This window comes from Schistocerca serialis, chromosome 3 (assembly GCF_023864345.2).
Source record: "Schistocerca serialis cubense isolate TAMUIC-IGC-003099 chromosome 3, iqSchSeri2.2, whole genome shotgun sequence".
In the NCBI taxonomy this organism is placed as follows: domain Eukaryota; kingdom Metazoa; phylum Arthropoda; class Insecta; order Orthoptera; family Acrididae; genus Schistocerca; species Schistocerca serialis.
The window spans coordinates 505,520,231-505,592,319 of NC_064640.1; the positions used below are offsets into that span (position 1 = coordinate 505,520,231).

At 41.8% G+C, this 72,089-nt stretch overlaps 1 pseudogene; it reads left to right on the forward strand.

Moving 5' to 3' along the window:
* Positions 1-35,036: 35,036 nt before the first annotated feature.
* Positions 35,037-35,154, forward strand: LOC126472290 (5S ribosomal RNA; annotated as a pseudogene).
* The last annotated feature ends 36,935 nt before the right edge of the window (positions 35,155-72,089 follow it).

The following is a 72,089-nucleotide window of genomic DNA, read 5'->3' on the forward strand; positions in this document are numbered from 1 at the left end:
TAACGTCCACTGTTCAAAGTGCCGTCAATGCGAACAAGAGGTGACCGAGACGTGTAACCAATGGCACCCCATACCATCACACCGGGTGATACGCCAGTATGGCGATGACGAATACACGCTTCCAATGTGCGTTCACCACAATGTCGCCAAACACGGATGTGACCACCATGATGCTGTAAACAGAACCTGGATTCATCCGAAAAAATGACGTTTTGCCATTCGTGCATCCAGGTTCTTCGTTGAGTACACCATCGTAGGCGCTCCTGTCTGTGATGCAGCGTCAAGGATAACCGCAGCCATGGTCTCCGAGCTAATAGTCCATGTTGCTGCAAACGTCGTCGAACTGTTCGTGTAGATAGTTGTTGTCTTGCAAACGTCCCCATCTGTTGACTCAGGGATCGAGACGTGGCTGTACGATCCGTTACAGTCATGCGGATAAGATGCCTGTCACCTCGACTGCTAGTGATACGAGACCGTTGGGATCCAGCACGGCGATCCGTATTACCCTCCTGAACCCACCGATTCCATAGTCTGCCAACAGTCATTGGATATTGACCAACGCGAGCAGCAATGTCGCGATACGATAAACCGCAATCGCGATAGGCTACAATCCGACCTTTATCAAAGTCGGAAACGTGATGGTATGCATTTCTCATCCTTACACGAGGCATCACAACAACGTTTCACCAGGCAACGCCGGGCAACTGCTGTTTGTGTATGAGAAATCGGTTGGAAACTTTCCTCATGTCAGCACGTTGTAGGTGTCGCCACCGGCGCCATCCTTGTGTGAATGCTCTGAAAAGCTAATCTTTTGCATATCACAGCATATTCTTCCTGTCGGTTAAATTTCGCTTCTGTAGCACGTCATCTTCGTGGTGTAGCAATTTTAATGGCCATATATATATATATACATATATATATATATATATATATATATATAAGAAACTTGAAGACCTGTTAGATGACCATCAGTGTGGTTTTCTGGAAGGTAGAGGCACCAGAGAGGTAGTTACGATATTGCACTTGATAATGAAAGCAAGAATTAAGAAAAATCAAGAACGTTCATAGGATTTGCCGATATGGAAAAAGCGTTCGACAGTGTAAAGTGGTGCAAGCTGTTTAATAGTCTTTGAAAAATGGCTGTAAGCCATAGGGAAAGACGGATGATATACAAGACGTACCAGAACCAAGAGGTAATAACAAGAATGATAAACTATGAACAAAGTTCTAGGGTCAAAAAGGAGGTAAGACAAGGTTGAAACCCTTCCCCCCTACTGTGCAATGTATACGTCGAAGATGCGTAAGAGAAACAATAGAAAGGATGAACAGTGAGATTAAAATTCAGGGTTAATGATACGACTCACTGACGACATTGTCATCCTCAGTGAAACTGTAGAAGAATTACAGGACATTTGGAATGTAGTGAACGGTCTATTACGTACTGAATATGGATTGGGAGTAAATCGAAAAGAGACGAAACTGATGAGGAGTAGCAGTAATGAGATTAGCGACAAACTTAAAAATAAAACTGATTACAGTGGAGTAGACGAACTTAAGGAATTCTGCTACTTTGGAAGCAAAGCAACTCATGGCTAACGAAGCAAAGACGACATAAAAAGCAGACTTGTCCAGGGAAAGAGATCATTCTTGGCCAAAAGATTTCTACTAGTGTTGGCCTTAATCTGAGGAAGAAATTTGTGAGAATGTATATTTGTAGCACAGCATTATATGGTAGTCGATCACGGATTATAAGGAATCTAGAAAAGAGTAAAATCGAAACTTTTGAGACTTGGTGCTACAGAAGGATTTTGAGAATTAGGTGGACTGGTAAGATAATAAATGAGGAGACTGCAGAGTCAACGATGAAAGAAATATATGGAAAATGCCGACAAGAAGAAGGGACAGAATGAGAGGACGTGTGTTAAGACGACAGCGGATAACTTCCACACCACTAGAGAGAGATGCAAAGGGTGAAAACTGTAGGGGAAGACAGAGATTGGAATGCATCCAACAAACTGAATACATTGGGTGTAAGCGCTACTCTGAGGTTGAGAGGTTGGCGGAGAGAGGAGAATTCGTGGCGGGCCGCATCAAACCAGTCAGAAGACTGATAACTCAAAAACAAAAAAAAGTTTGCGCATGAACCTAAGCGGATTACGTGAATGTTGTTCTTGCTAACGGTGAGGGCCTCCAGCTCACTTTGGACATCGTCCAGCAATTAGTGGGAGATAGTAGCGCGATCCATAATGAAAGAAGTCGGTTTGCTTCTCATCTGATGGTCTGCAGAAAACACACGTTTTACCACATATATACCCAGAGTGACACAGTCCATGGCCAGAGACATGTTGCAAAATTACTAGTGAAAGAAAATGCAAACATTCTTGAATTTACGTGATCACCATCTCCGACAGCTTTGTATATTACCGCAAGCATACTTCATCAACACTTACACTTTATTCAAGGTACACCATGTTGCGTAGATCTACCTAGTCCGAGAAAAGTCTACGAAGATAAACTCAGTGGCTGTTTCCTGGGCGAAGTGGTTCGGAAATGTTTGCAAATTGCCCTTTGTAAGAACAACCACTCTGACTATGCAGTCTATTGATACATTTTAACATCATTTACGTGAAAGACAACAACAAAGTTACAACAAAAATATTTCACGAATAAAGTGTTGTTCACTGAACCCGCAACGCTATACACACAAGCTGCTAGATATACCGGTGATGATTCTCTCCTTGGCACTGATTCCCATACTTATGAGTAGCTGTTCCGTCGATCCCCCCACCCCAAATTCACTCATTCTACAACCACATACGAAATAATTCTGTCTGTCGATCAGCCGCTACTGGCTGGCACACACTGAGAATCGGAAGCGAACGCCACAGATCCTGAGAACAACTACCTGACTCGTGAAGTTTCAGTATATTAAAGCCACACTCCGTGAACAAAGCATGAGCCATCTTGAATGCCTTGAAAAAGTATTTATAGCAAATAATTATGTTTTCATGCGACTGCAACTCATCACGGAGGCGGTCCAGCAAATCCTAGCTGCAGCATTCTGGTAGATTTGGAAGTCAAAAGAATTCAAGCAGCCCTTCCAAACCACCGCCACTTCCTGTGATCTGGGAGAGCTCGGTCTGTAAAACGCTAGATCAAGTCAAACACTTTTTTGAATCCTGGCAAGCTGCAAACACTCACCACCATTCTTTCATTTTGCTGTAAAATACGTTACAGGGGAACATCGCCACCTATTACTGAGACCTGGAACAACTACGCTAAAGAGCGCACTGCCGAACTACTGTTTTTATCAGCAACTTACGGCTTCGCTGTTGCACTGTGGATCCGCTAGTATTCAGATTTCTGCATTGTGAATAGTCTAGACTTTGAAAAAATGACTTTCACCGGGTTATATACAGCTTTTCTCGGGCCCCTTTGTACTACAAACGTCACGAGGAAGAGCTTGTACCGTATCAATCTGGGACAATGGCCAATTTAAAATTATTACCGGGTTCTTGACAATATCTATAACAATTTCCATTATTCCGATCAGGTCACTATATGGATGATGATGAAGTTTGGCTTGTGGGGCGCTCAACTGCGAGGTTATCAGCGCCCTTACAAAGTCCCAATTTTTACACAATCCAATCTAGTCACTGTTACTAATGATGATGAAGATCATGAAATGATGAAGACAACACAAACACCCAGTCCCTCTGCAGAGAAAATCCACAACCCGGCCGGGAATCCAACCCAGAACCCCGTGATACAAGGCAGCAACGCAAGCCAATAGACCACGTTACTATATAGATGAAACTGGCTTTGATATCTCGGCCGGCATCTCATCCAGTCAAGATGCGCCACCTTTATTTCAAGATTGGAGCTGCTTCCTTCCCGTGAATCATCATAGTCATCAGATAACGCACCGCAACATTCATGAATTAGTCGTGTATCTAAAGACGCAACAGTGGCTCCTAGTGAACCACCTGGCCTCCTTCTGCAATTACCTTAATTATAGTCTACACTTTAATGCACGAATAATCTCTTCTCTTCCAGATCTCCAAACTTGTCGTTCGCCTTGCTTCCAGATTCCTCCCATGATTTGCTTCCCATGCTTCTCCGTTTTGTTTGATGAACAGAAGTTCGATTCAAAACTTGTTTCGGAAAGGACAGCACGACATCGTTATAAAACAACATGATATCTCTACTGACCGTTTCCATTAATTATTTTATAAAATTACAGAAGTGACTGTCAGTCCATAACAGCTCAATGTCACTATAAGGGGCATTCAAATGAAACCCCAAAACCCTCCACGAAAGTAATCACCACAGGCATTAAGACATTTATCCCAATGGAAGACGAGACAGTCAATTCCTGTTTCACAGACCGCAGTCGGCCGCTGACGGGATCCACAACAGCACTCACTCTTCCACCTCGTTGACCGACTGAAATCAACGACCACGCATGTCTTCCATCAGGTCGCTGAGAGTTTTATTATAGATCGGTCTACAGTCCTGGCAGACCACACTTTCCTAGCGATTGAGGGCTGCTTCATCCTCTGATGTGTAATTATGAAAACGACCGTGTACACAAACCAACAGTCGACTCGATATTCTTTCGTCATACCAACTCTTCCAATGCACCAACGTAACTTTTATCAATGACACCACTGCTTAGTCGCGCCACTGCTAAAGACGTCGTTGTTAATACTGTCCTCGGGCGTTTTCCAGGTAAGAACCCGTTACATCATTGATTATCGAGTTTGGAGTTTCATGTCGAGCAGCGTACTGTGGGATGTAGTGAGAGAGACAGAGAGGAGCACCTGTGAGCGGAGTGAAGGCAGCTCCCTGGGCGGCACTGGCGTGCGCCGCTTGCGGCTGGTCGGCAGCGCCATTGCGGCGTCTTGCTGCTGCTGCTGCTGCTGTTGCTGCTGCTGCTGTTGCAGCGTCCCGCGGTAGCGGTGCACCTCTACCAGCTCGCGCTGAAACACGAGCCGTCCACGTTGTCCACATTTTTCCAGTCCCCGTTGGGACGAACACAGCACTAAACATACTGAATCATGCACGTTAGTAGCTTATCTACGAGGTTTCTGGCCCACACATTAGTAGCATATTTAGGGGGCATCTGGCCCATAGTATCTGTGCTCGTGAGGTAACACGGACTGGTTGTCTACATGCAGGGGTAGGTTGGGTGGCTCCTTCTTAAGCTACACAACGTTCTTGGAAACAGATCTAACGGTACAAAACTCATGTGGCTCACTACTCGGTGAGAACTGGCTACACATGTACCAGTTTGCTGCCAGAGGAGGGCAGCTGTGCGCTAATGGACTGTCAAGAACAGTAACATGAAGGACAGTCTGTAATGTTTAAGAAGGAAATGTGTGGCGTATCTAATAGGTATCTATAATGTTATTTCTCCAAGTTTATCCCCTGGGATGGAGATAGAAAGCACTGTGCTTCAGAGAAGCTTCCAGGCACATGGTGATTGTACTGTGCTGCCCAAAATGATAACGAAAATGACTTTAACCGAAATCGGTTTTAACCATTTCGGTCACAGGTCGCAACCAGTTCGGCTACAGCACAAATAAATTTAGGTTCAACGGCAGATAATGGTGCAGTACTTTTGTGTTGTTTCTAGCTATGAGTGTTATATGCCCTCACCCCCACAACCATTGTTTTAGTTGAAAAAAAAATTCGATAACCCATACGATACCATACGGTATTTTAATGGCTGTGTTGTTCAGATGTATGATGCAAAGTTTTTTTGGACATGTACGCATATCCGGAGAAACAGGCACAGCAGCGACTACAGCTGTTATGAAATATGTGAAATGTATTCGCACTTGCAAGTGTGGACAACCATCAGTTGCATAATGGAATGGTGACAATGAAAATTTGTGCTCGACCGTGAATTGAGCCTGGATTTCCCATTTATCGCAAATGGTGATCTTAGCATTTTTTCTTGATTTTGCTCGTTATTGTTTGTTGTATTTGGTTGGGGCAGACCTCACATGACACCTGTTCAAGTTCGTTGTTGGTTTCATCACTCAGTTTTTTTATTACAGAGGGCAGCCGTCCCTCTGACCAAATATGCTGAGCTACTATGCCGGCAGTATCATTAGGTAATCGAGCACGATTCATGGCCAGATCCAAACTTCTGTATGTCATGAACCCAAATTGATTCTGGCTATGAGTTGTTTTCAGATAGCCTCTGGTAATGCAACCTCTCGCGATAAATGGGAAATCCGGGTTTGAGTCCCAGCCCAGTACAAAATTCCATTGCTGTCATTCCGTTGTAGAGCTGATGATTGCCCATATTCGAAAATGAGTATACATTTCATACATACAATGCCATTTTAACATCACACACACACACACACACACACACACACACACAGATCAGATTTTTATGCCATTCTAACCTTTCTCGTATTAATAATGACGAATAGATGCAGAAAATGTCTTGACAATCACACTATGACCACGCTCAGGAATCCAAGTGTCCCTATCGCAATACTCAGTCTCTATAAAATATGATACTTCAAATGTGATAGACTTAAATTCTATGCAATTGGTTCTCTAAGCACTGGAAAACGTGGGAGATAGGAACGAGCTGAATACGTTATGATACTGCGTTCATAGTCTACATGCTTCCTCCGAGCATTCACTGGGGAAGAAGGGGTGTGACTAGGCTACGATAACCAGGCCAACGCCCAAGAGCCCCAAGGAGTCTCCTGCCACAAGAAAAATCAAAATGGAAACGTGGAAAAATAGCAAATTCGGCATGTATCGATGTGGTATTATAGATATATATAACACTTTGGTGGTCAAAAGCTGTGTTCTGGAACTAGTCGTTTGAAGGCATGGATATTGGCCTGTTTGGATTTTCCCAATCGCTCACAGAAAGTCAGCAGTTATATGCTTCACTTCTGCCACTGCACCACCCCATGATCTGTAAAACTCAAATTGTCAGCAAAATCTGTCGATACACGGACTAATCTTAGAGGTATTCCAATGTGCCTGCTGATCAGTTTGATCCTACTTTTACTATGTGTCGCCTGGCCCTTCGTACAAGTGAACCAGTTGTAATGTTGCGCCAGTGCCTAGAAATTTCAACATTTCTATTGGTCTTGTGGATTCCAAAGCCTAATCTCGATATTCGGATACAGCATTAGTAAATAATTAAATAATTATGAGAGTTAATGCTCCTGTTTTTGCAAATCACTATTCAGTTACTTCACCCAGACACGTTTCAGCACGTATGTATCATCTGGAATACTTTTAAATATTTGACAAATAACAGTGACAACTGAAAATTGAGTCTAACTTAGTATAACTTTTCCGTTGCTACAACTTTTAGTTTGTATTTTACTAGCGTATATGATTTGTAGCCCTTTTTTTCGTTTAGGCTGGAAAGCTTGTCATCACCTGAGCAATATGATTGATCTGGAAAAGTGACGAAACTATATTTGTTATGCGAAATTTATTTTTCCATAGGTGCCCAAGTAGTTTCATTGTTATTTTCTTCAAGCCTAAGTTACTCTCATGTAAACATAATCCGAAGACACTGTACATGTCATTTATCAGTGGAACACAAATTCAGCAGGAATTAATTTCGTAAAACATTGTACTATTAGTGTGACCGCATCCAGAGTTTGATGGTTTTCATTTTGTGCCTGAGGTGTAATTTTAATATCTCTTTGTCTCTCTTTATCCCCTTATCTTTTTATTTCCAATCCGAAAAAATGTGTGTGTGTGTGTGTGTGTGTGTGTGTGTGTGTGTGTGTGTGTGTGTGCGACGTTTTGGTGAGTCGACATAGGGGAACTGAGGCGACTAGGAGCAGGAGAGGGGGAACACTTTAGGTACTTGCCCCGGATCCCTCATCACTTTAGTTACGCTGCAACCTGAGAAGTCCAACTGTTGCCGCCGAAGAGTATCGGCCAGTAGTACAGTAACGAGCAAGGACTCCTAACGGTGTAACAGACGACAGTTAGCCGCGAGCATGCGCCAAACATGGTCCGAATAAATAAAAAACAGAGATACAGCTCCACACAAAAGAATGGAGCTAATGTTTATAAGGAAAAATTACAATCTTCAGACTGAAACAAAGCTGTCTGACATAAGAAGATAGGTATTTAATATACGCTGATAGGCCAAAACATTATGACCGCTTGCTTAATATCGTGTTGTTCCATCTTCGAAATGCAAAACATCAGCGCCTCTGCGTAGCATGGATTCAGCAATTTCTTGGTAGGTTTTCTGAGGTATGTGACACCTGTTGTATACATGTGAGTTAAGCTGCACCTACACCAATACTCCACAAGGCACCTGGAGGTGTATCGCGGTAACTGATGCTTACTTCCCTGTTCCACCCACCAAGGAGACCTGCGAAGAACGAATATCGCTATGTCTATGTATTAGTTAAAATTCATCGAATTTTTTAATCGTGGTCATTTCGCGAGGTGTATGCGAGAAGAAGTAATGGGTTGACCGAGTCTTCTCGGAAACTACTGTCTCGTAACTTCAGTAGTAAATCTCTCCGTGATCCACAACGATTCTTTTATACCGTCAGCCACTAGAGTTCATTGAGCATCTCTGCAACGCTCTCGCATCGAATAAACGATCCCGTAACAAAACATGCCGCCCTTCTTTGGATCTTCTCTCTCTCTTCTCTCAGTTTTATCTGCTAAGGATCTCTGATTGATGAACAATAGTCAAGAATCGACCGAACAAGTGCTTTGTAAGCAATTTCTTTCGTGGAGAGCTACATTTTCTTAAGCGACTTCTATGAATCTCAGTCTGGCATCCGCTTTTCTTGCTATGCCTTATGTGTAGTCATTCCACTTAAGGTCGCTCTGTATGGTCACTCCTAGATATTTTATGGTAGGTACTGTTTATAGCAATTTGTCATCAATAATGTAATTGTACAGTGTGCTCTTTAGATCATTTTGCAAATCGATACATCTACAAATACATGAGTACTCTGCTGTTCAATGTCTGGCAGAGGGTTCATCGAACCACTTTCAAGCTGTTTCTCTACCATTCCACTCTCGAACAACTCGTGGGAAAAACGAACACTTAAATCTTTCCGTGCGAGCTCTTATTTCTTTTATTTTATTATGGTAGTCATTCTTGTCCATGTAGATGGGCGGCAACAACATATTTTCACACTCTGAAGAGAAAGCTGGTGATGAAATTTCGTGAGAAAATTCTGCCGCAACGAAAAAGTCTTTGCTTTAAAGATTGCCACTCCAATTCCCGTATCATATCCGCGGCGCTCTCTACCCTATTTCTTGATAGTACAAAACGAGCTGGCCATCGTTGAACTTTTTCGATGTCCTCCGTCGATCCTATCTGATGCAGATCGAACACTGCACAGCAATATTCCAGAAGAGGATGTACAAGCGTATTGTAGACAATCTGTTTAGTAAACCTGTTGCATTTGGCTTGTTTTATTCACAGCATTCTCTATTTGATCGTTGCAACTTAAATTATTCGTAACTGTAATCCCTAATTATTTAGTTGAATTTATAACGTTTAGGTTTCTGTGATTTATCGTGTAACTGAAATTTAGCGCATTCTTTTTGGTATTCACATTTTTCATTATTTAGAGTCAATTGCCACTTTTCGCACCATACAGATATCTCATTTAAGTCGTTTTGTTAATTTTTTATCATCTGATGACTTTTTACGACGCTAAATGACAGCACCATCTGCAAACAATCTAACAGCGCCTGATACCTTTCCGCTAGTTACTGTCTTCCAACGTTGCTACTTGCTTACAAATAATCTGTGAACAGTCTTAAAGAGCTTCCGACGATTTCTACTAGATGATTCATATACCCTGTACAGTAAAGATCCTATCACACTTCCTTGTGGTGCTCCGGAAATTATCTTTGCCGACCGCTGTGGCCGAGCGGTTCTAGGCACTACAGTCTGGAACCGCGTGACCACTACGGTCGCAGGTTCGAATCCTGCCTCGGGCATGGATTTGTGTGATGTCCTTAGGTTAGTTAGGTTTAAGTAGTTCTAAGTGCTAGGGGACTGATGACCTCAGAAGTTAAGTCCCATAGTGCTCAGAGCCATTTTTTTTTAAATTACCTTTACATCTTTCGATTCTGTTCCGTTAAGAACGATATGTTGAGCTCTATCTACAAGCAGGTCTTGAATCCAGCAGCAAATATGGTCCTATCGGTGAGATTGTATTTTTTTGTTTCGCTAAACGGCAGTCGGGGACGGTGTCAGCTACCTTCCTGAAGTCAAAGAACGACATCAAGCGCCGTTTTCTGCAACGCTATGGATCTCATGGAGAAAAAGAGCGAGTTGAGTTTCGCAAGATCCCTGTTTGCTGAATCCACATTGATTTTTATGAAGGGGATGTTCGTTCCCCAGAAACATCATAATTCTCGAGCATAAAACAGTTTTCATAATTCTACAACAGATCGACATCAACAATGTAGGCCTATAATTATGTGCATACTGTCTATAGAATATTACAGGTATCTCGTCTGTTCCTGATGCCTCTCCGTTGTTAAGCGAATGTAGTTGCTTTCATATTCTGCGATAGGTTATCTCAATGTTTGCCACTTCGACTTTCGCACGATCATTGAAAGGAGTAAACAATTTCGGAAGACAGGATTCTCTGTTATCTTCGATTACGGTTGCTGTATGGTTCCTGAATGTCTGAACAGATGATTTCGAACCGCTTACTGATTTTAATTAAGACTAAAAACTCTAGAGTTTTAGTCAGATCGGTTGACAAAATCTTAATTGCGAAGTAATTGAACGCTTCTCTCATTGCTCTCCTTACGGTCTTTTCCGCTTCGTTCAGCTTTTGTTTGTCATCCACGTTTTGACTTTTCTTGAAACTGTGAGGAAGCTCTCTTTGTTTAAGTATCAGTTTTCTTACATGGCTATTAAACCACGGTGGGTTTTTCCCATTCCTTAAGACCTTGCTTGGAACATACTTGTCTAATGCATATTGAACAGTGCTTCAGAATTTTTTTCCGTTTGTGCTCCACATCTCCGTCCTCACCACTGAATATTTGAAGTTGGCTGTTCAGATATTCTGCAATATGTACCCTGTCACTCTCGCTAAGTAGAAATATTTACCTATCTTTCTTAACATAACTTGCTCTACTCCTAGTCATAGTTGCTATCACAACCTTATGATCACTGATACCTTGCTGTATGTTACCTGATTAGAAAAGTTCAGTTCTCTTTGTTGCTGGGAGTTCTACGACGCTACCTTCTCGAGTTGGTTGTCCAATTATTTGCGCTAAGTAATTTTCGGAAAACACATTCAGAATAATGTCACACGAATCCCTGTCTCTGGCACCAGTTTCTAAAGCATGACTCTCCCAATGTATGCCGGGTAACTTGAAGTCATCTCCTATTACAGGATGATCAGGAAAGTTGCTAAATACATTCGTTAAGTTCTCTCTGAAGTGCTTTACAACTACAGATCTTGATCCAGGAAGTCTATAAAAGCATCTGATTACCATTTTAGACCGACCTTCGATCCTTAGTTTCACCTTTATTAATTCACATTCGGAATCCATGATAACCTCACTAGATATTAGTGACTTATTTATTGCACTAAACACGCTGTCACTATTGGATTCTAGCCTATCCTTAGAATAAATATTCAAGTCTGAACTTAGGATTTCCTTGCTTTTCCTTTCTGGCTTCAACTAATTTTCTGTTCCTAATACTATCTGGGCATTACAATCTTCAATAAGCGATACTATCCCTGGAACTTTTCTGTGGATGCTCCTGCTATTTACTAAAATCATATCAGTCTTTTCTATATTTTATCTACAAGGACGACCATTCTCTGAAAACATTGTAGCTGATGCACATTCGATTTTGGATGGCAATTCGCCTTTGATCCAAGGGGGAAGGGGGTGAGGTGGGGTTCCTCTACCCTGAAAGCTCCCCATGTGCACACCACACATGCTCTAGTGTTCTAGCAGCTGCTTCCTGCATGCAGTGAGCGCCTGACCTATTAAGGGCAAACCTGCAGTTCTCCACGCGATAGTGGAGGTCGAGAAATTGGCATCAGATCCCATCGCAGAATCGTCTGAGCCTCTAGTTCAGACTTTCCAATCTACTCCAAACTAGATCACTGATATCGACCCTTACTACGATGCTGCAAATGGTGAACTTAGCCTCACCCCGAGTGCTATGCGAGTTGTTCCCTCCCAGTTAGTCATCTGCCGAAAGGAACTGAGGATGACCTCAGAACCTAAGCGTCAAGTATCATTCGTGCAGCCAGTTGCATTCATTGCGCTCGACAGTTGCCGGCAGGTCTTCCTCCACGACTCCGGTGAGGACCTCCGCCAAACATACCTAGGGCACATTGGCATTCTTTTCTGCCCTGCCTGCTGTTACCCTTAGGGGCTCCATTACCTGCCTAACGTTGGAGCTTATAACGACTGGCTTACCGGCCCTCTGCACTTGCCTGGACTGGCAGGAAAATCGGCCGCTGGTCCAAAAGGAGAGGCGTCCAGTGCTGGCTCAGAAGTTTTATCAACACTGGATAGCACCTCGTACCTGTTGCTAAGGCATAAGGAGCCAGCTTGCAGCCTGTTTCCTCTTTCGCCAGCACGAACCCACCATCGTCCACCACTCAGAGTGAAGACGAACTGGTCAGATGCTGCTTATTTCAACTTCCCAGTTATCGCTTATAATCGAGGTACACTGTAGTTGGAATATGTCTGATCCATGCAGAGTGTAACATAATCGATAACGAAAACTGACACTGGTGGATGTATACAGTAATAGAACCAATAACGTTGCAGTAAATACGGGTTCGCGCATGAGCCGCTTGAGAGACAACTGCCAATGTGTACTTACGAAGCACCGATGGCTTCACTGTGAAATACTGTCGTAGTTTGTACAGAGGTATCGAAAACGTAAACTTTTCAATACGCCCCTAGCTAATTCGGCACAGATTTTACCCTTGGCCTACCTTAACAAGGATAATACCACTTTAGCAAGTTACACGTCACAATTTACTGTGCACTAGTACCTGTTAAAGAAGGTGTTCCATGTATCTTCCTCGCATTTGAATGTAAAGCTGTACTCGTCTCTACAGTGAGTTACGAATTAGTTGAGACCCACGTCCCCTTCCTCTCCGGCGATCATCCCGCAAAACATAACAAGGGCGTAGTACTCACTGCTCCAGTTCTTCACCTGTATCAGAGGGAATGATGTACATTTCACATTGAGATGACCCACGATACAAAAACTCGGAGTATTGGCGACGGGCGATCTGGGATACCAAGGCTGTGCTCGAACTCTCTATCTTAGATCATATTTGCGCGTTAGATGAAATCCTACATCAGCAGCAAGTGGTGCCGGTGCCCCATGATGCATATACCACATTCCCCAACCACGGAGAACAGATGAAAGTTGAGCGCAATTACATGAATATTTTGTCGAAAAGTTTAGCATTAATTACATTCATACTGATTAGGGCAATACTCATACTGAAATCAGTAGTGGTGTGCAACCGCAAATTCTTATTTCTCTAGGGAACGGGTCGTTTGCGGACTCAAGTTTACTATAGCGTTATTACTTGTATTATAATACAGTTTCACACGTGTCAGTTGTCCTTATTAATTGTGATACGCCACCTATAACGGTGAGATGTATGAATGCATCGTATTGGCTGTGATGAGAACACATGAACATGATCTATGAAGTTAGAGGTTCCAGAAGTACAAACAAAGGCAGCGTAAGACTCTGGAAAATAAACGAGTGTCAGCGTGAGGGGAGCGAACTTATAAAAGCAGGAAGGGTTCGTGCGTGGCATATTACCTGATGCGAAGGAACACCTACAATTCAAACATTTTAATCCAAGTCAGGCCATGTTACATCTGATAGGTGCACATGGTCCCTACCAGCAATATGTGTTTAAAACTAGGAAACTATACTCCTGCCAGAGTTTAAAAGATACAACTTCTCAACTTCCTTGCCTTCCCAATGGCCAGTGGTATACAGTGAGGTGACAAAAGTCATTGGATATCTCACAATATCGTGTCGGATTTCCTTTTGCCCAGTGTAGTGCAGCAGCTCGAATTGGTATGGACTCAACAAGTCATTAGAAGTCCACTACAGAATTTTGATCCATGCTGCCTCTATAGTCGACTATAATTACGAAAGTGTTGTCGGTGAGGGATTTTGTGCACCAACGGACCTCTCAATTACGTATGCTAAATTTTCGACGGGATTCGTGTCAGGAGATCTGGGTGGCCAAATCAAAAATGGTTCAAATGGCTCTAAGCACTATGGTACTTAACATCTGAGTTCATCAGTCCCCTAGACTTAGAGCTACTTAAACCTAACTAACCTAAGGACATCACACACATCCATGGCCGAGGCAGGAATCGAACCTGCGACCGTAGCAGTGGCCAAATCATTCATTCGAATTGTCCAAAATGGTCTTCAAACTAGCTGCCAACAATTGTACCCGGAGACATGGTGCATTGTCATTCACAAAAATTCCATAGTTGTTTCGGAACATGAAGTCCATGAATGGCTACAAGTGATCCTCAAGCTGCCACCCATAACCGAGGACCCAGTCTATATCACACACTATACAGCGTTAATTCACCAGCTTGCGCAGTCGCCTGTTGTCAACCGGTGACCATGGTTTCATGGGGTCGGCGCCACATTTGAGCCCTACTATCAGCTTAAATTGGGACTCGTCTGAGCAGGCTACGGTTTTCCAGTCATCTAGGGTCGAACCGATATGGTCACGAGCCCAGAAGAGGCGTTGCAAGCGAAGTTGTATTAATAGGAAAGGCACTTCATCGGCCGTCAGCTGCCATAGTGTGGTGAAACTGGCACCCGACCTTCGAGGAATATTTTTTCAGCGTTCTTGATAGGTATGCAATAGTTCTATAATTCTCAAAGATCTACAGAACTTTGAGAAGAAAAGAATAATACTTGGGAAAATCATAATCTTGTACAAAAAATTAATTGCCAGATTTGCGAACAAATTAATAATCACAGCTTTGAATAGGCCCTTGCCGTTGGTGGGGAGGCTTGCGTGCCTCAACGATACAGATAGCCGTACCGTAGGTGCAACCACAACGGAGGGGTATCTGTTGAGAGGCCAGACAAACGTGTGGTTCCTGAAGAGGGGCAGCAGCCTTTTCAGTAGTTGCAGGGGCAACAGTCTGGATTATTGACTGATCTGGCCTTGTAACGCTAACCAAAACGGCCTTGCTCTTGTGGTACTGCGAACGGCTGAAAGCAAGGGGAAACTACAGCCGTAATTTTTCCCGAGGCCATGCAGCTTTACTGTATGATTAAATGATGGTGGCATCCTCTTGGGTAAAATATTCCGGAGGTAAAGTAGTCCCCCATTCGGAACTCCGGGCGGGGACTACTAAGGAGGACGTCGTTATCAGGAGAAAGAAAACTGGCGTTCTACGGATCGGAGCGTGGAATGTCAGATCCCTTAATCGGGCAGGTAGGTTAGAAAATTGAAAAAGGGAAATTGATAGGTTAAAGTTAGATATAGTGGGAATTAGTGAAGTTCGGTGGCAGGAGGAACAAGACTTTTGGTCAGGTGAATACAGGGTTATAAATACAAAATCAAATAGGGATAATGCAGGAGTAGGTTTTATAATGAATAAAAAAAAGGACGGCAGGTAAGCTACTACAAACAGCGTAGTCAATCCATTATTGTCGCCAACATACACGAAGCCCACGCCTACTACAGTAGTGCAAGTTTATATGCCAACTAGCTCTGCAAATGACGAAGAAATTGAAGAAATGTATGAGGAGATAAAAGAAATTATTCAAATAGTGAAGGGAGACGAAAATTTAATAGTCATAGGTGACTGGAATTCGGTAGTAGGAAAAGGGAGAGAAGGAAACGTAGTAGGTGAATATGGAGTGGGGCTAAGAAATGAAAGAGGAAGCCGCCTGGTAGAATTTTGCACAGAGTACAACTTAATCATAGCTATTACTTGGTTCAACAATCATAAAAGAAGGCTGTATACATGGAAGAAGCCTGGAGATACTGACAGGTTTCAGATAGATTATGTAATCGTAAGACAGAGATATAGGAACCAGGTTTTAAATTGTAAGACATATCCAGGGGCAGATGTGGAGTCTGACCACAATCTATTGGTTATGAACTGTAGATTAAAACTGAAGAAACTGCAAAAAAGTAGGAATATAGGGAGATGGGACCTGGATAAACTGACTCAACCAGAGGTTGTACAGAGTTTCAGGGAGAGCAAAGGGAACAATTGACAGGAATGGGGAAAAGAAATACAGTAGAAGAAGAATGGGTAGCTTTGAGGGATGAAATAGTGACGGCAGCAGAGGACCAAGTCGGTAAAAAGACGAGAGCTAGTAGAAATCCATGGGTAACAGAAGAGATAATGAATTTAATTGATGAAAGGAGAAAATACTAAAATGCTGTAAATGAAGCAGGCAAAAAGGAATACAAATGTCTCAAAAATGAGATTGACAGGAAGCGCAAAATGGCTAAGCAGGGATGGCTAGAGGACAAATGTAAGGATGTAGAGGCTTATCTCAGGAGGGGTAAGATAGATACTGCCTATAAGAAAATTAAAGAGACCTTTGGAGAAAAGAGAACCACTTGCATTAATATCAAGAGCTCAGATGGAAACCCAGTTCTAAGCAAAGAAGGGAAAGCAGAAAACTGGAAGGAGTATATAGAGGGTCTATATAGGGGCGATGTTCTTGAGGACAGTATTATGGAAATGGAAGAGGATGTAGATGAAGATGAAATGGGAGATATGATACTGCGTGAAGAGTTTGACAGAGCACTGAAAGACCTAAGTCGAAACAAGGCCCCGGGAGTAGACAACATTCCATTAGAGCTACTGACAGCCTTGGGAGAGCCAGTCCTGACAAAACTCTACTATCTCGTGGGCAAGATGTATGAGACAGGTGAAATTCCCTCAGACTTCAGGAAGAATATAATAATTCCAATCCCAAAGAAAGCAGGTGTTTGCAGATGTGAAAATTACCGAACTATCAGTTTAATAAGTCACAGCTGCGAAATAATAACGCGAATTCTTTACAGACGAATGCAAAAACTGGTAGAAGCCGACCTCGGGGAAGATCAGTTTGGGTTCCGTAGAAATGTTGGAACACGTGAGTCAATACTGACCCTACGACTTATCTTAGAAGAAAGATTAAGGAAAGGCAAACCTACGTTTCTAGCATTTGTAGACTTAAAGAAAGCTTTTGACAATGCTGACTGGAATACTCTCTTTCAAATTCTGAAGGTGGCACGGGTAAAATACAGTGAGCGAAAGGCTATTTACAATTTGTACAGAAACAAGATGGCAGTTATAAGAGTCGAGGGGCATGAAAGGGAAGCAGTGGTTGGGAAGGGAGTGAGACAGGGCTGTAGCCTCTCCCCGATGCTATTCAATCTGTATATTGATCAAGCAGTAAAGGAAACAAAAGAAAAGTTCGGAGCAGGCATTAAAATCCATGGAGAAGAAATAAAAACTTTGAGGTTCGCCGATGACATTGTAATTCTGTCAGAGACGGCAAAGGACTTGGAAGAGCAGTTGAACGGAATGGACATCGATGTAACTGCAGTGAATCACTTATTCTTTTACCTCCTTTAAGCGAACAAGATTCTACCCCTATCCCTTTTTTCCAGCCCAGCTGATAAACGTGTAAAGGTTCAAAAGATGCTTGAACTCTATTCCACATCTGAACTCCTTTGTGAAAAAAAACCGTGTCTTGCTAAACGTTGGAAAATCCCAGTATGTATCGTACACTGAAGTAACAGGAGTTCGTGAAAGCACATTAAAGAGACATGTATGCTCAAATCCGGTATTTAATTGTAGCACAAAGTATCAAATTAAATTAAAGTTGTAATACAACGCAATAAGTAGACCAAAAATGGTAACTACCGTTAGACTGCTGAGGTTGTCAGCAGTCGGATGCATAACGACAGTTAACACTATGTGTGCCCCACTAGCTCCTACAGGCACCGATCACAACTAGGGCAGCGAAGCTCAGCTTGTGATCGAAAAGTTGTATGTTAATGAAGTAGATCCCATATTACTGCAATTATAACCATCTTCACAAGAAATGACATTAGCTTCTTCGATAAAACTCTTGGGATGCTATTCAGAACAGTGATCGGAACTGTCATCAGAACTCTAGTGCGATTTCGTATATTTTCGGTAGCGAAAATTGGTCCTTCATAATTGCATTTTTATCGTAAACTATAACCTGCAGGAAAAATATCATTAAGGTTTTCTGTATAACACTTGGGGAACTCTTCAGAATTGTGATCACAATTCTATTTTCGCAAGTCGGCAAATATCTCTTTTCCGACACTAAAATTTTCCCTATTGCTAGTGTTTTTTCTCAAAATTCTGCAGAACTATTTAAATTTAGGACAGAGGACTCTATAACTATACCTACCGAGAACTCTGATAAAATGAATATTTCTCGAAAGTCGAGTGCCAGCTTCCCAACTAGTCTGCTATTCGGAAATGTGTTCATAACCCTTTTTTTTTTTTGGCGAAGTTTTACAGAGCTATTCAAAATTCTACAGAGAACTCTAGAACCATAGCATACGTATCAAGAAGTCAGAAAAAAATGTATGTTTCTCGAAAGTCGGGTGTCAACTTCACATGACTGTGGAAATGGGTCTCTTATTATCGCAGTATCGCAGTTATCTCATAAACTATTATCTGGACGAAAATATATCATTAGGGTTTTCTGTAGAACTCTTCTGAAACTATTCCAGACTGTGATTGTTACTTTTTTCGCAAATCTGGCTATTAATTTTTTGTACAAGATTAAAATTTTCCCAACTATTATTGTTTTGTACTCGAAATTCTGTAGATCTATTCAAATTTTGTACAGAAATCTCTAGAACTACGGCATACCTATCACGAAATCTGAAAAAAATATATGAGGCGTATTTGGAAAGTAAGGTCCGATTAGGAGCGAAATGGAAACCACTGAGAAATCCGATGGAACTTAGCACAAATGTGTTGGGCAGTGTCTTTAGTGTGCCAGTCGATCGCTTCACGTCGCACTTTTCAGTTCATAGCGCAAACTGATCATGTAGAAATGGCTAAAACAACAACGCCTCAAGCCAAGTACGTGGATCTGATGAGAGATTTCGTCTGAAGCTATGCAGCCCACATAACATAAATGTCATCCTTTTTTCTTCAAGACAATTTTCAGCCGCATTCGGCAGGGGCAATGAAGACGCTCCTGCAGCGTTTCGATGTAAAGTGTTTAATAACCCACAATACAGCCATTAATTGACTCCCTCCGTTGTTCATTTCTGTTCACATGAGCCGTTGGCTACGAAGAAAACATTTTGGCACAAACAACGAAAGGCAGACCAGCGTAGAGAATTGGCAGAAAGCACAGGCGGTTCCTTTCTGTGACGAGGGTGCTGGAAAGTTTGTACAACGCCACGACAAATATCTAAGTACGAGCGGCGACTATTTAGAGAGGTAGCTGGCTGGTGTGGTTAACCGTTGCGAATAAAATTGTTTTGATTTTCGCTGTGTTAAATGTTATTAGTCCGTGTTTTGTGAGCTTGCAAGTGTTATTAGAATGGAATTGGGATAGGGGCAAACCCTACGGGCTCACGAAGACAGAAATACTGTCAAAAAACATAACAGCCGAGTACAGTGTAGTTACATAGGTAAGTGTGCCGACAAGGCATTGGCAAGACTCGAACTCTTTCACAAACAGCTATGGAAATCTGAAGGTGCGTGATAAAATTGAAATAGATCTGAATTTGTTTCCAGTTTCTAGTTAGTCGGGCTTATAACAATTTTATTCCATTCATAATATTGTGCTTATTATGATGTGTTACATTGTTTGATGCAGAAAACATCACGGTTTTAATTTGAACAATTATGTACCAGCATGTAAAACGCTCCTATCGTGGCATAAAAAAGGTGAAAATATCCTGAGCACATTTAATAATGTAAAAGTAGGGAAATAGCTTTTCGACTTACCTGGAAGATTCAAAGATATTTAAATCAAAACTTCTTGACATATTCGTGACTTACTTACTTTTCACTATTAGCACACATGTCATGTAATATATCATATCAAGTAATATATCATGTCAAGTAAAGTAACATGATACTTGATACCATGTCGTTTAACATAACACATGGCACCATGTCATCCAACAAAGCATTCGTCATGTCGTGCAATATGACACAAAGTGGCCATATTGTAGAGGATTCACGAGTCCCCACTCTGGGACACTTCCTGTTATTGATGCACCCCCACTCACGGAAATTTCCTATTGTAGATCCATCCCACTCCCAATAAGCACATAAATGTGTGTCTATTTGTTCTTACAGCCCTCACCACACATGTAACAATGGGTGGTTTTAAGACAGCTCACTGTGATGGAGACGTACTGCTAACTCGTTAAAAAGGGCGAATATATGAAGGTGTTTTGATTAAAATGTCTTTGAAGCTGCCAGGTAAATCAAAAAGCTGCTTCCCACCTTTTACATCCCTAACTCTGCCAGAGACATATTCACCTTTTTTTTTATATAAGACAGGAACATTTTTTATTCAGATTCCCAACATTTACTCTACCACAATTTTGATATTAGGCCGCCATAGCCTATCAAACAACGTAGATTTTTGTTAACTCGGAGCTGATTGTTCTGTTTTAGATCTTTTTATTGCTGAAGATGCGGCACACACAAATAAAAACCTCACAAAAATGTGTTTTTCCACTAAAATCCGAATGAAACTGGATTTCTGAAAACAAGTTTTGTATCTGATCATAAAAATGTTTTTTTTATTAATCTAATTTACTTTAAATCGTTTTCGGGCATTCAGTTCACGTAAGAACGAATTTTACGTGCTACATTTAGCTTGACTTTAAACCAACATATCTCGACAGCGGGTGAAGATTATTGGATAAAAAGTTTCGTTTTGACTTTATCCATCTATCTACCTGTGTTCAAAGTTCGAACCGATTTGTACAAGTTTGAAGTATAGAGGTGGCGCGATTCTAAAACCTCCCAGAAAAACGTGTTTTTGCACATAAAATCCAAATGGAACAAAATATTTTTAAACAGCTAAAATTTGACCTTGACGAAGGTCCAACACACGGTTGGATCAAATCTGAACCATCAGTCTCGCTCGATTCAGGAGTTATTTAAGAGGGACCGTTTTCTCACGTAGAATCCGAACGGTGCCCATAAAACTGGTGCCATTAGCTGAGCGTTAATTTCAGCCCGATTACAATCTTCTCCCCAAGGTAATAACCGATTCGCACAGTTTGCCTGTGGTCCAGCTGTGGTTTATCGTTCAAACGTTGCTTAATATGTGAGAACATAGATACAGTAAGACAAATGTTCAAAGGGCTGTACAAATGGCCACTGGGCAGGGCTAAACCAAAACTTTTTACCCCATGCTCCTAACTCAAACAGGAACTGACAACCCCCCCCCCCCCCCCCCCCGCCCTCCCCAAACAGACTTCCTCGCAAGACATTTTCAGAGATAGTTGTTACAGCGCTTCCGCACTGTGATGATTGTAATGTAGTGCCACTTTTATGCTACACGATCTACAATAGATGCTCAGGAGGGAAGGTCTTGATGAAACAGGAATAAATAAACAATGAATAATAGTCTAGCTGCCTTGACACCGATGAGATCTTTATTGACCAGTCCTGTGTTATACTGGTGAGTATTTCTGTATGTTTCAGCTCTCAGTTGTCGCCTTCCAATTTAAGCTATCTTCATGATAGCTTTAACAAGCGGCTCACTCATCTGTATACAATCTACAAAAATTACTATAATTGACTCAGTTCTTTGTCAAAGACGGCTTTCGTGTCTTCAAATCAGATGCCATGCAAATTTTGCAATATGAGAAATCTTGTAAGTTTCCTTTGCTGCTCAGAGCCATTTGAACCATTTTTGAAGCCTGCGTCCGGCCATCCGGATTTAGGTTTTCCGTGAGTTCCCTAAATCGCTCCCGTAATCAGTGCTAAACACGAGATATCAGTTAATAGAATTAACGGTGGAGCGAACTAAACTGAAGTTACTTTAAGAAAGATTGCTGATAAATTTGGAGAAATAGCCATGAACAATGATATTTAAATTTTCGGGCCTCAGATCGAGGATGTACCACATGTTTTAAGTGTGTACTTTGGACAGAGAAGACGTTTGTGTGAAATCAGGTTTTTGTAGGAATAGCGAGGATGACGGTTCAAGCCTGCGTCCGCTACAGTCTGGAACCGCACGACCGCTGCGGTCGCAGGTTCGAATCCTGCCTCGGGCATGGCTGTGTGTGATGTCCTTAGGTTAGTTAGGTTTAAGTAGTTCTAAGTTCTAGGGGACTTATGACCACAGCAGTTGAGTCCCATAGTGCTCAGAGCCATTTGAACCATTTTTGAAGCCTGCGTCCGGCCATCCGGATTTAGGTTTTCCGTGAGTTCCCTAAATCGCTCCCTTGAAAGGGCACTGCCGATTTCCTTCCTCATCCTTGGCACAATCCGACCTTGTGCTCCGTCTCTAATGATCTCGATGTCGACGGGACATTAAATCAAATCTTTCTTTTTTTTGCAGGAATACGATTTTTTGGTTGAAACAGATGCAGGTACAAGTATGTGGACCGTTCAGTCTTCGACATTTTTTTCTATAGTAAAAAGTACTAGGTGTGAGTGAGTATGTGTTCATGACGCTTTTCCTTTTGTTGTTATAGGCTTTTATTACCGCGTAAGATCACTAGAAGATAACTCCTAAAAGTAAAAAAAAAGTGATTTTAAATAGTTATATATTTATTTGCACTTACCATAAGCTGCGGAACGAGGGCTCGATTATCAACTGGTTGGTTTTCTTTGTCAGACCTCTCAAAAGCTTTGCGCATTTCACGCTGGTAATCTGACTCCGGAGCTTTACGCCCACCACCATTTGATTGGCGCTGCAATAAGTAAAGGAAATCTGTCAGAAATTATCACAGGATATTGGTGCAACTGTATCAATCTACGAGCTTTCAATTAAAACATTTCTTTATTTGATTGCTATTGCTGTGAAAGAGCTATTTTTAATTTGATTACGGCACATCAGTCCACATCTTCTGAAGACAAAATCTCGATATGTAGCACGCTAAATTTCAGTAATCGAATTATTACTCAAACAGAAATGATGGTAATCATATGTACAAGAATAAAGAGAAATTCAGAGATAAACTTAGGAACTATCCATGGTGTACATGAAAGAAAGGATTGCTTAATTTATGACGACTGAGTATGTTAAATATAGTAGTTAACAGCCTCATAGCAAGGCTATAACAATAGTACATTGCTTCACTTACACTTACAAGATGAGTAAAGGGAAGAACAATGCTTCGAGAAAATCAAAGGTAAACTTACGAACTGTTCATGGCGAATGGGAAAGAAAGGCTTAATTAATATACGACGGCTGAGTGTGTTAAATATAGAAGTTAACAGCCTCATAGCCAGACGATAAAAATATAGGGCAATTCAAAAAGAAGGAACAGATTTCAAACATTTATTGCTTCAAAACTAAAAAAGATAGAAACACAATTCCAACGTTCATGTAAAGATAAAAGTTCAAACTTTTATGTATTCAATGTGAGTACCGTGTGTTATACGACAAACGTCAAAATGGTGGCTCATTTCCTGCCACACAGGAAGCAGCAGTACTCTAGTTATCGAATTCACAGCTTCACCGACGCGATTCGCAGACTTTCAAGAGTGTCAGGTATAGCGGGGATAAAAACGCGGTATTTTACGTAACCGCACAGATAAAAGCTACAAGGGGTGAGGTTACCTGGGAGTCCATCGGCGATCAACTTCGTCTTCTGCTCCTCCTCTTCCAGTCCAACGTACCAGACCTCACACCTTGTGACTTGAAGGTGTGGATTTGGTAACGAAGACCAGCTGCTTCATGTATGGCAGAAAATGAGACGCCGCTTTGATATTTGTCTTGTAACACATGGTGCTCACACTGAACTCATAAAAATTTGGACCGTTCTGTTTCTAGGAACGCTGGAATTGTGTTTCTATCTTTTGTAGTTCGGAAGCAATAAACGTTTGAAATCCGTTCCTCTTTTGAATAGTCCTGTAATATAACGCTCTAACTATCAAAGTTTTTGTTACACTTACAAGGTGAGTAAAGGAAAGAATAATGCTTGAACAGTTAAACGTTTGGCTTTAATTACTAGTCGAGCAAGAGAGACCAGTCATCTGTTAATCGTGTGCACGAAGAAAGTGTACAACAAGTGCTACCAACACGCTCATGTGGCAGGGATTGTCTAGTATGACAAACTGACTTAAAATGAATATGAAATAATACCTACCAAGAGGGAACTAAAATGTTTAAGCTTTTTCAGTCGACTTTCAAGTTTCCTGCGCTCTAGCGCTAAAATAAATTACGCTCTAGATTGTAGGTTATTGAATTTGATAGTGGTACGACTAACTATGCCTGCAACCGCTGATGTTTCTATACATATGTTAATCTTTCAGCCATCACGCCGTTTCAATGAATATCGAAGAGAGACAAAAATAAAAATCTTTAATCAGCCACTTTTCGAAATGGCGTACATAAGGTCTTAGAAGACAAAATCAACGTATCTAGGTGCCTAGTAAGAGGAAAAAAACCTTACACATGTATGTATATAATGAACAGTGCAGACAGTTTTAAGTTATTAGCTATGAATATTTGCGAAAACTTAAGTTAGAAAACCATATAGTAGACGTGATAAAACTTATGGTCCGGCTACTTCCGTCATAAGAATAATTGCCTACTTTGGGGATATAGAACTAAGTAAGTTAGCATAATTTGCATATCCGTATAAGTATATAGTTCTGGCAACACCGGCCACGACCTTCTTCTTCTGTGCGGATGCACACACATTCCCCGAACTCTTACGGGACTTGGTAAGAATGTCTTATACGAGTAATGAGTGTGTTGGGGTGGGACACTACGAATGTAGGTCTCGTGGGAGGCGTGCGCGAGATAGTCCCTGCAGTCGCACTATCCTCTGTGCCCTCGGTGGCTCAGATGGCTAGCTCAGCGTGTTCGGTCAGAGAGCAGGTTGGTCTCTGTAATAAAAAAAATCTGAGTGGAAGGATCAACAAACGAACTTGACCGGATGTTATATGACGTCCGCAACGACCAAAAACAATGATCAACAACGAACAAAAGGAAAAAAAAGAAAGACGGGTAAAGCATCTGCCATGTAAGCAGGAGATCCCGGGTTCGAGTCCCGGTCGGGGCACACATTTTCACCTGTCCGCGTTGATAGATATCAACGCCTGTTAGCAGCTGGAGGTATTAATAAAATTCTAATTTCGTTTAATTTACATATTGTCCTTGAGTAACGTCTTATGGGGTAATATTCTGTGGTAACTCGTCACACAGACAAAATGGATTCATTATACGAAAGAAAATAATTATAATTATGTGTGGGGTTTATGCATAAAGATCTTACAGGTATCATTTTAAGCAACTGGGAATATTAACCACCGTCCCTCATTGCATTTATTCAGCTATGAAATTTGTTATCAGACATTCGAGTCTGATTGTAATGAGATATTCAAAGTACAGCACTAGAAGGAAAAATGATCTGCATTACCCTTTAACGAAACTAACTTCGGCACGGAAAGGGGTAAAATATACAGCTATAAAACTGACTGTCTACCCAAGTAAATAAAATGTTTGTCATAGAGCAGAAGTGTTTCCAAATGTATGTTAAAGGTGTTTCTCCTTAACAAATCCTTCTATATCACAGAGCAGAGTTGGCTACGGCGTGCCAAACTACATGTGAGGCCGATGCGCGGGCCCCATGCGGGCAGAGGCTTGGCCTGTCTGTGTATTGCTCGGTACTTTTCCGAAGTACTCGGTGCAGCACAACGTTTCATTTAGTATTGCGGCACGGCATTTTTCGGTCGGCACGACTCTCTTCAGTAAGGCAGAATCGTGGTGAAAGCGCTGTTTACGCTGCGCTATTTGTTCGTGGCATAAAAGAGGTCACAGGTGCAGTGACTGCACAAAAATAGGCAGTCTAGGGATCTACCGTCACAAGCCTTTAAAATAAATGGAAATGCCAGGAGCGAGGGATAAGATTTCTCAGTATCTGTTATGCAACATACAGTAGCATAATCGACGGGTATCGCCAATTTTCTAACAACATCACAGCACCAATCAGAAATAATTTAAAGATTTAGGTGACCACGAAAGAGGTAAAAATTACAACGATCGGCAGATGGGATTCATTGTTCTGTACATCAGGAAGTACTTTTTGCTAAATTTTCAAGCATGGAGCCCGTAATGAAACTGGGGTATGAATAGTACATTTTTTGGCCACAACCATTATTCCACTGTCACTTGCAACAGTATTCGATGGAATTGATCGACGATTATAGAAACTTTATATACTGCTGTAAAGTACGTTGTTTAAGTCAGCCGACGTTCCTGGAAATACTTAATATTTAAAATCAGCTATTGTTGAATTTATGAGAGAAGAAAGAGAGCAGGAACGAAAACTAGTAAATCTGGAAAGGACTGCAAATTTCACACTTTAAATGGGCTTAATTACACACTGTTCACAGTAGGACACTGAAAGGTGACAAGTCACTTACCTCTTGTTTTATGAGGACGGATGTAAGAAGAAAACCGCATTGTGGAACAGACAAATTCTGACAAAACCGCATTATGGAACAGACAAATTCTGACAATAGCATCGTATACTTCCCTAAGCTCATAGGCGTTAAAGATAATGCGAGGTTTGAAGAATTCACTTTGACCTTAAAAGAATTTCAAGGATAGTTTTCTGAACGTTTTCTGGACATTGCTAGTCTTTCAGCTGTTTTATGGCTGTTTTCGAGATCGTTTGCCACTTCAGTCGAAAGCGCCGCTGTACATGTGCAGACGGAACTGATTGATCTCCAGTGTAACTCCCATTTAAAAGATAAATTCTTTTACGTTATAATTGTGGATGTAGTCGACGTTGTGTTCCTTAGGAACAATTTACTCGTACCCATAACGAGGTTCCAAATGTGATAAAATATTTCGGTCAACATATGTGTGTGAAAGGCTTTTTTCGACCGTGGAAAATGGAAATGAGCGTTTGGCGTCATTGGCCGGGAGGCCCTGTACGGGGCAGGTCCGACCGCCTTGGTGCAGGTCTTATTACGGTACATTCGACGCCACATTGGGCGACCTGCGCGCCGGATGGGGATGAAATGATGATGAAGACAACACAGCACCCAGTCCCTGAGCGGATAAAATCCCAGACCTAGCCGGGAATCGAAGCCGGGCCCCTTAGGACTGCAGTCCGTCACGGTGATCATTCCGCTATGGGGGCGGACTTTAGACTGTGAAAGTATATAAGACACAATCACGTATAATACTGAGAGCGAAGATCTGTGAAATCGTCTGCGGCTGTCAATCCGACAGTTCGTACAATATACAAATTATATTACATCAACAGTGCGTAAAAAATAATTAAATAATACACAAAATTTGTTTTATGTCTCATTTGTGTTGTTGAGAAAAGTAAAATACAAGACCAAGCCGAACGCCGTGCGACTACAGTGCCATGTAAATGAAGCGCTTTCGCATTCTCCTTCTTCCCACCCCTCATGCTTAGACAGGGAGCCAATTTGGTGCGGGCAGTGTGCTGCCAGGAAATAGAGCTATGGAGCTTGTACAAGACCGTGGGTTGTGTGAAAAATTCGTGACCGCCCCTGTCAAAGAAGAATTCTTAAATAGAAACAAGGTTTACTGAAAAACTTGTAAGTGACCTGCACGTGGCCATATAAATATTTAGCCGGCCGAAGTGGCCGTGCGGTTAAAGGCGCTGCAGTCTGGAAACGCAAGACCGCTACGGTCACAGGTTCGAATCCTGCCTCGGGCATGGATGTTTGTGATGTCCTTAGGTTAGTTAGGTTTAACTAGTTCTAAGTTCTAGGGGACTAATGACCTCAGCAGTTGACTCCCATAGTGCTCAGAGCCATTTGAACCATTTTTTTATAAATATTTTTCCGTATATAAGGTGTAAGAAATTATGTATACAAATTTTTAGAGTGTTTAGTAGAGATAAAAGGAACATCTTCTTTATTTGACAAAAGGTCACACGTACACCATTTCGCCCCTATGAATCCACAACAGTCTTGATACTATTGATGTTCAGAGACTGTTCAAACTGCATTGTGGTGAATACTGTTTTAGAGATGCTGTTAAAAATGTCATCCATTAGTATTAATGCAACTGTGTGCTTTCAACAGCCACAATAGTTATGTCTGTGAGTCAGAAAACCCGATGGGACCTCATGTGTTCCACTGTTAACATAGAATTACTATAAATGTGTGAACTGGTATTGTTCATGACAATATCTTGTGTCTAACACGCTCCGTGGAAGGAACTACCGTACCTTTCTCAGTGATTTACTACTGCAAATGTTGGAGAACCTCACGCTAGTAGTCTGGAAATGATTTTGGTTCGAGCATGGCCGCCATATTTTTGCCATTTATGCCAGAGAACATTTACACAACGTTTTCCCCAATTGTTAGATTATGAGGGGAGGTCAGTACCACAGCCACCACGATCTCCCAACCTCACCTACATGGATTTCTTTCTATGGAGGAAGATGAAGCGTTTGTCGTCCGACGCACGACTAGACACTCCAGAAGAGCTGGTTGTCCGTCTGGCGGAAACAGCATTATTCGTGAAACGCCTGTTTGTTTTCTGCATACAAGGGAAGTCCAGCGTCAAACACTTCTAATACGCTTAGCACGGAAACAGTGCATTTGTAGTACTTGTGTCACAAGTTTCCACGACGGGAACTAACAGACTTTGAACGCGGAATGGTAGTTGGAGCTACGCGCATGGGATATTCCATTTCGAAAATCGTTAAGGAATTCAATATTCCGAGATTCACAGCGTCAAGAGCGTGCCAAGAACACCTAATTTCGGGCATTACCTTTCACCACGGACAACGTAGTGGCTGACGGTCTTCACTTAAAGACCGAAAGCAACGGCGTTTGAGTAGAGTTGTCAATGCTAACAGCGAAGCCACGTTTCGTTAAATAACCGCAGAAATCAATGTGGGACGTACGACGAACGTTTATGTTAGGAAGCCATGGATTCAAGTTGACAATAAGGGACTGTGCAAGCTCGTGGTGGTTCCATAATGGTGTGAGCTGCATTTTCATGGAACGGACAAGGTCTTCTGGTACAAATGAACCGCTCGTTGACTGAAAATGATTATGTTCGGCTACTTGTTCTCAAACTACGATGGAATTTTTATGGATGACTATGCACCATGTCACTGGGCCACAGTTGTTCGCAGTTGGTCTGAAGAACATTCTGGACAACACGAGCGAATGATTTGACTACCCGGATCGCCCGAAATGAACCCATCAGATGTTTATGGGACATAATCGAGAGGTACACAAAATCCTGCACCGACAACACTTCCGCAAGTATGGACAGCTACACAGGCATCGTGGCTCAACGTTTCTGCAGAGACTTCCAACGACTTGTTGAGTCCGCACCACGGCAAGGTGCTGCACTACAAGAGGAGGACCGACACGATATTAGGAGGTATCTCATGACTTTTGGTCATCTCTGTTTGTAACCCTTAAGACCAAAGCTGGGTAGGGGCAGCAAGCAGTCATTTTTAAGACTTAAGTGACTGATTGCTATTTTTATTCACCAATCACTTTCTTTTCCATGATCACGGGTGTTCTCTTCAAATAAATAATTGGAAAAATATTTTGTGCTCTTTGCTGAGAAGCAAAGATATCTAAATTGTGCTTCTTCCCTGATAAGCGACTTATGTATACTTATATTGGCCGACAAAAGAAGTTAAGCCCCAGAAAGAGAGAAGAAAACGAAATCAAACTTCACATCTTGAGCGGGTATGTGATGTTACTTTAGTGATTACAAAATCGAGTCAACTCTACAAATAACTTGGGAGTATAGACCCACTTATCAGTATGACGGCCGGCCGCGGTGGCCGAGCGGTTCTAGGCGCTCAGTCCGGAACCGCGCTACTGCTACGGTCGCAGGTTCGAATCCTGCCTCGGGCATGGATGTGTGTGATGTCCTTAGGTTAGTTAGGTTTAAGTAGTTCTAAGTTCTAGGGGACTGATGACCACAGATGTTAAGTCCCATAGTGCTCAGAGCCATTTGAACCATCAGTAGTCCGCAGCTCGTGGTCGTGCGGTAGCGTTCTCGCTTCCCGCACCCGGGTTCCCGGGTTCGATTCCCGGCGGGGTCAGGGATTTTCTCTGCCTCGTCATGACTGGGTGTTGTGTGATGTCCTTAGGTTAGTTAGGTTTAAGTAGTTATAAGTTCTAGGGGACTGATGACCATAGATGTTAAGTCCCATAGCGCTCAGAGCCATTTTTGAACCATCAGTATGACGTATTGCACCTCCTGTGTCCTCGATGCATGCACTGATTTGCTTGGAAGGGTGTCATAAAACCGTTGTATCCCCTTCAAAAGCAAGCTGGTCTAGAACTGTTGTAACTGGTCCTTAATATCATTGATACTTGGCACTGTGGCGGAAGTGACGCCTAACCTAGCCCTACACATCTTTTATTGGGAACAGATCTGGCCACGAGAGTGTCACATCATCAAGCGGACAATTCATAGACACACGTGCCATGTGTAGACAAGCATCGTCCTGTTGAAAAATGGCACCACGACATTGTCACGTGAGTGATAACACATAAGTTCGCAGGATGTCCGTCACTTACCGCTGCGCTGTCGGAGTCCCTTCAGTCATCCCTAGCCGTGAGCTGGAGTCATACCAAACACTTCGACAATGGGAGTAATTTCACTGTGCCTGTACAAAGCACTGGAAGATTGGGACCTTTCCTCAAATCATCGTCAGACTCACTGTGCAGAGGTACGGAGCCTTGCAGCGAAGCAGTGTCACAAAATATCTGGTTGGGATGTGAACTGAGCACACAGTTTCCATATTAGAATTTGCGCACTGGAGTTGGGATACTAAGAAGTAATTACGGTCCACTTATGTGATGGGATTTTTAAAAATCGAAGTTGGCCGATTATCATTTTATGAACCACGCGAATGGTATTACATCTTTATTCGTACATTTCAGGACGTAGAAATTCTCCATTTTATTGCCAACGTGAACTTGAGTAGCTCTAAAAAGTGAGACTGACTAGGCACTACGAGTGTTACATTTTCTAACCTTGAATAACTTCAAAGCTGTCTCAAAAAACTATTTTAGCAACTGGTTGCCACTCAGCCATTCTGAGTTAACTAAAGTTCTTGTTCAAAATGAAACTCATTTTAGATAGGTGCACGACTGGATTTGCAATTCGATGCGTACTGGCTATGATGCACCTCATTAGATAAGTTCCTGATCAGTGGCCATTGCATAGTTACACTGCCCGACAAAAGAAGTGATATTAATTAACTTCTTCATCTGTTGTTATTGATTTAATGTTATATTGGGTGAAATTTGTTTTGAGCTATTGGAAAAAGATGTAGGCCATCCCTGTTTACATGAGCGGTCATCGAAGAGGTAACCATCATTTTAAGCCTATATCACTATCGTCATCCTGTACAGCAAATGGGATTTTACAAGGTACTGTCCTAAGTTACCGGAGAATCTCGATTCGCGATAAAACGGAGCTGATAGAGTTAGCTGCTGGGGACAACTAATGATAATGACAGAGGTCACTGTCAACTATGACGGACTGTAACATCGAATAGAAGAGCCATTCAGTGGATAATCACTCACTCGCCAACTCGTTGTTGGATATCAAAGACCGATGAGCAGTTGTTCCAATGAGTTGTAATTTCCTCGCTATGGGGTGCAGAAGACACTGTCCTATACCCATACATCTGCCCTCTGCCCACCGTGAGTCACGTCATACATATACCATCGTGGGTGCACGAGCACCTTTGGAAGGTCAAAGGATGAAGAAGGGTCACCTAGGCTGAGGAATATCTTCGAATATACAGATGACAGAGTAGGAGTATATGAGGAACAAAATGATGCGATAGACTCCTCCAGCTGACAGGCCACAGTTGTGGCAGATAATAAACGTATTATCGTGGGGGGGGGGGGAGGGGGGGCGATGTTTGTATGGATTTAAATGGGTCACCTGATACTTCTGTCATTACATCTCACCAAAAAACGATCCAGTACATTATGTACATTCGTTCGTCACCTGCAGAAAACTGATGGCGAATAATGCTTCGTGGAACTAAATGAACCGACATGAGAATCCTTTGCCTCTCTCTCTCTTCTGTCATTGTTATAACTGAGCGGTGGAATGTAAAGGAAAGGAAAGCAGAAAGGTGGGTCGTGTAATTCCGCGTGAGTGATGATAGTAGTTATAACTTAGTGTATATCATTTACGTGAAATACAAAGAAGTCACAAGAGAATGAAAACTAACGATGGAACAAATCAATTAATTAATTTCACGCCTCGAAGCAGGCAATGCAAGTAATATGATATTACTGCTAATTAAAGGTGTTGAAAACCTCAAATAGTCATTAGAAATGACTCATGAGTATATTACTCGTTGAATTTAAAAGGATAATACAAGCACAAGATACAAGAAGACGAAAGCTCCAGAGAGATACATGTTTATACTTACAATAATCACAAACAAAAAGTGAATTGTTAAAGTTGTTCTAATTGAGAATTGGGCAATGTGTTGTGGAAAATACTTGTAGTGTTACATCCCATATTACATCTCATATTATTCCTATTGCCTAAATGTTCTACATCTGTTATTGGAGGGCACAAGAGAAGCAGAAGTTTCAGTGCAAAAAGAGTTATGGATGTTTGTACGTATTGGGACATTCTTTTTGTGAAAGGAATTTAATTTCATGTAGTGATGAAATACCATTACAGTTTGCAATAAATTGCCGTTTAAAGATAGGTATATCTTTATGAAAGTGACAGATGAATGAAATCCGTTAAATCGAAGATTGCAGATGATTCAAAACAATTAACATCTCTCCATCACTAACTATAATATAATAAAACAATTACATGCCCAGTATATTAAACACACCTCCGATTTTTAGTGAAGTGTCCCTCATGAAAGCTCATATCAAACTCTCTACTTTAATGTCTAGCAGTGAAGTGTCCCACACTAGGAAACCATTTCCGATAGCGTTCTCAAAAGTTTTCTATGGGCGCGTCTATACAAGTGATTGGCCATCTAAGATTGGTCTTCTAGCCGATAGAATTATTTAACAGTTTTTGAAGCTGAATGAGATTTTCACTCTGCAGCGGAGTGTGCGATGATATGAAACTTCCTGGCAGATTAAAACTGTGTGCCGGAATGAGACTCGAACTCGGGACCTTTGCCTTTCGCGGCCAAGTGCTCTACCACCTGAGCTACCCAAGCAAGACTCACGCCCCGTCCTCACAGCTTTACTTCCGCCAGTACCTCGTCTCCTACCTTCCAAACTTTACAGAAGCTCTCCTGCGAACAATGCAGAACTAGTACTACTGAAAGAAAGGATATTGCGGAGACATGGCTTAGCCACAGCCTAGGGGATGTTTCCAGAATGAGATTTTCACTCTGCTGTGGTTCGCGGGAAGAACGACTGCCAGAAAGCCTCTGTGCGCGCTCGAATCTCTCTAATTTTATATAAGTTGGGGGAAGCAATATATTCGATACCTCATCCAGAAACGCACCGTCTCGAAATCTGAGCAGCAAGTTACACCGCGATGCAGAGCGCCTCTCTTGCAGAGTCTGCCACTTGAGTTTGCTAAACATCTCCGTAACGCTTACCAAATAACCCTGTGATGAAACGCGCAGCTCTTCTTTGGATCTTCTCTGTCTCCTCTGTCAACCCGACCTGGTACGGATCCCACACTGATGAGCAATACTCAAGTATAGGTCGAACGAGTGTTTTGTAAGCCACCTCCTCTGTTGATGGACTACATTTTCTAAGGACTCTACAAATGAATCTCAACCTGTCATCCCCTTACCAACAATTAATTTTATATGATCATTCCACTTCAAATCGTTCCGTACGCTTACTCCCAGATATTTTACAGAAGTAACTGCTACCAGTGTTTGTTCCGCTGTCATATAATCATACAATAAAGGATCCTTCTTTCTATGTATTCACAATACATTACAAACAGTTTGTCATTATCATATCTTGTGTACAAATAATAATGCGTTAAGTCGCACATCATTTTGCCTGTGTTCGCGACATTCAGCTCGCAACTAAAGGTGGCATGAGAGCCGAAATTCGGTTCGTGAACAAATAATTCAATTTTGCAGAACATTAGAAAGTGTTTTTCTTTCAGTGTTACACATTATCAAATATACAGAAAATCTTCATCTAACACAAGCTTTTTTTTTTTTTGACTGCACTCACAATGCTTCGAAAACTAGTATGTCTGTTTCTGACTGTCGAAACTGAACTAATTTTCATTTTAGTTATGTTTTGGCTATCAGAAAGACGCATACTAGTTTTCGAATTATTCTGGCTGCAGTATTCCTCCATTAATTTCTGGGTCGAAATCCCCAATTACTTATTAACTGCTTCAGATACCGCGACAACAACCCTGAAATGATGGAGTCTGAACCGCCTTGCTAACCCGAAGGGGAAAAATTCAACTGCTGTACCATCCCTGGCTAATGCTTCATCTGAAATATGAAAGAGGTCTCAGACACTTCAACAAACAGCAGCAGGATAGGAATTAGTCTTCATTTATAGCTGGGGCCTGTCCGAAACGGCGGTGCCGTATGAAAGATAATGCAAAACTAAATTCCTAGTTACAATGTTCCAGAGCAGAATAAACGATTAACAAGTTCCTGGGTGTTCAAAGATTTTTAGAGTTGCGTTCTGTATAAGAACAACTAGACTTCATAGTAGACCGCAGAACAAAACTAAAGCTCCAAAGAAACAGAGTGTCATTGAGCTCATCTAGAAATTGAAGGCCAGAGAATGTCGTTACAACAGACAAAGAAGTTAAAGACTGTAGCTTCCTTCGGAATTAAATATCACCAAGCTCTTAGCTTAGCAACGGCCTTGCCGCAGTGGATACACCGGTTCCCGTGAGATCACCGAAGTTAAGCACTGTCGGTCGTGGCCAGCGCTTGGATGGGTGACCATCCAGGCCGCCATGTGCTGTTGCCATTTTTCTGGGTGCATTCAGCCTCGTGATGCCAACTGAGGAGCTACTAGACCGAATAGTAGCGGCTCCGGTCAAAGAAAACCATCATAACGACCGGGAGAGCGGTGCGCTGACCACACGCCCCTCCTATCCGCATCCTCACCTGAGGATGACATGGCGGTCGGATGGTCCCGATGGGCCACCTATGGCCTGAAGACGGAGTGCAAGCTCTTACCTAAGTGCAACGAGGGCGTTCCCAATTGTTTAAATGTAAATGGTTCTTGAATAAAAATTTTCCTACAGCTTTTAATTTGGGGTTTGGCAATCCTGCAGTATATGTCCGTAGCTATTGCTGTACAATGGGATACGAAAGGAAAGTCACTAAAGCGTCTCTTAAAAGACAAAGAGTTCGAGCAGAGTTTTCTACTCATAAAATGAGAGTAAAACAATTTAATGAAATTATAAAACAGAAATTGCCAAACATTTTGTCTCGCTGGTTTGATCTACAAACTTGTTAGTGGTGAAACGCAGGGAAACTGCCGTATTATGTTCTCTAGATTACCGCCATTGAAAAGAAGTCTCCAAATTTCTTCTGCTAGACTACAGACCAGGATGATCGTGGATCAAATGAAATAGCTCCTGCCTTGATAGCTGCTCTAAGTAAGGAGAGATACGAAGAATATACTAAAAGTGTAAGATTATTTTCCGTTGGCTGCCCTGGGTGAACTGATATGCCCATATAACTAATTTTCTCCACTGGTGGGCTCTAAAAAATCTCGACTCAATGAAAGAAAGAGACGTAATATTTCCAGTGCGTGGTCATTCATGCTGCAAATCGCTTTTTCGGTACAATGTAGGAAAGTGTTTGGAAGCAGACTTAAATATTAACTCCTGAACAATGTAATAATATTTATCAAAAATGGGGGATGTTCGAAGTCTAGGAATAGGCTACAGCATTTTTGGTCCCTCCTGTAAAATTTTTGTTTCCGGATTACCGTATTTTTAAAAGTTGCTCCTCATTATGCAATATAATGACAACAATTACTCAAATTCCCATCTCCAAATCTCATCATATAGTTAGGTCATCATATTGAGATATTTTCATTAGAATTTGCTACATTTCCATTTCAAAAATAAAAAAAGAACGTATCGTTATTTCTGTGACAATCACCTGAGGTTCAAACAAACCCGTGGCCATTCGAGATACCCTTCTTTGTATAAGTTCAACAACCGTGATTTGTCCTCTTTGGTCTGGGTTCCACAACCTTGATCAGTATTCTAGAATGGCTCGCACGATTGTTTTTTAAGCAATTTAATGTTTAGAGATATGGCAGTTTCCCTGTATCCTACAAATGAACCGAAGTTTACCATCTGCTTTACAAACAATTGACCTCGTGTGATCTTTCCATTTCATATCCTTAAAAATAGTTACACGCATATATTTATATGAGTTGATTGATACAAACTGTGGGTTACTGATATTGTAGTCATAGGTTACTACGAAATTTAAACATCCAGAATACGTTCACTACCTTCTGTACAGTACGATGTTTGCAATCGACCGTCACAGTCTCCCGTGTTTTCTGAAATGTTAGTTCCACATAGTTGGCATGTACCAACTTCTTGCGTTATTCATAAGTCCTGGCGATATTTTTACGTGCTTTGTGGTGAAATGCTTGCCTCATAGAGAGGTTCAAATGACTCTGAGCACTATGGGACTCAACTGCTGTGGTCATCAGTCCCCTAGAACTTAGAACTACTTATACCTAACTAACCTAAGGACATCACACACATCCATGCCCGAGGCAGGATTCGAACCTGCGACCGTAGCAGTCGCACGGTTCCGGACTGCGCGCCTAGAACCGCGAGACCACCGCGGCCGGCTCATAGAGAGGATTTGGTCTGGTATGGTATGACTGTTCGCAGATTTTCTTACCGAACATTGATCAGCTGAATAATCTGCTGCACTTTGGACGATCTGTTAACTGTTACAATTCGTGATTGTCTACTGCGTCTGCTGTCATCTACATATTGCTACTCAAAACAGTTGACTCTTTGATTCACCCTTATCTTGGTAGCACTTAAAATCCAAGTGCTTGCACGATGTTGAGTACAGAGTGTCTCATGCGTCAGGAACCATAGATATGGTCGCAATAAGATGTGTTAATACTGCACGTCTTGCCCATCCTGCATTCAACTTTCACACTGAGAGTCAGTGACGATATTACATTCGCGGAACATACCGATCTATTCCACTCGCCGTGGACAGGTCTTCACCAACAGAGCAACTACGTCTTATATTTCTCATGTGCGTATAGACTTATTCTTTCCGATGGATCACATGGGGAATAAATTTTATTCATTTCGTAGAATTTCTCTCTGTAATTTCCCTTTCCACAGACACTAGTGTACTCATATATTTAGAGATCTTCAACTATAATTTTGTTCAGAATTAGTAGTTATGTCAAAACACTTCGTTGCTGCATCTGAAACTACCTTAATCATGGTAACGCAACTCCTACTGCGTTAAAATATTTTAGTGCAGGGACATTGAGACAAAATGGGCGCTTATTAATCGAAATTAAAAGTATAAAATGTTTTTCACTTTACCTTGGCCATCCTCGTTCAGACTGCAACCTGAAAAGAAATAGAAGAAAATTAACTTCCATTTCGTAGGGAGTTAAGATATGTACTTATAATACTGTAGCAACTGGAACGAAATATAGTAGACACATTAAAAATAGCAGTAAGTTCCAATTATTAGTTTTACTTTTATTTAAAAATTTCTCCTGTATTACTAGCTGCTCCTTAGGTGAAATCTAGCTTGACTCTTGTACTTGTAAGAAGTACATAAAATGCAGGTATCGGAAAAATGTACATAATTATTCCACAGTGAAACTATTAATCAATCGCGATTAAATGTGAGGGAAGACGTTGCCCGACAGTTGAAAATAGAGATGTTATAGTCTGTTGGAGTAAGTCGCACATGAAGCGAAGGTAATTCAGTTTGATGATGATGATGATGATGTTTGGTTTGAGGGGCGCTCAACTGCGCGGTCATCAGCGCCCGTACGAAGTCCCAACTTTTACATAGTCCAATTTTTTTCACAGTCCAGTCTACGCACTATCAGGACTAATGATGATGATGATGAAATGATGAGGACAACACAAACGCCCAGTACCCGGGCAGAGAAAATCCCCAACCCGGCCGGGAATCTATCCCGGGACCCCGTGATCCAGAGGCAGCAACTCTAGCCACTAGACCACGAGCTGCGGACAGATAATTCAGTGAAAATCATGATTGTGTGTTTAAAATTATTAGGTAATATCACGAACATCAGTACCATGAAACTGCTGTTTAAGGGTACTTGTAGTGGACGGAGATGCTTTTATGTTATAGTGACACACATCCACCAATACATGACTGTTATAGACTAATATGTTATGTAACCAGCTAAACCAGTCAATGGTTTAATCATAGTGCTGGTGAAAGATTTGCTGTAGATAAAAGTATTAATTCTTAACCGAATAAAAAAAATGGTTCAAATGGCTCTAAGAACTACGGGACTTAACATCTTAGGTCATCAGTCCCCTAGAACTTAGAACTGCTTAAACCTAACTAACCTAAGGACATCACACACATCCATACCCAAGGCAGGATTCGAACCTGCGACCGCAGCAGTCGCGCAGTTCCGGACTGAAGCGCCTAGAACCGCTCGGCCACCGTGGCCTTAACCGAATAAAGCTAGAGCGTTGTAGAACATAGATATCAGTGACCTCTCATTCAGATTCGTGACTCACCCCGACTTTATTAATGGCTGTCATTCGTATTTCTGCAGTGCTTGTCACTTTTGTTAAATTTACGTAATCCACACAACAAAATCATGAACGCACGTATTATCGCTAATGTACAGTTTTCAGTGCTAATTGCGAAATGTTAAATAATGTCGCAGTAGCTGGAATTATCGTATATCAGAAATCCGCTTGATTCTAAATATTTATGTACCTTACCGAGAGAAACACAGAAGATTAACTGAAAGTAATGAAACATCAGTGACGGAAATAGACACCAGCATAAGTACGCATGATGCTAGACGCGTCTGAAGAGCTATTCGAAACGAGGTTGGCGGAAGTGAACTGTATCATAAGAGGTATATGAAATACCGCAGATGTTTTGTCCCTTCTACCGTTCTTTATGATGCTCTTGGCGACCCAGTGGGAATGTTGTGACTGCGTACCTATGAACGGACCGAATTTACGTTTGCTCCTGACTATAACAAACAAACAAACAACATCGTCCAAACAGGCCTTGAAGGCCCAACAGTGCCGCCCGACAGCCGTATCATCCTCAGCCCTTAAGCGTCACCAGATGCAATACGAAGCTGCATGTGGTCTGCACACCACACTCCTAGCCGTTATCAATTTTCGTGACTGGTGCCGCTGCTTCTCAATACAGTAGCTCCTTAATTGGCTCCACAAGGGTTGAGTGCACTCCAGTTGTCAACAGTACTTGGCAGACGTGGACGATGACCCATCTAAGTGTTAGCCAAACCCGAAAGCGCTGAACTTCGGTGACCTGACGGGAACCGGTGTTACCACTGTGGCAAGGCTGTTGATTTCTGTCTATAACACGAATTACATTTTTCATCGAAGAAGGTGATTGGCGTTGCAGTGTTTTTTGTTTCGTGGATAACAACTCCTTACGTGAACAAAAACGCTACTCGCGACGCTTGATGTGTCAGTGTATAAATTTGCTTATAACTTTTTAGCGGCTGAACTTAACTGATATAACTGCTCTGCTTACAATAAATGTAACTATTTTTAAATGAAGTCATTTCCGCTTTTGGCTGTTAAAACATACAGTAAATAAATAGTAACAAAGTATACAATAAATAATATTTTAACAGACAAAAGCGGACTAATTTCATTTAAAAATTACCAGAAGGCTGTGGACCCAGTTATCATCAAACTCAATGTAACTATTCTATGTGATTCATAGATGTGCGCATGTGTGCGATTGTATATGCCAAAATAAAAAAAAAAGGTGGCGGACAACTACAATATTACCAGACTATTCTATAACTGTCCGAATTCTTCAGTGAAATGTATAACCCTATCAACCAAAATATTTAAGGGTAATGGGGATTAGACGTATCGCTAATTAAGTCCTCTCATCACGAATTTCAAATAAGGTGTCCTCTTATTGTTGACACGATCTAGTCGTTGATCTAACCCAAAATGACAAGAGGAGTAGTGTTTCGAATGCAGGACATCGACTCAGAAGTTTAAGAAGTTTATTCAACGTTAGTTGTGGCCCAGAGTGTGCTTTCATCTGTGCTGCAACTGAAGTACACAAAGCTTACATTAAAACGTGCTATACCCCTACGTTTTTATGAAACGAAGAATACAGATAGGTCCTATTTTCGGTATTACGTAGGTAATGTAAAAGGAAGAATCACGTAATGTATCAAATGACATCACATCAACAACAATCGAAACCCGGTAGATATTTTCTCAGGTTATCTGTCTGTGGAAAAACGTTACATGGTTTTCATCACGTGTAGGTGTACGTTTCCTAGTTTCGGGAAACACAAATTAGACAGGTATGTCCTCTTTGGGAGGAGGAATTTCCTATTTCTTTGCATGAAGTTGCATTCCAACACATGGTCGGACGTCATTCTAACTTCGTACACTTAAACACAATCTCCATGAATATAATTGATTCGGCTTACAATTCTCTGCGACCGGTAGAACGGCTATCTGTATGCATTATTGTTATTCGTGTTTAGTGTTGTCACCATTCCTGGTCGGGTAGAACCCATCAGTCCAAGAAGTTTCGAGGCTGGATTAATATAAACAGATAAAAGTTAAGATGGTAGTTCTAATGCTTCGTATTTTCTTCTTAGTTTCCACTTCAGTGTAACGCACTGAATGCTGATACAACCGTATGAAACTGTTAGAAAAATCCCCCTTCTTTGAGATGTTCAACTCGCGCGTCGAGTTGGCTAGAACGTCAGTTATGTGTCAAAGCGTAGACGCTTCTGCACTTTGTCGTTTCGGGATAGGTTCACACGGATGAGACAAAGTCTCGTCACCTGTGACGATTTTTTCCCGAAAAAAAAATTGTGCGCATGCTGCATTTCAACCAAGTTGCGGCAGGCGTCCACGCGTTGTTGTTTTTGTTCGGGAGTCAAGGTGTACGGGACAAGCACTGCTCACACTTTACTCTTCGTTAAAACATTCTTAAGAATGTTTTGAACACTTGATTTAGAGATGTTACTCCACTACAAATTGTGGCACAGCAACAATGACATATTGTGGTCACACGCCCACTACTAACATTGCCTGCTCACAACTGAGTGGTCGAATTCACATATGTTGTTTACAGTTGTTAGTTCCAGCTGCCACCGTAGTCACTGAGCTGATATCACTTGTACGCCATTAATAAACTCACTCTCCGGCGTCTTGGACGGACAGCGAATAAGGGGAGTGAGCAGCATCAGATGCCGAATGACCACTGCAAAGGACACGGAGATTTCGCAAGTTCGAGAAAAACCTCATTGTGGTTCTCTATTTGGTCGGCTCGTAACCGTCCAATATCTACATTTGTGGTTCGTTCGGATGTGACAGCATCACAATGGAGAATCGTCCTATTATGCACCACGTGCATCGTAGGCCCTTCACGTCTGAGTCTACCGTACGAGATCAGGTAGTGTATACGCTACAATATTCTGTATCACGACGAACTGTTTGTCAGAGACTAACAGTAGCCGGAGTAGGGAATTACAATCCCCTGCGTAGGCTGCCGTTAACACCACAATAAAAACGGCTGCGTTTGGGTTGGTACCGTGACCGGGAAGCATGGAATGCTGATGAATGGCGTCACATTGTGTTCAGTGATGAATCACTTTTCTGCACAACCCCCGGATGATCGTAATCGATGAGTATGGCAGCTACCTGCGGAGAGGCCGCATCCTTCCAACGTTTCGCCGGCCGGAGTGGCCGAGCGGTTATAGGCGCTACAGTCTGGAACCGCGCGACCTCTACGGTCGCAGGTTCGAATCCTGCCTCGGGCATGGATGTGTGTGCTGTCCTTAGGTTAGTTAGGTTTAAGTGGTTCTGAGTTCTAGGGGACTGATGACCTCAGCAGTTAATTCCCATAGTGCTCAGAGCCATTTGAACCAACGTTTCGGAGAAGCACAGCGGTGGTACTCCCACCGTCATGGCGTTATCGTGCGGGGAGCCATCGTGTATGACTTCTGGTCAAGGCTGGTTCTGATTGAGGGCACTCTGACGGTAAAACGGTACGTCACAGACATCTGATTCTTCATATGTTACCTCTCATGTTTGAGTACCACGATACCACTTTCAACAGGAATATGGTCGTCCATACTTGATACGTGTATCTATGAACTGTCTGCTTGTTGCTGAGGTACTTCCGTGGTTAGTAAGGGACCCAGATGTGTCCCCGATAGAACATGTGTGGGACCAACTTGGATATCAAATCCGCCCCAGTGCAAATAGACAGGATACTAAGGACCATTAACAACAATTACGACAAATCTCCCTATGAAGAGGATACAACGGGGATGCAACGTCATACTGATAAGCGGACTCATACTGCCAAGTACTTTGTAAATATGTCTCAATTTTGTAATCACTGCAATATCATCAGATAACCTTCCAACGCGTGACTGTCATTTCGTTTCCTCCTCCCCATCTTGGTGATTCATTTGCTTTGTTGTCAATGACTGTCAGCTTTTATCCCTAATACATCACTCAGTTCATGTGAAAAAAAAAAGTGAACTGCATCATACGTTCTATTAGTGTTGCATTTTACAACACACTGGAAACGTTTCATCCTTCACAGATCACGTACTGCAGACGAGTGAAATGGTTGCATAGTCTGTCTGGGACCACGTAAACACTTTGGTTCTTGGACATAAATTTATGCCAAAGGTAAAAATAGACGCGAGCTTCGGACGGGAGCGGAAGGGGGATGACACATTTCTCTAGATCGGACTCGGTTTCATTTAGAAAAACGAAAACAATGTTACTAAGCCTCTCCGTTAAGATGAGCATTTATTGACTAGGTAAAACTAGTTTACAAAGGCAGACTATCAGTATCTCAACTGTCCTGCTTCCCGTGAATCACTAATTAGGATTACATTTGATGTCTCTGAATCGAAGAGTTCATTTCCGTTGCCGCAGAGCCACACCAATGAAACGCTCAGAGGGGAGCGTTAACACTGCATACCTACTTATGGTCTGTGGCCTAAGCGTGAGTGACCTGCCGAAATTCAGTGGCAATGATTCCTAGCTAACTTCAAAGACGATGTATTCCATATTCGTTAAATCTATGAACTCCATGCCTAATACCCGTTTTAATGACCTTTGTAGGTGCATTGGGTAGAATTGAACTACAAATTTTAGTCTAATCCATTTTTCAGGTAGACTCTGTTTATACCTTAGTCGATTTAATTTAATTTTTTGATGCTACGTAAACATTATTTCATAGTTTATGTAGCCTGCCTTTCGGTCAACACGAAGGTTTCATTCAGAGATCACAGTGGTATGATTTTAGACAATATTAAATACCTAGCACACGTCAACAAAACTTTTGCATCACCTCGGTTCCAAGAGTTACGGAACATGTACAGAAAATTGGAATAGAGATCAACATAGCCGACCGTGGTGGCCGAGAGGTTCTACGCGCTACAGTCTGGATCCGCGCGACCGCTACGGTCGCCGGTTCGAATCCTGCCTCGAGCATGGATGTGTGTGATGTCCTTAGGTTAGTTCGGTTTAAGTAGTTCTAAGTTCTGCGGGACTGATGACCTCAGATGTTAAGTCCCATAGTGCTCAGAGCCATTTGAACCATTTTGAACCAGATCAACATAAACATCATTTCCGCCCCTTTTATAGCCAACGAAAACCACACATTGCATGTTGTATCACCATACAACGAGACCTTCAGAGGTGGTGCTCCAGATTAATGTACACACCGGTCCCTCCAATACCCAGCAGCACGTCCTCTTGCACTGATGCATGCCTGTATTCGTCGTGGCATACTAGCCAGAAGTTCATCAAGGCACTGTTGGTTCAGATTGTCCCACTCCTCAACGGAGATTCGGCGTAGATCCTTTAGAGTGGTTGGTGGGTCACGTCGTCCACAAACAGCACTTTTCAATCTATCCCAGGCATGTTCGATAGGGTTCAAGGCTGGAGAACATGCTGAACACTCTAGTCGAGCGACCGAGCGATGTCGTTATCCTGAAAGAAGTCATTCGCAAGATGTGCACCACGGGGACACGAATTGCCGTCTATGAAGACGTATGCCTCGCCAGTATGCTGTCGATTTGGTTGCGCTATCGGTCGGAGGATGGCACTCACGTATCGTACAGCCGTTACGGCGCCTCTCATGACCACAGACAACGCGAGCTTGCGTCGGCCCCACATAATGCCACCCCAAAACAGGAGGGATCCTCCACCTGGCTGCAATAGCTGGATAGTGTGTCTAAGGCGTTCAGCCTGAGCACGTTGCCTCCAAACACGTCTCCGACGATTGTCTGGTTGAAGGCATATGCGACTATCGTCGTTGAAGAGAAAGTGATGCCAATCCTGAGTGGTCCATTCTACATTGTGTTGGGCCCGCCTGTACCGCGCTGTGTGGTGTTGTGGTTGCACAGATGGACCTCGCCATGGACGTCGGGAGTGAAGTTGCGCATCATGGAGCCTATTGCGCAGAGATTGAGTCGTAACACGACGTCCTGTGGCTGCACGAAAAGCATTACTCAACATAGTGGCGTTGCTGTCAGGGCTCCTCCGAGCCATAATCCGTAGGTAGGGGTCATCCACTGGGCAGCCTGAGCGAGGCATGTCATCGACAGTTACTGTCTCTCCTCCATGTCCGAATAATATCACTTCGGTTCACTCCGAGACGCCTGGACACTTCCCTTGTTGAGAGCCTTTCCTGGCACAAAGTAACAACGAGGACGCGACCGAACCGCGGTTTGACCGTATAGGCATGGCCGAACTACAGACAACGCGAGCCGTGTACCTCCTTCCTGGTGGAATGACACGAACTGATCGGCTGTCGGACCCCCTCCGTCTACTAGGCGCTGCTCATGCATGGTTGTTTACATCTTTGGGCGGGTTTAGTGACATCTCTGAACAGTCAAAGGGACTGTGTCTGTGATACAATATCCACAGTCTTCACAGTCTTCAGGAGTTCTGCGAACCGTGGTGATGCAAAACCTTTTCTGACGTGTGTATCATCCGAGATCAACTGATTTACAAAAGTTCTCCAAACTCTGACACTTCTTAATGAAGATCTCTATAGCTGATTAGTAGTACCTTAACATTATTTTCAGCAGGGGGTATTTCTTGAAATATAATACCAATAATCTCTATTCCGTTGCAGCTAAGTCCCTTTTGTGGGGCCGAACCAACAACTTATCTAAAAAAAAATCGTTCAAGCATTAGGCACAATGTAAGCTACACATGTGGCAGCGTCTGACATGTAATGCTTCCCTTATCCTACTAGGGTACTGAAGCTTCCAATCCTACTGCCCAGTCTCAAAGGTCACAATGTAGAACTATAATGCAGATTTTTAACGTCCTAGAAACAGAGTTGATCATCTCAACCCCAACTGCCAGTTATAAGAAAGAACAAAGTGTGAACATGAAGCTCGTTGTTCGTTCCAAAGTGGTACGCCATATGCGACTGGACTCTTCTTTTGCTGTTGAGACAGCCCCTTAAAATGTTGAGTATATTTCCCAGGCACACGCAGTGGCCGCACAATGCGGTACTTGCATTGTCACCACTGGCTTCAGGAGTACCATTATCTTTTGTACTGGGTGGGTAAAATTAAACTGACCCGAAAAATGTTTCATGCACCTTAAGGTACCAATAGTTCAAATGGCTCTGAGCACTATGGGACTTAATATCTGAGGTCATCAGTCCCATAGAACTTAGTACTACTTAAACTTAACTAACCTAAGGATATCACACACATCCATTCCCGAGGCAGTATTCGAATCTGCGACCGTAGCGGTGCACCTTAAGGCAGGCAACCAAACTTATATCACATGAATCGGATGTAAGGTGGGTTGCCTACGTGAAGGTGCATGAAATATTTTTCAGGCCAGTTTTATTTTGCTCATCCTGCATAGTTAAGCCGTTTTGCCCCATGGATCTTCTTCAATCTAGTACTGGTTTCCAGTAGGAGAATGTCGCGTTGTAAAGGGTAAACCTATACTGCACTGACAAATTTCGAGGGTTCTTATACGACGTCTTGAGGAACAAATTAACGGCAATAGCCCATGTCCGGAAACGTCATCCAACGACGATATAGATCGTCTAAGTTACAAGTATAACGCCTGTCGTAGCCTACCCGTTCGGCAGCACAGTTGAGTTGCAACGCTGTCGCCTCGTCTGCAGTGAGTTTGTGATCCTGCGGTATTGCTGGACAGGCGTGGATGTGTTACACGCCACCTAACGTCGTAAATGGTGTGAGGACCATTGGAAGAAGCCTTGATTGTGATCTGTCAGATTTTAAATTCTTGTTTGTTGCCAAGGGATGACTTAAATATTGACGCTCTCTAATGTCGTTGGGTGACGTTTCCACACGTGTGTTCTTATCCTCAATTTGTTCCTCTAAATCAGAATGAGATTTCCACTCTGCAGCGGAGTGTGCGCTGATATGAAACTTCCTGGCAGATTGAAACTGTGTGCCGGACCGAGACTCGAATTCGGGACTTTGCCTTTCGTGGGCAAGTGCTCTACCAACTGAGCTACCCAAGGATGACTCTCGCCACGTCCTCACAGCTTTACTTCCTCTAGATACTTTCTATTAGCTCTCGTCGGTGGCGTTCTAGTTCACCCTGTATGCGGTTAACTGTCAGCATGTCATACTTGTTCGTAATTGAGATTGCGGTTCTTTCCTGAGCATCACTTCCTAGTCCTCCAGTAGTGAGCATATCTACCTTCCACAGAAATATCATTCACTATAAAATGGCGGGGAGGGGGGGGAGATAGGGAGTTGTTTTGAGATCAATATTTTATTAAGATGAAGCAGTACTCGTGCTACAATTACGTACGAATGGTAGACAACACATTTCATTTCTGCAAACAGCATTGGCAGTTGCGTTGCATTCAAGACAAGGAACATTGTGTTGGAGAAATGAACTATTGAAGAAACAAGGAGAAATAAAAAAGTACAAGAGCGCAAAAAAGTACTTGCCACGGAGTATGCAATGTGTAATGGGAACTTGATAACAGAAGAAACTACGTTCCCTAAACGATATTGTTGTTCAAAACATGCGGTTTACGGACCTGTATCTCACAAATCTGACACAGTTTAGGCAAGATCAAGGAAAACGAAAATTTATACGTATTTGAATAAGGGGCAAACATTAACCGAAAAAGATACTTTAGGTAGAACGAGTAACATGTACTGATTGTAGCTGCTAATTTCGCATAAATTACATTATCTCTGAAACTTGTGAGCTTACAAAAACCCACAAAATACATGTCAAATTTCATAAAATATTGTTGTATGTAGCTGTACAAAGATAAGAAGGTAGCGAACCGAATAATGTGTTAGTTTTGAGCGTATGACTTGAAATAGTCCAGTCCCAAATATTTTGTTTTTTCGACTCACTTGGTCTCCTTGCCTTGAAAGGAAAAATACGCGTTTTAATAAAACAGGGAAAAACAAAAACTTGCAAACATTTTCCACAATCAGCACAGTGAGGAACCCCATTTTGACTAACGCAAAATGCTTCATGCATGATGATCTGCATCACCAACAGGATGAACAGCACTCTTTCATGATGTTGTATTGTTCTAAGGAATCCATCCAACAATTCTGAGTTTACAATAATTATTTATCTATAGCTATAAAACTAAATAATGGCACCTTAGTGGAAAATATCGAAGGAAGGTCAGCGTTAAATCTACCGTCGACATATTGATGTTATGGAGCAAAGATGAACTGAGACAGGTTGAAATTAACGTCCTGGCACTCTGCTGATATGACGTAAGAAAACAAAAAGAAACTATGTCAGGATGTGCATTTGGGGATTTAAAATCTGCTCCTCACGAGGGTAAGTCCAGTACCTACAGTGCTATCGCAATTGACGGTAAAAGTAAAGGCCAGGTGTTTGTCAAGCTGCAATCAAATATCTTATGTTGTATTCTTTCTATCTTTTTTCCTAGAGGACCTAATGCTTTTTCTCGTTGAGCCCAATACAGGACAATTAAATTTCTATGCCGGCCACCATCTGGCAAATTCCTCGATAGGCCTAGGCCAATTTGAAAGTTACGACACTTACGACAATTATAGAGACGTAATGCAATATCAAATTTTAATTTTTCGTTTTGAAGTTATTACTTTATGCTACCTTCGGATTCGATTATTGAAATACTTGGAGTCAAAATTTTCTAATTTTGCTTTTACAGCTAGTTGTCTAATCAGTTAAAAAAGTTCTGAAATCCGCATTATATACTTCAAACTGACTAGCAACTGGCAACTGCTGTTAAGAATGCAACTACACGTCAGCATTCAAACATGTCTGAAATTTAGCTGGAGTTCAAACTCAAAATGTAAGTAAATCGTGCAAGTATAAATACGAGTTTTTATTGTTGTGGGAAACTAAGGCCTATAATAGATAAGCGTAAAGTAGCAATGACAGATCAGCACATTTGCCACACTAGTATTAGTGTGCTTTTATAAATGTATTAACACTTCTCAAACAAGTGCAGTATCTTTGGGTGATAACTTAATAAAAAGTCATCAAAATTATTGTAGATAATATTTAAACTGGACTGAGAATTTCCCATAAGTAAACCCATATCTTGGTTTAATTCTCATTGCAACAAATCAGTTTCTGTAAACACAGCAGTCTACACTAAAATATTTGTAAACAATGCAGCTATTTCACAAAACAGAAAGTTTGCAAAGTATATCTGTTTGCATGATAGTTTTAAACTGAAATTTTTAAGATAAAATTGTTCTCAAACAGAATTAACTCCAGATATGGAGCTCTGAACACCCGTTTCCAGCACTGAAAAATTTGTCTAACATAAACTGATAGAAGATCAGTTTGGATTCCGTAGAAATGTTGGAACACGTGAGGCAATACTGTCTCTACGACTTATCTTAGAAGAAAGATTAAGGAAAGGCAAACCTACATTTCTAGCATTTGTAGACTTAGAGAAAGCTTTTGACAATGTAGTTTGGAATACTGTCTTTCAAATTCTAAAGGTGGCAGGGGTAAAATACATGGAGCGAAAGGCTATTTACAATTTGTACAGAAACTAGATGGCAATTATAAGAGTCGAGGGCTATGAAAGGGAAGCAGTGGTTGGGAAGGGAGTGAGACAGGGTTGTAGCCTCTCCCCGATGCTATTCAATCTGTATATTGAGCAAGCAATAAAGGAAACAAAGTAAAAGTTCGGAACAGGTATTAAAATCCATGGAGAAGAAATAAAAACTTTGAGGTTCGCTGATGACATTGTAATTCTGTCAGAGACAGCAAAGGACTTGGAAGAGCAGTTGAACGGAATGGACAGTGTCTTGAAAGCAAGGTATAAGATGAACATCAACAAAAGTAAAACGAGGATAATGGAATGTAGTCAAATTAAGTCGGGTGATGCTGAGGGAATTAGATTAGGAAATGAGACACTTAAAGTAGTAAAGGAGTTTTGCTATTTGGGTAGCAAAATAACCGATGATGGTAGAAGTAGAGAGGATATAAAATGTAGACTGGCAATGGCAAGGAAAGCGTTTCTGAAGAAGAAAAATTTGTTAACATCGAGTATAGATTTAAATGTCAGGAAGTCGTTTTTGAAAGTATTTGTTTGGAGTCTAGCCATGTATGGAAGTGAAACGTGGACGATAAATAGTTTGGACAAGAAGAGAATAGAAGCTTTCGAAATGTGGTGCTACAGAAGAATGCTGAAGATTAGATGGGTAGATCACATAACTAATGAGGAGGTATTGAATAGGATTGGAGAGAAGAGAAATTTGTGGTACAACTTAGAAGAAGGAATCGGTTGGTAGGGCATCAAGGAGATCACCAATTTAGTATTGGAGGGCAGCATGGAGGGTAAAAATCGTAGAGGGAAACCAAGAGATGGATACACTAAGCAGATTCAAAAGGATGTGGCCTGCAGTAGGTACTGGGAGATGAAGAAACTTGCACAGGATAGAGTAGCATGGAGAGCTGCATCAAACCAGTCTCAGGACTGAAGACCACAACAACAACAACCACATAATTATAAATTCGTGCATATCCGAACCAATATCTCCAAAAAAATGGCACATAACTGGAGAACACCCACAGAAAACAATTTATCTACAGCTTTTAGACAATAATGAACAAAAATAAACCACTGCTCTCAATTTATTGATAACATTTCATTGAGTTTGATATTATTTTAAATATCCCTTTGGTGAATATATATCGATTTTACTAATAGGTATTATTTAACGGTTCGATTATTGTTCCTCTTTGAAGCTAGTACTCTTGTGTGCTTGTGTGTTCATGTGTCGAAGTGTGTAACATTTCTAAAATATGAGGGATATGCTTCAAACTTGTATGCTTTGTAAATGAAGTAGAAATTCACAAAAAGTAACAAGGTAAACAATCCTGAATTTAACTAAAATATTGCAATACGTGCAAACTATGCAACTGAATCAAACTGAAAAATATATAAAAGAGACTTCTTAAATTCAATAGAAGGGGAAATTCTGTTACTCCACTAGAGGCCTCTATACTTGAACTGATCACTTGGAAATCCATTAAACATATAGAGTAGTAAACCTTCTGATAACATTATGAACCACCAAAAATATTGCAAAGAAGTATAACAGAAGTGAAAGCACACTTCAGATGTTTTGTTAAAGTAAGTGCATAGTATTTTTCCTTTTAGTCTGAAAACAGTTACAGGAATTGAAAATAAAGTTATTTGCTGAGCAGCAGAACTAATTTAGAAACAGATAATTTCTTAGTTTTACTATATCTATAGTAGCTTTATTATGGCCTTTTGATATCTGTGAGGTTACATTATAACGTTGCACAACTAAGTCCTTACAGACATGTACTTAACATCCCTGAAGTACCTGTTTCCTATCATGTGCTATAGAAACATGTAAACTGTATAGTTTAAATGATTCTGAACCGATATTCTGACTCAAAATCAAATAAAAGTATCAAGTAACCACACAATATAGTTCCAGTTGTATAATCCAGGATTATTTCGAAGAGAAATAGAAGTTAACGAGTTGTGTGCTTGTTATTACTGGACGTTACGTTACAGTTCGGTAACTGAAGGACATGATGTCAGAAGTTTCCTGGAGACATGTACGAGTTGGCCCCTAAACATGTAGCAAAATTTTGAAACTTGCAGGTGTGCTTTAAACATAGTGTTATCTGAAAAAATTCTATTAGGAAAACAACGAAGTGTCGAGCTAGCGATACATTTAACATATTGTGATAAGTGTAAACTTCGGCACGAACTACTGCATTTAAAAACGTAGAAAAGAGGTGGAAAGCAGCTATTTCGTGACGAAAAACTTTTTTATCTCTATCACTGCAAACAAAAATCTTCCTCACGAAATTATGCAAGTACAAGCCCTCTATGTATAGCGATTTGGCTTAGAGAAATTTTTGGACCCACACTAGGCGGCAACGAGAAACATTATTTGATGACCGGGCCTATATTAAAACCTGACGCGGAGCTACACACACGGTACTGAATATCAAACATCAGTTTCACTTTATATACCACATAAGCAAGTAAATAAAATGAATGAAGTTATCGAGAATGTATTTTCAATCAAATTTTAAGTAAAAAGAAAAATACAGCTAGGTATAGTTATTTACCTTGACGGGGAACAGTAGCGATGCGCAGAAGCAGCCCCAACTTCAGGAGTAAACCGCTTGACACTGCGACGGCAACTGAGGCGGACTGGGTAGCAGCTACTGGGCTCGGCCATCAGCGCAGTATGACCACTTCATCCACTCCAAGCTTCGCCATATCAGACACGACTGGAGCACATACTCGGGGCTTTGCTCGGGGTTTTTCTTCTACGACTGTCCATTCTATGCTTTTTCACTGAAGATTGGTACAGATTCCAGTTCCTGTGGTTTGAGTGTTAGAAACTACGTACTGCTCTGACAAAAGGTAAAAATGGCAGCACTGCTTGTGACGTTATCCTACGTACTCTACAGCGCTAGCAGCGTCACAAAGGTTGGTGGCAGGGCGGATGGGTGTGGCCACCCTAGTTTGATGATTTGCCTATCATTTTCGATATTCGAGGTACCAACAAACTATGTAACTAGACGGGTAGCAAACATAACAACACACAGGGCCTCAACGTATTCTTTTATTTTTATAGAAATATTTGGCCACCAGTTTCTCTGGTTCCTACAGATGTACAAATTAAATTTATTAAGTCAAACCCAGGCGAAGACTGCACTCGAATTTGTGCCCAGTCTCGGATTGGATATGGTATTGTGATTGGCAGATGATTATTTTTAGACTGTTTTCCATGTGAATTCCTTTGCCTAACGTCTAGATGAGGAAAAAATTACTGACTTTTAGGAAAAAGACGGTGGGAAATAAAGTTTTTATAATGCACCGCTTTAGTGAATGCTGCCAATTTCATAAATATAAGAAAAGAGGTACTAAGAGACAGCTACAAGTTGTAGGAAGGCTTACTAGGTGCTTATTAAGTTGAATGAATTTAAGAATGTATAATAAGCCACTCTGATTCAAGTTACGCGGAACTGTACGGCCATCTTGTGATGAGCAGTAGTAACTAAAAGCGCTCTATGGCCATATGTACGAGAAAGACTGTACCTTTATGTCTTTTTTCAGTCTCGTGCGCTCTCTATTTACGCATTTTCTACCAGACGGTAATGTACACATAGACACGATTGTGTCTACACATCTAAAAATATGTTATTTCTGAGGATGAATAAAATCCTAACGAAAAAGACAAAATTCGGAAGCGAAAGCCGAGGACACCGCTCAGAAAAAAAGGAAATGTAGATTCTCATATTACTTACAGGTTTGCCGAGATCCAAGACGTAAATAAAATGATGTTTTTCTGTGTTGTCGGTTTGTAATCTTCAAAAGTTTCCTCATTTTGTGTACATTAAGTAAGATACCAGCTACGGAGTGTAGTGAGTAGAACCGTATTGTACTTTGCACCATTCGCTTAAAGGGCCCGTGTTACTTTGCATATTGGTTTTATTGTCTCGTGTTTTCTTTCGTGCTTTCTGCCTCACCTCTGGACAGTCAGTGTCTATGTATTGTGATAATCCCAATCAGTCTCGTCGGAGGTATTAGAATGTGAAAGCTATTTTGAAGACCTCGGCAGTAAACAAAGGTAAAAAATAGTCGATGGAAAGCAGTTATCGCATGTAAAACATGATACGTGACGTGATTTACTCATATTAGTTGATAGCTCTACGATAAAGCGAAAAGTGGCAGCTCTATTCGCAATTTCAGATTCTCGGCAACTTTGTCAGGAATTGTGTTTGTAAACAGTAGTAAGTTCCAAATACATGGTTGCCAATGGTAGTAACGTATCTGGTTTTCGTGAAAGGAAAATGCTTTTCAGGAACGATTTGTACAAATTTGCGAACCGAGGTTGACATCTTCCTACACGTCGGTCAGGGGGTCTGAAGATAGCGTAATATATTGCCGCAACTGGTAGCCAAATAAAATAAAAGCTTGGAAATTTTGACTGCTGAAAGGTGTTCGATTTGACATTCTGTGTTGAAGTATTTGGTGATGTCTTACTGAGACCTCTATTAAAAATGAGGCGTAAAACGTGGCAGTTGTCGATGTAATCAAAATTAGAAAGCCTATAAATCTTATAGACAAATCGTTGTGAATACTGGGCGCCAAAAGTAACACATGCAGATGAAGACACTAGAAGTTAGAAAAACTAAAGAATGAGAAATGTGAGGAGAAACGACAACGTTAAAACTGAAAATGTCACATTAGTTTTTCGACATTATGAGATAAATCTACGCGCAGAGACTTTCAAACGAACGAATTCAGAAAGTAAATTTAATATGTAGCAAATGTAAGCAGTCAGGTCGACAATTTCCAGCACGTCCACGGGCACATTGAATTTCGTTGTAGTGGTATGTTGGTCGCGAGAGGTTACTTGACTTGCTACGCAGAAAACTCTGGACTGGCGACGCGTGCGAGGATCTGTCGGGTACGATGGAGGCCGTTATCTGTAAGATTCCAAGAAGAGACGGCGTTGCGCTGCACGGAAATCACACCCAGGTCCCATGCGGAGGTGAAACCGCCAACGTAGCACCAACAACACTCTTTGCCGGAAGCGTCTCAAAGCAAACTGCAGGAAGCGACTACGCAGCTTTTAATTTTCACATGATTTTTCCAGTACTGCTGAAACTTCGGGGAACTTAGTAAGTGTCTGTAAGTCACTTTCTCTCTCTCTCTCTCTCTCTCTCTCTCTCTCTCTCTGTCTCTGTCTCTGTCTCACTGTCTCACTCACTCACTCTTTACTCTCCTTGTCGAACTTCACAATCTTTTGCTTCGCGTAACGGTTTTACGAAACCGTTTATAAACGTAATAATCTGAGTTCAAAAAAGATGAGACAGTACTTGCATATCAAACAGCATTCGTTAAAATAAGATGTAGTGATCAAATAATGCAGTTCTGTAAAGAACAATGATTGTCGGAGCCCAATCATTACCCAAAATTTGTGCTATTGAGCAAAAAAGAACAAATAGAAGAGTAAACATAGACGTTAATGACTGGGAGTGGGGATGATCTGGACAGGTAGGTGCTTTTCAGAACGGCACTTGGAGACGACAGTGGTCGACAAAAAACAATATCCAGCTAAAGCAGATACTACAACGCATCACTCAAGTGGAAAATGGTAGTTGAACCCTCAGAAAATATGAATTAAAAAGAAACACGTTTTCATGGCGGAATTACAGGGAGCAGAAAGACAATAATTTAAAGCGTCTCGCTGGGTACGGGATAATAACCACGAATTGAACATGAAATCGATAAGCTAACTTTGAATAACGGGTAGAAGGGTTGTTGGGCTGTTTTACCACCATAATGATTTAGCGAACGTCTTAGCTATGCCAGAACTGCCTGGACGCGTACTGTCCATCGAATGAATTAAATTTCAGCGAGTTAGCATCGAGGGCCTGCGGGAGGGATGACCTTTCCGAAGGATTGCTCAACACGTTGTATGTGAGATGCGAGCTCTGTATGGTGGTGCTGGTGCCCCTAAAATGTGGTCATTATATGTTATACATATCTCTTAGTGTCACGCAGCAATCGCTATGGGGGAAACTTCCGCTTGCCTATTATCATTCAGGCGATCTGACGTCATAAACAATCAGAGGCATAAAAAACGGCTGCATCATGCATGACATTTAATTTATACTTCTTTACTATTAACTGTATTTGCAATACCCCTAAATGTACGGGCAAAATTATATCAGGGTACCACACATAGTTTCAGGAGATATGACGTCATTAACACTGAGATGCATGAACAACTGCAACATTGTGCAGGACGTTTATATTTATTACTTCTTTACTGCTTATTCTGTTCACAACATATTTCATAGACAGTGTCCATACATGCCGCTGAATATACATACACAAATATATCATTGTACGACTCATAGTTAAAGAGATATGAGGTCATAGACAATGAGATACGTGAAAAACTGCAGCATGATTCATGAAGTTTTAATACATTTATTTTTTACTACTAAGATACTCCTACAGTCGAGTCAGCTGAAGGAAATCCCTAACACCTCGCAGCACTTTTGATAGCTTTCAATTGCAAAGTGCAAACTGCTGCAGGTGAAAACAATAGCCGTCTATAGACCTATGAGGAGGACTTGCCATAGAAACGTTTGCAGAATCGCGTTGTAGATAAGCGAAATAGCTGTACTATACATTTGTTAAAACTGCGTATTTCTTTGTAAGACTGTTTTATAACTTCAAATTTTTTCACGAATACATGGAAATTGTTTCGACATTACATTACAGATTCATTTTTTATTTCAGTTTCTAATAGAAAACTGCCAAAATGAATACCCAAACAGTCCAGTATTTGCCCGCTAGTATAAATGTAAGTTCTTTGTGTGCTTTCATCGGATATATTTCCTGCCACCTGACTTCATTTTGTCGAAGGAGATCCATCCCATAGTCGATCAGTTTCATGGCAGTCAGTCCCAGCTTGCTAAACCCTTGTAGTGTTCTCATGTCCCACAATTCAGTTATCGTTTGGTTCACTTTAGGACATATGTTCCTGCGTAAAACGTATGGTGAACGTACAGAAGTTGCTTTTAAAGCTGAAACCAAGGTGGTTCCTATTTGCTATGTCGATTAAATACACTGCTTCACAAGAAAAGTGAAGCACGCAGAAAACTCGTTCGGATGTCAGTGTAACTTCATACACATATACGACTTCGGCAGGTATGTGAATGATTAGAGTTGCAATTTTCTGTGACAGCTGGAACTGTCACCAGAGTGCATTAGCGTATTGTATTGTACTAAACCTGAGACCTAGAAACGACGGAGAGGCTTCGATCCGCGGTAGCCCTCAGTGGTTCACAACCCCAAAACAGGCCACAGCAGTCCACCCCCAACGCCGCCCCACACCGAAGCAAAGGTTACCAGGGTTATTGTGCGGTTCAGGCCCCCCGTGGAGCCCCCGGGAACGTCTCACATCAGATGAGTGTAACCCCAAACGTTTGGGTGGTAGAGTAATTATGATGTACGCGTATGTGGAAACGGTGTTTGCGCAGCAATCGCGCGACACAGCGTAACTGAGGCGGAATAAGGGGAACCAGCCCGCATTCACCGAGGTAGATGGAAAACCGCCTTAAAAACCATCCACAGGTTGGCCGGCACACCGGACCTCAACACTAATCCGCCAGGCGGATTCGTGCCGGTGATCAGTGTGAAGAGCACGGGAGAATGCGTACTTCTGTAAGGCAGCGTTATCAGCGCCTGAAAGAGTTTGAAATCATCCCGTTTGTGTGTCTCCATGTGGATGGCTAGTCCAGTCTTGCAGTATCCAGTTTTATGGGATGTATGGATGAATCAGTGGCCAGACATTGGACTACATGAGAACGTGAAGGCAGACGCATTATTCATTAAGTTTACGGTCGACCACGTCTGGCTACCACATTCGAGGATCGCCGCATTGTGAACAAGACTCATCGTTACCCCTTCAGATCTCCACCTGATATTCGAGGACAAGTAATGACTCCTTGTAACATTATGTGTCTTCCCACACCATTGTCGGAAACTAGCAGCAGCTCGACTAGGGAATTACTGTCGCATGCGTAGATTGACGTAACACCACAATACAAACTGCTGCATTTGAAGTGGTGCTGTGACCGGGAAGCATGGTTGTGAATCACGGATCTGAATAGCATTGGAATGACCAGAGTCGGCAAGTACGACGGCGACCTAGACAACCTCTCAGTCTTTTGGAGAAGCACAGACGGGTTACTCCTAGCGTCATGGTGAGGGGAGACATTGGGTATGACGCCAGGTCACGGCTGGTACTGATCGAGAGCACTCTGACAGCACAATGGTGCGTCAAGAACTTCCTGTTCCCTCGTGAGTTACTTCTCATGTGACAGTATCTTAATTATCTTTTTCAACAGGATGATGTTTGTCAACACGTGGCACGTGTGTCTATGAACTGTTTGCATGATGTTGAGGTATACTGATATTCGTCCATGGTAGACCATGTGTGGGACCAACTCGGACGTCAGCTCCGTTACAGAGTCAGTGTCCAGGATATCAAGGGCCAGTTACAACAGTTGTGGGCCAGCTTGTTTCAGGAGAGTTGCCAACAGGATCAGTATATTAATCGAAGCCATTGGGGGAGCAACGTCATATCGATAAATGGGCTCATACTGCCAAGTTCTCTCTAAATTTGACTCGATATTGTGAACGTTCTAATAATATCATATATCCCCTCTATCCATGAAGTGTAATTTCGTTTCGTCCTCCCCTCTAGGTGCTACCCGTTTTTGTAAGATAGTGTGGATTTTAAGTAGTGGATATATGCCACACAGTACTGTTTCGAGGTTGCAGAGAGAGATTTTCGTATATTCTGTGGAATGTCGTAGAAAATGAATGAATGAATGAAGAGAGAAAAAAAATGGTTCATATGGCTCTGAGCACTAGGGAATTAACATCTGAGGTCATCAGTCCCCTAGAACTTAGAACTACTTAAACCTAACTAACCTAAGGTCATCACACACATCCATGCCCGAGGCAGGATTCGAACCTGCGACCGTAGCGGTCACGCGGTTCCAGACTGTAGCGCCTAGAACCGCTCGGCCACACAATGCTGCAGGTGAAACCTGTAGCAGCAAAGTTTGTTCCGTAATTGTTGCATTTCGACCAAAAACGACATCGCTTAGACTTTGTTCAGGAATTACTGAATCGAGTCGACAGTGATTCAGAACTTCTAAAGAAGGTTATAACGGGCAACGAAACGTGGGTATACGTGTATGACGTCGAAACAAAGGCCCAATCGTCCCAATGGAAACTGCCTGAAGAGACAAAAAAAAAAGTTCGACCAGTTCGATCGCATGTGAAGAGCCTTCTCACGGTCTTCTTCGATTACAGTGATATAGTGCAACATGAGTTACTCTCTTGTGATCGTACGGTCAATAAGGAATACTGTATGGAAGTCATGCGCTGCTCGTGTGCAGCAATCCGAAGAAAACTACCAAAATTGTCGGAAAAACACTTGTGAAAACTGCATCACGGTAACGCTCCCGCTCATAGCTCAATGGTTGTTTGTAACTTTTTTAACAAAAAACAAAATCTTTATTTTTCCTCAGCCATCGTATTCGCCGGACGTGGTAACCTGCGACTATTTTCTATTCACGAGGCTGAAGAGAAACATGAAAGAACGTCGTTTTGCCACCAGTGATAAGATAAAAACTGAATCGTTAAAGCAGCTGAACACCATAACGAAAAGTGAGATCCAGAAGGGCTTTCAAGATTAGAAAAAGTGCTGGTGCAAGTGCGCAATATCCGAGGGGTATAACTTTGACGGAGACGAAGTTGATGATGATGAATAAATGATTCCTCAAGAAAAATAAAATTCCCTTTACTTTCTGATCACACCTTGTATATCCTACAGCAGCCATCACCAAATAGTTATAATTTTAGACAGCAGAGCCTAAGTAATCAAGAAACTACAACGGTCTTCGACAAAAAAGTTAAGTCCAACTAAATACTCTCGATAATTATCATACCATTAATATATAAAAACTAATGTTTCCTCTTTATTCTTCAATGGTTTAGTATATTGGAGAAACTCAACCCAAACCAAATCGTTATACACACGAGATTCGACGAGAAAGTTTTAAAATTTTATGAAATTCATATCTACAGGGTGTTACAAAAAGGTACGGCCAAACTTTCAGGAAACAGTCCTCACACACAAATAAAGAAAAGATGTTATGTGGACATGTGTCCAGAAACGCTTAATTTCCATGATAGAGCTCATTTTAGTTTCGTCAGTATGTACTGTACTTCCTCGATTCACCGCCAGTTGGCCCACTTGAAGGAAGGTAATGTTGACTTCGGTGCTTGTGTTGACATGTGACTCATTGCTCTAAAGTACTAGCATCAAGCACATCAGTGCGTAGCATCAACGGGTTAATGATCATCAGGAACGTGGTTTTGCAGTCAGTGCAATGTTTACAAATGCGGAGTTGGCAGATGCCCATTTGATGTATGGATTAGCACGGGGCAATAGCCGTGGTGCGATACGTTCGTATCGAGATAGATTTCCAGAACGAAGGTGTCCCGACAGGAAGACGTTCGAGGCAATCGATCGGCGTCTTAGGGAGCACGGAACATTCCAGCCTATGACTCGAGACTGGGGAAGACCTAGAACGACGAGGACATCTTCAATGGACGAGGCAATTCTTCGTGCAGTTGACGATAACCCTAATGTCAGCGTCAGAGAAGTTGCTGCTGTACAAGGTAACGTTGACCACGTCACTGTATGGAGAGTGCTACGGGAGAACCAGTTGTTTCCGTACCATGTACAGCGTGGGCAGGCACTATCAGCAGCTGATTGGCCTCCACGGGTACACTTCTGCGAATGGTTCATCCAACAATGTGTCAATCCTCATTTCAGTGCAAATGTTTTCTTTACGGATGAGGCTTCATGCCAACGTGATCAAATTGTAAATTTTCACTATCCACATGTGTGGGCTGACGAGAATCCACACGCAATTTTGCAATCACGTCATCAACACAGATTTTCTGTGAACGTTTGGGCAGGCATTGTTGGTGATGTCTTGATTGCGCCCCGTGTTCTTCCACCTACGCTCAATGGAGCACGTTATCATGATTTCATACGGGATACTCTACCTGTGCTGCTAGAACATGTGCCTTTACAAGTACGACACAACATGTGGTTCATGCACGATGGAGCTCCTGCACATTTCAGTCGAAGTGTTCGTACGCTTCTCAACAACAGATTCGGTGACCGATGGATTGGTAGAGGCGGACCAATTCCATGGCCTCCACGCTCTCCTGACCTCAACCCTCTTGACTTTCATTTATGGGGGCATTTGAAAGCTCTTGTCTACGCAACCCCGGTACGAAATGTAGAGACTTCGTGCTCGTATTGTGGACGGCTGTGATACAATACGCCATTCTACAGGGCAGCATCAGCGCATCAGGGATCATGCGACGGAAGGTGGATGCATGTATCCTCGCTAACGGAGGACATTTTGAACATTTCCTGTAACAAAGTGTTTGAAGTCACGCTGGTACGTTCTGTTGCTGTGTGTTTCCATTCCATGATTAATGTGATTTGAAGAGAAGTAATAAAATGAGCTCTAACATGGAAAGTAAGCGTTTCCGGACACATGTCCACATAACATATTTTCTTTATTTGTGTGTGAGGAATGTTTCCTGAAAGTTTGGCCGTACCTTTTTGTAACACCCTGTACAAAGGTGGAAAACATAAGAGGCAGTAGAACGGAAGAGACTAATTTTCGTCAGAGGATGTATGATTACGACTGACTGCAGAAGTCTTCAAGCTCTGGCATCGTGTTACACAGTTCGCTGCAGTGTGGCCACCTAACACAAATAAAATGGCATCGTTGCCGTCGCTCGGTTGCCGCTGGGGCAAATCTGCCTCCAAGAAATTGGCTCATGGTAGGGAACGACTAAAACACAATAAACCTGTCGTGAACTGTTCGTGTTATTTGCAGAATATATGCCTTGTCACAACGCCCACATAAAATCTGGTACTGACTTATCTTGCGAAACTACAAGTGTCATTTGCCAAAATCGAGGATTGCAGTCTTCACTAGATCCTGGTAGATATCTCTACCGCCACTTTAGCATATGCCCTATCTTCGAGGGAAGACCAGTTTCGAACGCTTGGTGGCCTGATTTCGTACATGACTCTTTGGTTTCCCGTCAACCGCTTTCGAATTTGTCACTGAGAATATCCATTCGCTTCAGGAACACGCTTCCGTAATTTCAATTACTCTTATGGAGTGTAATTGTCCGAAACACCGAGTGCTCTATGCGCGAATGTGTTATATGCGCCATTAGTTACGAAGATCGGTGGCAGATACTGTCACGTTAAGTACAGGACAGTGTGTGTGGATTTAGTATAAATTGCATAACGTAATGCACTAATGACTTTGTGAGGAACAAAGTGGTTATCTGTTTCCACATTGAATTGCATATTTACGTGAATGCCGTCCACGTGGCTCCAGGAGACTGTTGGTTTGAAACTAGTCGACTCCCGTGCCTCGTTCTTGATGTCTTCCGCAAACATGCTAGGCAACAGAGGCGACAGAGGTCTGCCCACGTTGACGTCATCAACCTGTTCTAAAATAGGTCATTAAATGAAGCGTACATTGAAGTGAGCACATACTCAAATGAAGCAATAAATTACTGCTTTCAATATTCCACTCACCTGTGTTTGCTGATGATCTTCAGATTTACAATACTTTATCGACTTCAGAGTTACATATCCTTATCTTTAGACGTCCAGATGGTTGTCCCAATCAATCGACGACAGCGTGCTTCGAACGACTGAAACAGCGTACACATGGAAGGTTATCTGTTCAATCCCATGCAGATGGGGTTAATCCTGCCTGCACCTTAGGCGTAAGTGATATATTAATCACACACAGTTGATGTTCCTGAGACACATTGAGTCAAGAAGACACTAACAACGAACACATTGACGTCGCGACACCTACGTCAGTCTTAAAGTCTTAAACGAAACGTCGACCTGTAAAAATTGAAAATATTTTATCAAACAATAAAGAAATTCCGCAAGACATGACAGTCCTAAACAACTTGAGATTTTCCAATAATTATAGACAAGTAAGATTCACAATAATAAAAAAATGCAAAATTGGAGCGAAACAATCTCACCAGATCAGAAGAAGGAATGTAGATTATGAAAGTTGATTTAACAATATAGAGGCACTGAGAATTAAATTAAGAAACAAGTTCATCATCTTAGAGACTGATGATTCTACAGACAATAGAAGAAAGAGGAGTTAATATAATACACAGAAACAGAAAAATATGTTACGTGTATGAACGAGGCAAAAGAAAAGAAAGTCTCAGATGTGTGAAGGCAATTACTGGGTGGTTGTGATTGCACTGTCAGTGTTCCGAGTGCTGCAGTGTGGGCTGTATACGTCGCAGCACTCTGAAACATGGTAGGTATGTTCATTAACCGCTGCTCTCGCGAAGTATGCTGACAAAAACAGTTCCATTTTCTGACACCAGGTGAAAATATGGCGCTGTAAACAATCAAAATGTGATATGGGAGCTTGCAAAAGGGGAGGAACGATCAAACACGTGATAACGGTTTATTAGGATATGGTCAGAAGCTACAACATGAGTTCCATATCGTCTCCTAACTCTTGCTGCATCTGTAACATGGCATGGTGTTGCGAAACAAGAGATGATATACGCGTTACCGTGTGTTCCTCAAAGCAAATCTTTTACCTGAGAAGCGCCAAGTCGCGTCGCTCCATATTGCATAAAAATAGTGGTGTGGACACTAGAGATAAGAAATGGTGCGAGTACAGATCTAATGTTCTGTTTACATACTTCACAAATCAAGGTGCCACTGATACATCAGTGCTAACACGCATTCTTCGTTCCCACTTAGTACCGCGAGTACGAGTACTTTGATAGCTGTGGCAGCGCGGTCGCTTCATACTCGTAGACTCGTATCTTCTTACTGAAGCAATCAGTAGCGTAAGGCTTGTCGTGATTTATTGTTGGCACAGAAGTGCACGATCTTACTGCTGTAAAGTAGCACTGCCAAGGCTAAATGACCGATTGTCGGGATCAGACGGCCAATACAAAGTTGTAGTTTGTGAGACTGTGGAGGTTGTTAGACGAAAATTAACTGATGCAAAGCACACAATTGTAAATTAGTTCCGTTATAGGTCTGAGTGACATCTGGAATAAGTTTCACGCCATAGTCCACGCCTCAGGCGAAAAACATACAAATTTCGTCCAATGCAAACAAAATAGTTGTGTTCTGGTTTATTCCACTTCCACCGCTGGAAAACACATGTGCCTCATCAGACGAAAGCTGGGCACAGGGCAAAGTCACTGTTACATCCTTGAGACAATAAAGTGTGCTACATTTGTATTCATTTGGTCAGGACAAATTGCGTTTATGGGCTAACTGCGAGTTGCGTAGTTTATCATTCATTATGTTCATAATTTATCGCCATTTAGAGATTGCACTTCATCCTCATGTCATGTTTTCTGTCACTGTCGTTACAGACTCGGTACCACCTCGAAACTGTGTAAATGTTGAAATAATTGTTAGACGTTCTACGAATAGACACTAAATATTAAAATAAATTTACAGCAGTCTTCGGAATTGTTTTGTCTGTATAAGTGTACGTATTTTAAACAGAACAATATTCACCGCTTATCGATGAATCGTTTTATTTGTACACAACTTGCTTCTGTCATTTAGGCAGGTCGGACATTTTGTGACATTTTGACTTTCACTTGAGAATGACTATAAAACTGAAATAATGATTGTGTGAAATAATGAACAGTAATTTACAGTTTAATGGCGGAAATTTCTTTCAAAACGGCTACCTAAGTAGCGGGAGTGCCACGAGTCCGCGCTTATACTTTGCGCACTGGTTTACTCGTTCACCTTTCTGAGCGAGTCGAGTCCACATGTATCCAAAAACAGACTCAGCTGACGAATGATCTTCGACGGAGACTCACAAGTTGAGTCTACGGGCACACGAAGACGGCAAGTCGGAGGTGACGTCAGAGGACTCGCTGACAAGTTTAAAGCGATTATATGGAGGTCATTTCTACTCTCTAATGGACAAAGTTCCGTTCATGCAAAGCTGGAGTCACATGTTGCACAAGGAGGTCATTATAACCTTTAGATGCCAATGTACACCTTACACACTCATGAGCCGTCATCTCCTCGAAGGAAAACGGGCCGAGAATGAAGCAGCTGGATAAACCACGCCACACAGTCACAATAAGCTAGTTGCAGTGGATGTTCCTGCACAACATGCAGCGGAGTAGAACCCCCTATACGACATGTCTGTACATTCACGGCACCATGCAAAATAAAATATGCCTCGTCCGTCCAAAGAAAATTCCCCGTCCATATATCATCCAATTCCATGTCTGCCAAAAAACGATGTGCAAAGTCACAGCGTTGTAGCCTATCTTGCGGCTTGATTAGATGCACGTTCTGAATATTGTAGGGCTACGAGTTTGAAATGCACCGTTAAATCTTTTAACCTGTTGACCAGGGAAGAGACAATTCCTGTCTCGAAAAATGGCTGCAGCATTTGAGACATGTGCTGCACGGTCGGTTATTCACTAAAGAGCCAAAGAAACTGGTATACCTGCATAATATCGTGTAGGGCCCCCGAGAGCACGCAGAAGTGTCGCAACACGACGTGACATGGACTCGACTAATGTATGTAGTAGTACTGGAGGGAATTGACACCTTGAATCGTGCAGGGCTGTCCATAAATCCGTAAGTGTACGAGGGGGTGGAGATCTCTTCTGAACAGCTGGTTGCAAAGCATCTAATAAATGCTCAGTAATGTTCATGTCTGGGGAGTTTGGTGGAAGTGTTTAAACTCAGAATAGTGTTCCTGGAGCCAGTCTGTAGCAATTCTGGACGTGTGGGGTGTCGCCACACCATTACAGAACTTCCACCAGCCTCAACAGTCCCCTGCTGACATGCAGGATCCATGGATCCATGAGGTTGTCTCCATACCCGTACACGTCCATCCGCTCGACACAATTTGAAACGAGACTCGTCCGATCAGACAACATGTTTCCAGTCATCAACAGTCCAATGTCGGAGTTGACGGGCCCAAGTGAGGCGTAGAATTCTGTGTCATCAAGGGTAAACGAGTGGGTCTTGGGCTCCGAAAGCCCATATCGATGATGGTTCTGACACCTGTTGATGGCTCAGCATTGAAATCTGCACTGATTTGCGGTAGGGTTGCACTTCTGTAACGCTGAACGATTCTCTTTAGTCGTCGTTGGTCCCGTTCTTGCAGGATCTTTTACCAGCCGCAGCTATGTCGGAGATTTGATGTTTTACCGGAGTACTGATATTCACGGTACACTCATGAAATGGTCATACGGGAATATCCCCACTACATCTCTGCCTCGGAGTGTCCCATCGCTCGTGCGCCGATCACAGCACCACGTTAAAACTAACTTAAATCTCGATAACCTGCCATTATAGCAGCAGTAACCGATCTAACAACAGCGCCAGACACTTGTTGTCTTATACAGGAGTTGCCGACCGCAGCTCTGTACGTTGCAGTGTAGCTACAGGAAATTCATCAACAACTTCCATGTGAAAGTGCCGCATCCCTCTCCCTGCTGCACTACCTAATTATCTTGTTTCTACAAACTTCTTGATCATATTCTTTAGATCATTTGTTAACATGGGGCTCCTTCGCAGCTTCCCGCAATGTTCCTGCAATACAGGGCTGTTATTACTGCCGTTATGATAAAACAAGTGTACCTGCAGCGCACGGTCTTTCTTCTCAATAACCATTGCCTTTCGTACGGAAAACTTCAACCTTCCGGACCCTTTACAACAACAGACATTTCACAAAAAAAAAAAAAAAAATCTAGCGGCAAACAGCATATTCCGTCAAAACAGGAAACATTTTACATTCTGATTGCTTACAGCGCCATACTTTCAGCTCGTGGCACAAGGTGGAACTATAATTTCCTTTCGCAATACTTCGCGCACTCATTAATGACCGTACCTATGATGTTTCAGCGTGCTGCTATATATATAGCCTGGACTGCAGCGCTCATAACACCATCAGTCTAATTATTACAAAGATGTAAGTAGTTTCAAGAAAACAACAACGACCTGATTTAATAACCTGCATTAAACAAAACTGTAAGGAAATTACTTCGAGAGGATAAAGGTGAATTCGCATAAGGAAAATGATTAAAATTATCACAGAATTAGGAAAGTCTTGTGTTTCACAGACATTATACTTCATCAGTAAAGATGACAGATTGTGCAGTAAATAAGAGTTACAGAAAATAGTGGGAGTATCTGAAGGTTTCTTTAAATGTCTGTGTCGTTCAAGAGAGGCTTTAAATTGTGTGTCCCTTTGGAAGTCAGATCTGTAAGCTGGAGGGATTGAATAAGAGTCTCTGACCGTTCTTTCCACCAACCTGTCGTCTTCTAAGGTTGTATCTCCAGCGCAAAAACCAGCTCATCGGTCGTGGGATCTTCTTCGGCGGAGGTTGCAACACTGTCAGTTCGAACTTTTGATTGTGCTTTTTGCGGGATTCCACATGCTCAAGTTACTCCCTGTATCTACAGAGGGCAAGGTCTGTGGTACTGGCGACATTTCTCCTTAATGTATCCCGTTTGGTCATTATTCAAATATTCACACATTTACAGCGTCTTTTACAACACTCGACATAGCTTTCTTAATTGTATGGTAACTTTTCCACCCAACTTCCGAAATATGATACACATGTTCGCAGGAGCGCCGACTTATATAAAATATTGGGGGGCAGGGGGGGGAGGGGCATACTGAGGGTCTTGCCCCGGGAAATTTTCTAAATTTTAGATGATAAATAGTGAGTTTTAAAGCTTTTTAAGCATTTTAGAGTCACATGACTAACATTAAAACCCCGAAAACTGGGCTCTCGATAACTCGACACTCCGGAAAACTCGACAAGCCAGACACATTTTTTGGCTTTGAAAAAAGAAACAAAACATAAACACGCACGGTATTTTCGTAACAAGCTAATTTAATTTACAGTAATAATCATGCTTTAGACTATTACAGAGCAGTGAATATATAGCTCTGAAAAGACTGAAATTATATTTAAATAAATCCTAAAGTGTCATTAAAAAAATAAAACATAAAATATTGCTGTTGCACAGTAATAGCACTTTGATTAACAAGTGAAATAGCTAATTTAAGCTTACTCTGAATAAGGCTCAGGGTTCATTAAATAAAGACAATATCTCAAAGTTAATGCTTTAGTACAGTATGCCTAATACTTTCAGTCAAAAAGTATGTAAATAGTGGGTTTTAATTTCGTCTTACACCCTAAAAAATTTAAGTATTTGAAAATAACTAGTACAGTACTATATTATTATAGTAATACAGTACTAAATTAGTACTAATATTTCGAAACTGAAAATTTAACATTATGTATGTATTTAATTCTGTATTTTATAAAAAATTTTAGTATTGCTTTAAATGCCATTATTAGGACTAGAGTGTCTTTAGAAAGGTGCAAATGTCGACCGTCTGACTGGATTACTAAATATGAAGGCGTTGATAACTGGTCGGATATCCAATTTATCCAAAACGTCTCGGAGGGAATGAAGAACAGCCAAATTGTTCAATCGCTTCTGTCCCATTATTGATCGAGGATATGACTTCAGACGTCTACGGGCGCTAAATGACCGTTCTGCTGTTTCTGTCGTGGTTGGAACTACTTGGAGAAGCTTAATGCACTTCACTAATTCACATAACATTTCTCCAACTGCAGGCTCTTGTGTAATGTACTTTCTTACATCACGAATGTTTTTAAGGCCAGTTGTTTTTTATTAGCGATATCGGCTGACATGTTCAAGTGCAAGTGCAGTCTCTCAATTTATACGCCATTTTTGAAAACTCAGTCGATTTTTTTCAAAATTTGTTTCACCTCTGTTTACTAAAAGCAAGAACTCTTGTTCAACTGCAATAATCTGTGCGAATCCAGTTGAAGTAAACCGCTCAGTAACGAAAGATTGTGCCGTTTCACAAACTTTAATGTAAATAGTTTTGTAATATTCCTTTGGGGTTTTGAAAGTATGCCATGAGCTGGCTTCGTTGTTTTCATACTTCTTTGATATACTTCGATTCCGAGGAAGAGAAGGATCATCAACTTGTGAAGGTTTTTCTTTTAAACACAATTCCCAAAAGTGTTCAAAACTATCACGCCTTCCATTCAATATACAAATCAAGCCCTCATATATATTTTCCAGATCAGCAACACTTAGACGAGGGCTCTGAATTTTTTCATTGACATCCTCTACTGGGTTTATTGCATGGCAATAATGACGTAAAAAGAAATGCCTTGAATTGTAACATTGACTCAAGGTAGCCTGTACATTTGTAACCCCCATCTGTTTTGTCCTCTGCAGAAAATGTTTCAAAAAACTCTAGAGGTTCTTCAAAGTTTTTCAATATTCTCAAGATACTAGAAGCTCGCATAGTCCATCGAGTCGGGCAAAGGGGTCGTAGACCAGCTTGGTCGTTGGCACTCTCACAGCGTATGCTTCCGAAAAGTCCCACCCCTTTGTTGGATCCCCTTACGGTGTTTATTAAGTCCTTGGCTTAAGCTATAATATCCCTCAAAGACGTAAGATGGCGGAGACTGTCTACAACTGCCAAGTCTAAACTGTGAGCAGTGTAGTGCACATAACGTATTTTGGTTGTATATCCAAAACTAACTTTTTTAGTTCTTTGAAGTTACTCTCAGATTCGAGACACCATCATACCACTGTCTTCATAAGCTATCAATCAAGAATAGCAAAACGTCTTTTAAAATCCTAGACAGAGTTTGTGATGCTGTGTTGGGGGTCTCGTATAAGTCAACAAAGTCTTTATTGATGATTAAGGAATCATCGACAGTACGAATATAAAATGACACTTGTTCGCGAATCCAAGAATCACTTGTTCTGTCAACCATAATAGAGAAATGTTCAGTCTTCTTGACTGAAGCCAATACCTTTCTCAACACAGACTTTCCTAGTAGATCAATGATCTCGTTTTGAATATCGTGGGACGTCCACTTATACCCTGAAAGATCTAACCAATATTTAAACTCAGATATGTCATTCTTTTGGAGTTCCAATAATTGAAAGGAATTTGAGTTTACATCTTCGTGCCCTTTAGTTGCTAGTCCTTGTCAGCACAGAAATAGCACGGCAGTAAAAATTGTCTCAAGATATAAATGGCCTTTCTTCATATCACTGTCTAACTGTTCATTAAATTGGGAGGTAACACTTCGGTTTGTGATACAATTTAGTTTCAGAACGCCTTCTTTATGAGTAAACGTATTTTCATGAAAACGGAATTTTTCCAAAGCGTTTTTCCAGTTAGAAAACCTTACAGAAGTAAAAGCATCTTTTTTTTTTTTGAAGAAAATTGTAACCCATTTTTAGCATTGCCTCCTTGCAGGTTTTGCAAAAAACTTTTTCGGTGGATGCTTCATTTTCTAGCGATGTATATTTGATCAACTAAGACTTCTGAAATGATCTTCCCTTACCGGATTGACCAGGTTTCGGCTGTGAACAGTTCTCGCCTGAAAACGACGAAGCAATTGACGACACAATAATTGTTGGAGGTTGACTTGCAGTATCATCAATTTCCAAGCCTTTTTGGTAACAACTTTATGCATTGCAAACTTAATTCACAATACGCTACGAGACTAAAGTAAACAAATAAAATAATGTCACGTAGAAGAAAGTGTAATTACATGAATGACGGACACTACCTTCACTTAACGAACGTTTATTCAGCACGTGCCCATACAAGAGCGCGGAGTGAACTGCCTCCGGCCAGAACACATACAGTATATATATACAGCTACAGAACATTCCAGTACAATGAATCTTGACATTTGTGGATTCTTCTAGAATGTACTCGAACCGAAATAAAACTGTACACTCTACGTGAGTATTGAACTCACGATCCTGCATACAAACGTTTATTAACATATCCACTACACCACGGTGCTACTCAGCCTGTGCTGCGACATTGCTCCCTCCTTTATGTAACAGCGCCTCGGTGTTACGTCCTAGTCTGGGAACGAGTCATCGGTCCTGCATACTCCGGCTCCTGATGACTGATTCTCGCCCTGGAGGTGATCTTCTTAGAACTACTCCTGCCGCCACGCTCTTCGTCACCTTTCCGCTTGTTGCCTGTCGCTGGAGCTTCGAATTTACCCTGGTTTGCAGGATCCTTATAGGGCCTCATTCGAACGACTTAGACCGTATCTCTGATCTTTCGTCGTCTTGTGTCGGGGTCTAAATCTTCAACTTCGTAAGTAACATCAGACAACTGTCTTACAACATTATAAGATCCTAAGTAGCGCCTGAGGAGCATCTCAGAGAGACCAACCTTCCGAACAGGAGTGAAGATCCAGACGAGGTCACCAGGCTGGCAGACAACAAGGCGGTGGCTCGCGTCATACATTCGGCGATCGTTTTCTTGAGTCTGCAGCGTGCGGATCGAGCTAACTGCCGAGCTTCCTCAGCTCTTGCTAACACCTGGCCGATGTAGTCGTCATCCACGTAATCAGGATGTAACACGGAAACACAGTATCCATCGTCGGAGTCGCCTAACGCCCATTCACCAGGAAAAGTGGTGTAAATCCTGTGGTGTCTTGTTTGGCGGTGTTGCAGGCAAACGTCACGTAAGGTAGCACCTCATACCAGTTGCTCTGCTCAACATTGACGAACACTGATAGGATGTCGGCCAAGGTCTTATTAAGGCGTTCAGCAAGCCCGTCAGTTTTCGGATGGTAGGCAGTCGTCATGTGATGAGTAATGTTGCACCGACGGTTTATCTCTGTCACAAGATTCGATTGAAAAACTTTCCCGCGATCCGTAGTTAACGACCTTGGCGCACCGTGTTTTAATACAATGTCTTCCACGATGAATTTGGCTACCTCGGATGCTTCGGCTGTTTTCACGGCTTTTGTAATGGCATAGCGTGTCAGATAATCAGTGCAAACAATAATCCATCTACTGCCACTAGCAGACGCTGGAACTCGTCCGAGGAGGTCAAACCCAACACGCTGGAAAGGCGGTTCGGCTGGTGGAATTGGTACGAGTTGGCCAGGTGGCTTCTGAGGAACTGCCTTTCTCCTATGGTACTCTCAACAGTGCGACACATAGTGACGGACACTCCTAAATAAACTTGGCCAGAAAAATCTCTTGCGGATGCTACGTATGTCTTAATAAATCCTACATGTCCGGCCTCAGGTGTGTCATGAATTTTCTGTAGAACATCTAAGCGCATGTGTTTAGGAATCACTGGTTGCCACCTCTTTCCAAACGGATCAAAGTTCTTCTTGCAAAATAATCCATTAACTACCTAAAATTGTCCTTTCACATCCTCTGACCGATTTAAGGCAAGCATGATTTGAGATATCTTCGCGCCCTTCTGCTCAGCAGAGAGATCCTGGAGTGCAGCGAGACAGTCACTATCTTAATCGAAGTCTTGATGTTCTTGCACAGGGTTTCTTGAGAGACGGTCGGCATCTTGCTGTTTTCTTCCACTTTTGTACACTATGATAATGTCATACTCTTGAAGACGTAATGCC